The sequence below is a fragment of the Artemia sp. Qi Xiang Cuo genome, chromosome 17, assembly GCF_049724085.1.
Source record: "Artemia sp. Qi Xiang Cuo chromosome 17, ASM4972408v1, whole genome shotgun sequence".
Taxonomy (NCBI): domain Eukaryota; kingdom Metazoa; phylum Arthropoda; class Branchiopoda; order Anostraca; family Artemiidae; genus Artemia; species Artemia sp. Qi Xiang Cuo.
The window spans coordinates 52,083,136-52,155,224 of record NC_142810.1 but is presented as its reverse complement, the minus strand read 5'-3'; the positions used below and the strand labels follow the sequence as shown (position 1 = coordinate 52,155,224).

At 35.0% G+C, this 72,089-nt stretch overlaps 2 protein-coding genes across 3 annotated transcripts in view; both read right to left on the bottom strand.

The window, feature by feature from the left end:
• LOC148942319 (uncharacterized) overlaps positions 1-18 on the bottom strand; it is a 3,044-nt gene extending 3,026 nt beyond the window's left edge. The window contains exon 1 of the mRNA XM_089103293.1: positions 1-18. This exon is cut by the window's left edge and continues 596 nt beyond it. Coding sequence (XP_088959419.1) covers positions 1-18 — 18 coding nt within the window.
• A 19,745-nt stretch (positions 19-19,763) lies between these two features.
• wmd (serine-threonine kinase receptor-associated protein wmd) lies at positions 19,764-56,212 on the bottom strand. 2 transcript variants are annotated; one of them, XM_089103672.1, is made up of 8 exons: positions 56,135-56,212; positions 51,103-51,251; positions 47,721-47,860; positions 41,781-41,934; positions 37,059-37,183; positions 28,812-28,924; positions 24,494-24,630; positions 19,764-20,728 (listed from the first exon to the last, which is right to left on the bottom strand). In XM_089103672.1, the coding sequence occupies exons 2-8, from the start codon at positions 51,209-51,211 to the stop codon at positions 20,535-20,537; spliced, it is 972 nt and encodes a 323-aa protein (XP_088959798.1). In that variant the 5' UTR covers positions 51,212-51,251; positions 56,135-56,212; the 3' UTR covers positions 19,764-20,534. The 2 variants fall into 2 exon arrangements, with proteins under 2 accessions (XP_088959798.1, XP_088959799.1); XM_089103673.1 differs by having other exon boundaries at positions 56,150-56,208.
• Positions 56,213-72,089: the final 15,877 nt, after the last annotated feature.

Sequence of the window (72,089 nt, the reverse complement as noted above, 5' to 3'; positions counted from 1 at the left end):
GACTTTTGTTATCCACATCCTTTTTGCTGTTTCTTTAATTAATATTTCATTTTACATTATACTGGAAAACTTCTTATTATTGGTAATTGAACGAGAACGTGTATTTTTTTTTTTGTTTTTTTTTGAGAAGGAGACAAGGTACTAATTTTGATATTATGTTTATTCTATTTCGTGATAATCTTTGTGGTCCGAAGGAAACAAGGTGATATTAAGACTTGTTGTCGTTTAATTTGTTACATTGCTTATGGTCATCGCACTGTTGATTCTTGAGCTGGGGGTATAGGTATTTTAATTCCTTCGCGTAAGAAGTTTTCCTTCAACGTAATAGGTTGGTTTACTTATTTCAGTTGGCGCAGTTTTCTTGATTTTTTAGTTATTTTTGCTTTTGCTACATAGGTTTTTATTCTTTTAAATATAATTTCATTTTCATTGCGCGGTATATTGAACTTTTTGGATTATATATATACTGCTTATAATATCTTATTTTCTGGAGGGGGTCATGTTTACCTTGATATTTTACACAACTTGGGTTTCCTTCAATCTTGTAAACTAACTTCTGCTTTCTACACTTGTCGTCACATTATTTTCCTATGGTAGGGATGATTTGGGGTAATTCTTGCGGGTCACTTTTTATAGAGAGGTTAGTTGATCTTCTCGTGAGAGTTCCCCGGTCAAACGATAATGACTAGTGAGATAAAAGACATCACAGGTCATTATCGCTGACCGTCGGCTCCCCACGACTTACGGTAGTTTTGTCCAATTCCAAAACTGTAGTTTCTCATTATGTGGTGATAACTATTCATAACTGCCTGGTCGTTTCTCATAAGAGAGCTAGGGCCAAACGGAAACGGGATGTTATGTAGACACCATCCTCCGTCTCCACTTAGCCACGGCTTCCCATGTTTGGGGGGGGGCATTCATTTTCACTGTCATGTGGATATTTGAGACATTTTTCCTATACTGTTTTAAGGTATTTTACGGTGATGACCATTAACTGTTGTTTTATTTGGTTTTTTTCTGAATTAGAATTGCCCTGTGTACTGTGCTTTTATTAATTCTTGAGAGAAAAAAAAATTTATTGTCACCTTGGAAATGTGTAAGGTACTAATATTGACTTTTAGTTAAGGTCTGCTTCTCCTGCCTTAGGTTTTTTTTTTCAGAAATTTTTTTTTTTTTTCATCACCGCGCGAAGCGCATAAAGTATTACTACTACTTTATATAGTACTATTACTTTGTTTAGTTTTGTCTACTCTGATTAAAATATTTATTAGTTTATTTATGCAGCTTTCTATATACTTAATTAAGGGATTAATTTATTTTATATTGAATGCGACTCGTTCCTAATTTGTTGTTTCGGTAGTTATTTACTATTGTTACTTGGTTCAAGTCGAGCTGTGTGAGGAGTCGCGCATTGCTATTTACTTAATTCCTTTTAAATTCCGCAAGGATAAATTCCCTATTTTAGCATACTCTAAAATAATGTTATATTGGTGGGATACAAAAGTTTGTTAGTCAAAATAAAATTCCTGCTTGAACGAGTTAAGGGTAGGTTTATTTACTTCTCAGGTGCCAACTTATTCTTTTCCCGTGGCGGAGTTACGCCACGTCACGGAGGCATTTTTTTTTTAAATACGGGTTTAACTAAAGAAAGATTTGATAAGAAGTAATAAGTTTAATCTTCCTTTTATTTTTTTTTTTTTTAATGAAAATTGAGGTATATTTATGTTTTGCAGCGTCTTCGCTGAAGGGTAGAAACCGATTTAGTCTAATATGGGTGTAATAATTCGACACAAGATACAATTTTTTTTTTTATTGTAAAGGCGTTGGAAATGCTATAGAAAAACATGGGAATCAAATCAAAACGCGTTGTCTAAAGCTTGATTGATTTAAGTTTTCTTGAAAACCAGGTCATTACACGCAAGGAATTGTCTTATATGGCGGTCTTGTTATATAATAAAATAGATTATTTTCAATCATACCCTTCTGGGTCGTCATAAGGCATATTATCCCTATTCAGGGGGCGAATAATTAGGAATCGGCGGATTGGCCCGATTTTCGCTTAAAAGTGCGCAAATAATTACGTTCAGCTGTTTTCTTTTTGTTTTGCATTCATTACGTTTCAGCATTCTTTTTTTTTGTGATAGGGTCTGTGCCTCCTGGCGCAGGTATGGTATTATCAAGAATTTCACAGGTTTATGTTTTATGTTCAAGATGGTCCTAAAAAGAATTCGTTGAATAGTCTCTCCTTTTTCTTTCTTTTTTTTTGTTTCCTCGCGGCACTATACGTTAGGCTAAGGACGTGCCGCACAAGTGTGCCGCGCGACTAAAAAAAAGGGGGGGGGAATCCGTAATTTTGATTTGAATATTACCCATTTCATCTGTGGTTCCTTTTCTTTGGGGTTTTATTAACATTCTTTACTAGGTCAGCATCCTATAGGAGTTTGATTGAAAGAGAGAGCTTGAAAATTTAGTTCTATTTTATCTTCTGATTCAGGGTCTTTGAAACATGTTTCAGGACAAAGGGCAAGAGTATATTGCAGATGTTAAGATTATTCATTTTCTCTCCTTTACGCCTTGACTTTCGCTTGATTTTTTTAGAATCTACCCTTGAATTATTCATATATAAACTCATTGTCAAATTGTTAATTTCAGTTTTGTTAATCTTGTTCCTTAGTGGACAAAACTTAGCTTTTGTAAATATTGTGATTCACTATATTACATTCCTTATTGGGGGGAATAGGGATTAACTTTGACTAAAGGCCGTGGCTCGTTCATAAGGTTAGTAAAAATTATTAAGTATTGTTTCCTGCAGGTGTACGCGATAATTGTTTTGAAAGAAAATTTTTTTTTTTTTTATCGTTTCATTATTTGGTCTGTGGTCATTATTTGGAAGTTACTAGGTCGCATCAAGGCAGAATTATATTGGTCTCATTTTTAATTAATTTTTTTTTGCAAAAGGATGTTATTATTCTCTTTTCTCTTTTTCCTACTCCAGGGTTAGGCTGAAACTTGCCTATTTCTTACGGTTCCTTGTATTTTGGTTGGCAAATAGGTTTCCTTTTTTTTTCTTGCGAATGTCCTCCTTTGAGGCTTATTGATTATCATTGGAGGCAGAATAAATTTGTCGCTAGTCTCGTTAACAGTGGCAGTTTCATTTTTTTTTTTTATATATATATTTTTCTGCAATTGCAATATTTTAGGATTCAAATATGTATATATGCATATAGCGTATGGCTGATTTTCGGATTATTGGCGAATGGGTTTATCGCAAGATTTGGTGCTTTTTGCTATTCTAATCTTGCGGCTCTATTCCGCTGCTGCCGCTTTTTCTAAGAAATTTTCCACCTACACTTATTTATACAATTGGCGTTTTTTTTTTTTTTACTATTTTATCCCTCACTTAGTGGCTCAATATCGACAACGTCATTATTGTTGATGGTTGCATAATTACTGGTCTAATTAGCTTAGACATTGGCTACCATTTTAGTTCATGGTATCACAATTATGATAGCGAGACCCTTCCTCGATAGAGAGGTATCATAAGTAACAATAAAAAAATCAATCCAGGTCTCTCTTTCTTTTGCTATGGTTTGTCTTATTTGCGATTTGGAGGTATGCTATCTCACGATTTTGTTAACTACTTTATGTATTTTCTTGATCTACGGAAGGTTTATTTTGTAATCTGCACGAGTGATATGTGATTAATTTTTATATCACAGGGATTATTTGTCGAAATATTTTTATTTATGGTTTTTATCGCACTTGGCTTAAAGATATCCTAGTTAGCGTTCGACTACAGTACTACAGAAATTCAACTAACAAATTGTTTGAGAGTTTTAATGAGTCTCCCTGTTTGGTTTTCGTCTGTTTCTTTTTGTCAAGGTATTAGCTTAAGGGGCTATTTTTAGAACTCAATAATTACGCTATTCTCAATGTTTTCTTTTTCTGACAATATGACTCATATTAAGCAATTTATCGCATATCTATAGGTCAAAATTTATGCACCAGATCGGCATTTTAAATTCTACAATTTTAACTTTTTGTTACCTTTCAGGGTTACTATTGTGTTTTGCATTAATTATTTAGCAATTAATTTTCTTTATTCATTCAGGTTTCAAAAATGGAATCCATTTTTGCTTTTATTACTCCAATTTTATAATTATTATATGATTAAACGAATTGTTAAGGATTTATTGAAGATATCAATTGTTGAGGTCAATCCTTATTTTCCAATCACCTTATATATATTTTTTTTGTTTTTTTTTTGGGGGGGGGGGCCAATCTTCATTGAGAGACATCTTAGTATGGCAAGCGGATCATTAGTTTTTAGGCGACAGAACTATCAATTATAGGTATGCGATTAGTTCGATGTACCCAAGGTATGCGGGTCAGCAATTTTTGTTAATTACTAAACGAAAAAGGAGCATTTCTTAACTCGAGAATATTATGCTTAGATACTTTGACTATGCTGTCACAAATCTTAATGGCTTCCACCTGGTATTATGGGTGTTAATCTATTATCATATCAACGCTTTACAAGGGTTATTGGAATCGCATAATTATTTTAACATTAACCGAAGTGGTATTTTCTTAGTAAAATTGGGAAAGGCTACAATTCATGTATGCGGATAAGGTATTCGCCATTGTACTCAGAGAAGATACAACTTAACTTATAGTTATTTCCAATTAGTTAATTCTTTTGCAAGGTCTTCAGTTCATATTGATAATTTTTTTGGAAGATTAACTAGGCTTTCTTCTGTCATTCAAGTTGACGGAAAACCCTATACTTATGACCAGGTTAGTCCTCATATCCTTATATGCAGGTAAATTTTGCCTCGCAGTTGTTACTATCCTCACACGTATATACGCATATATATATATATATATATACACACACACCAACATACATATGCACATACGCGCATATATAAATCCACATGTTTGATCATTAGACTGCCGCTAATTATCTGTTTTCCCAATAGCCTTTTAACTTGGTAATTAACACGATATCAGCTCGCACATATATATTCTTGACCAAAATTTTTTAAGTTGTTTGACGTTTTATATTCTTTACGGCAAGTTTTGGGTGGTGGTTATTTCCGGTCACCTTTTCTTGTGATTAGATTTAGTATATTTTGGAGTTCCGTATTTGATTATGTCGTTGGCATGATGATTAAAAATAAATATCCCACAAAATTGATCTTGAGAAGACATAGAATCTATTGAAGCGCCGATCCGAATACTTTTTTTGAATTAAAAGTAATTTTTTGGCATTTAGTGGTCTGGGGTTATGGGTTGATAGACGACCGAACCTAGGACACAGATTTGATCCTCGTGCCCTGAAGTAAATCTCCTCATTAAGCGATCCCTTGTGATCGTCAGGTTTACCTACTCTGGGGGGTATCCGAAAGTCTGTTTAACTATTCCTAGTATTGTAAGGATGGCTATCTATTGCATTTTTTTTTTTACCATTTAATTTGTAACCCGCCTTTATTTATCTATTTATTTTTTAAGGAAATACTATGTTTTGTCTAGCAGAAACATAATTATCTAGTTTAACGAGTTTTCGTTCGACTATTATGTTATTTACTACTTTTTTTGTCGCTAAACATCACATCCTATGAAATGTAGTTATTTTAATGTATTAGAAGGGGATTTTGAGGAGAAAGAATTTTTACCTCTTTTTGTTTTTGTTTAGCTCGATTTATTCTCTTGTCTGGCATTTCTTATTTTTTTGCGGCTTCTGGCGATGGTTGGGTTTTGGGCGTTCCTTGTTGTGCATAGATTTCTGAGGAATCTTGGCCCGTAGTAACATTCTCTTGGGCGTCAGGGTACTGGGTCCTCGTGATTATATTATTATCCGTTGGAAGATTCCGTTTTATTTTACTCTCTTTTTTTGGGGGGGGGGGTATTTTATTCCTAGATGTATGTCCATTTGTCTGGCCTTTTGCTTATTCTGCCAGATTTCGTTGTAACTTCTTGTTCAGTTTCCGGCGTTTTACTCTTTTTTGATTTTCCCATGGAGATTAGGTCAAATTTCTTGTATTGTTTCAAAAGGAATTTTTGGCCTTTCGCTTTAACCTGTTTTGCATGGGCAGTAGCCGAAGTAGGTTTTTGTTTTTGTGCGTCTTGGGGCTCATCGTCGGATTCGGTAGAACTAGTTCCTGAGGGTTCATCATTAGCGCTGTCTGGGAACATCCTTTGAGGTTTTGTAGTATCTCCTGCCGTTGCTTCATATATCTCATCTCCTCTAGAGGTTGAGGGTTTATTTCCTATTTCCTCACGCTGAGGTCCTGTCTCGGGGGAGTTAAAAGATTCTTGGGAACTCTGGGAGGAGTCAAATACTTATGGAGAATGTCTCCACTGCTTGAATGCCATGTCTTCCGGGGGGTGAGGTGTATTTCGTAGTATGGTCTGTTTCCAGGAATGAGATTCTTTGGGTTTTACTTTAGATACCGTTATGCGATGGTACTGTACCAAGTTTTCACCTTCAGGGTGTTCCTGTGTCCACGGCAAGGTACTTTGCCTTGTCTTTATCGGATAATTAATAATGTCCATGGCATCTCTCAAGCTTTTGGTATTTGTATCCCTAGGGGGAGTCTTCCTCCTTTTAGACCTGGGGTCTCCACGGCTCTGTTTAATTCCTCCTGTAGCGCCAGGGGTCTTTCTATGGGGGTTGCTGGGGATACCATGTCATCAGTAAATCTTGTGGGGGGACATGGAGTTGAAATTCTATCAGGGAAAAATTGGGTTTTTGGCGACAGCGTATAGTCCAATTCTTGCTCCGAGCTTTCTGTGGATGAGCTCTCTGGGCTTTTTGGGGTTCTTACAGGCATGGGTATTAGGGGTTTTCTCTTGGGGATGACTAGATTCTTCATGGCCAAAAATTCTTCAAAATCTTCCTCTTCGCTATTGTTTTCAAAATAATTTTGTTTGAAATTAAAGGGTTTTAGTTCGGATAGCCTGGATCTAGGGAATTGATTGTCCGCGTTTGATGAATCTGAAAATGGGGGTTCGGGTGCCCACTTAACGGGGTATTTGGCACCTTTTATACGGCTTACATGTGCTTTGTATGTTCTTCTGTTTTCTGGATTTATCATTTTAAAAGTAAAATCGTTGTCATATTTTTTGATTATTCTGTAGGGTCCTGAATACTTATTGGAAAGTTTTTTGCCTTCCAGTTTAGCTTCATTTTTCAGATAGACACGGTCGCCTACCTTAAAATTTATATTTCCCTTTATTTTGGACTCATTTCTCAACTCTTGATTCATCTTACATTTTTCTAAATCTTGTCTAATTATTTTATAGGTTCTTCTCATCTTATTTATAAAATCTTGCTTATAGTCCTCTGTAATATTGTAATACTTTATCGAATCTATAATTTCTTGATAAGGTATTTCAAAATCGCGTCCGAACAAAAAGAAAAAATGGACTATCCTTGGTCGCTTCTGAGTAAGCGGTATTAATTACATTGGTTAGGTAGGGTAGATACAAATCCCAATCGTTCCGGTTGTCCTTTGAATAAATACTCAAAACGTTGGAAAATATTTTGTGCCTATTTTCAATTTTTCCATTAGCTTGGGGATGATAGGGAGAGGTGACTAGTTACTCTATTTTAAGAGAACACGCTAGATCTCTTGTTACTTCGGAAACAAAGTTAAACCCATTGTCACTAATGACCAGTTTAGGAATGGCAAATCTCAAAAATAATTTTGCTAACACTGTGATTGTGATGTAGACTCCCTTAATCGTAAAGACCTTGGCAACAGTGTAGCTGGTAAAAATATCTTTTATTGAAAAGACACAAGAATGACCTCTATTAGTAACGAGCAATCCTCCACTTGTACCGAATAGGTCAAATGAAGCGATGTCGAAAGGAAACCTTGCTACTGGCACTCTTCCCAAGGGGGGATTTGGGTACGTTTGTGGATTTTTTCTTAAGTTACAAGCTTCACAAGTACTTATAAAATCTTTGAGTTTTGTTAATGCCGACGGAACATAAAAGTATTGTTTTAACTTGTGAAATGTTTTGGTTATTCCTAAGTGTCCGCCTGTTTCGGAATGGAAGTACTCGAAGGCAGGTATTATTAAGTTTTGGGGGAGCACTGGGATTATTAAGGTTTGATTTCTATTCGTCTCGCCTGTTACTATCCTGCAAAGGATTTCTTCGTCAAAGTCGTAATAAAAATTATCTAGTTCCCGTCTTAGGGCTTTGAACTTATCAGGGAGATTATCGGAATTCACAAAGTAATTAATGAGAGTCAAACACATTTCATCCTTAACTTGGTTTCTTTTAATATTGGCAAGGGATAAGGGAATTTCTCGTGGCCCTTTTTCTTCTGTAGGGATTTTTGGTATATTCTTTTTTTGTTTTTGTTTACTGGGATTGATGGCATTTATTTGTTTAGTTTCATTATCTGAAGAGTTATTCTCAGGGTATCTACTTAGGTAATCGCAAGGGGCATTCTGTTTACCGGTCACGTGTTCAAATTCGTAATCCAGATCCTGGATTTTCATTATCCATCGCGCTAAAATTCCGGTTGGATTCTTGAATGTGCTTAGGTATTGTAAGCTTTTATGGTCCGAGCGCAGTTTAAATTTTCGTCCTAATAAATAATGTCTAAATTCATCTAAGTGGTAAATTATGGATAATAGTTCCAATTGTGTTGCTGAATAACTACTTTCGCCTTTGGTTAGAGTTCTACTTGAATAGCATATGACTTTCTCTATGTATCGAGGGGGTTCCTGTTGGTGATCGGGGTTGTTTTCCACGGGGATTATTTGGGAAAGGATTGCACCGATACCTAGAGCTGAAGCATCAGTGGTAACCGCAAATGGTCCTTTCTCAAAATCTGGCAACGCTAATATTGGTTCAGAGGTAAGAGCCTTCTTGAGGTTGTCCAAGAAAGTTTGCGATTTCAGCGACCAGAAGACATTTTGGGATTTCCCCGTGGTTAGATCTGTTAGGATTTGTGCGATCTGGGCGCAGTTGCGTATAGATTTTCTAAAATAACTTGTTAAACCTCTAATACCTCTTAACTGTTTCATTGTTTTTGGTGGCTTGAGATTCTCTACACACTTTATCTTCTCGGGGTCCGATGATATTTGACTTTGGGTCTCTATCATTCCCAAGAATTTTGTTTCGGATTGAAATAAATTTACTTCTTCAGGTCTAAATTTCAAGTTACCCTCTCTGAATTTTTCAAAAACTTTAGCTTATGTGTTCAACTGGTCCTCGTGTGTTTATCCCACACAAATAACATCATCCACAAAATGGATAATATTTTCTATACCTCGTAGCAAGTGTCATAGGGGTCTACATACTGCGCTCGAGCTAGTTTTGAGTCCGAAGGGTACTCTCAAATATTCATAAGAACCACATTCCGTCGTTGAAAAGGCCGTTTTATAAACGTCATCATCTGCTATCTTAACCTAGGTAAGGAACTATAAGTCAGCAGCAACTTGGCCCAATAGTCACCAAAATTCTAAAGAAAAGGATATTCGGTATCAATAGATATATAAGACAATTGGCCTTTTTGTGCTGATTCCAAATATGTAAGATGCATCAAGTTTACTGATACCAATCAAAAGCTAAGAGCTTGAGTATATTTGCCTGATTTTCGGAAAAGGGAGTAATTCCCTAAAAAAGTAAAGGAATCCTAATAAAAATATAAAAATGAATCTTAATCGAACCACGTATAAGTCCTAGTATCATTTTTGAGTGACCGAAAAGATTGGGAGACAACTAGCCTTCCTGCCTCGTCCCTTTTTTCATCAAAGTCATCCGATCAAAAGGTAGCCTCTCTGTTCAGCATAGTTGAAAATTCTACTGACAATCCCTTTTGGGGACAGCTTGACCCCCCCACAGCCCCTTGGTGAATGGCTGTTAGTTGTGAAACTTTCCAATAGTTTACGCATAGTATTTGTTATTGGGATGTACACAGACATTATTTGCTCATGGAAGAAGGAATCTCTTGATTTGGGGGGGGGAGGGGGATAGGTGGGTGGATGGGAGATAATTTTCTATGGGGAGGTAAATTTTCAGGGCTAAAATTTCTAAGAAAAATTTTACACTTGAGAATTTGCTAGAATTCATAAATATGTTTTTTTAATTGTCATTCTTTATCTCTGTCGACTCAATTTTATGTGTTGAGATATTCCCTGAAAATTTTCAGAGGGGTTGAAATTGTCTGGACAATTTTTTCATGAGGGAAGGATTAGCCGATGGATAAATTCCACATGGGGGATCTTTTTGCAGGAGCAACGTTCCATATGGGGGGGGGAGAAGACTTCGGAGAAAAGTTTCCACGGAGAAGAGATTTCTGGAATGATTAAAAACCAATTAAAAACCGATCGAGGTTTTTTTTCAAATCAAAATATACCACAGTTTTCACCAAAAATTTCCCGTGAGGAATTTTCAATGAGGATGGAATTGAGCAGGGAAAATTTTTGGGGAGGGATATTTTTCGTGGGAAGAACTCTACATAGAGGAGTTTTTGTGAAGGAGAGATTTTTCTAAAGAGAGGAGCCAGATTTCATGGCATTATTTGAAAAATGATCAGAAATGATATTCTAAAATAATGTTTTTCAACTGAAAGTAAGGAGCAACATTAAAACCTAAAACGAACAAATATTATTCCATATATGAAGGGAGGTTGCCCCTCATAAATATCTTGCTCTTTAAGCTAAAGTTCTAATTCTTGAAGAACGACCCCTGAAACAAAGGAGCCGTTTAATTTAAAAAGTTTTGGGTAAAAAGTGAGGTATATACGTGGAGGCAAACCCCCGCCCCCTTACATACAGAATAATTTTTGTTAAAGTTTCTATGTCGTTCCTTACTTCAAGTTGATTTTTTTTTTTTTTTTAGTTTAATACATCCATTGGATGACTATACCTTAAAAGAAATCTACACCCTCTTAGGTTGTTTGATGCTGTATGTTTTAGAACTTATTTTTTGTTGATATTTACCTGCCTTTCCTCCTCTTCTTTTTTTCCTTCTTTTAACACCCACCATTACCAAAATTACAGAACATTGCAGAGGTCATGATTGTTAAATATTAAAGTCTCGAGTTTTAATGGTATTTTAAATATATGTATGGGTTATGTAAACTTTTACTTTACCAATTCAGACAATCAGATTTCATCTTCACTGTCCTTGGTACATTTAGTTGCTTGGACAAAAGTGAGGAGTCGTGTTTTCTCTGCCAATTGATGCACATTTAGGAATATCACTTATTCCGCCAGGTACGGATCATATCTGACACGCAACGCCTCTTCGCACAATGCACGACTTACCCTCGCGCCCGCCTTGGAAAACTTCTACCTCACTGTTTGAGTCATTATGGGAATCAATTTTGCTGGTCTTAAGTTTAGTATGGTTCTTTACTTTTCTTTGAAAAACTTCTTCAGAATGCGCTTTTTTAATTAATTTCTTATAAACAATACAATTTTCTATTCAAAGGTCTTAAAAGGCAATTGATAAAAAAAAAAAAGCAAAAGTACTATCATAGACTGATGTATTGATACGTCTTTTAAGTAGCACTCTTTTTTAAGGTTTCCAAAGCCAGCCAAATTTCTTATGTAGCAAAAACGACACATGTTTTTACTATAAAAGTGTCATATAAAAAAGCATTTAAATTCAGCAAAAGCGAGGTTTAAGAGCAAATAAATGCATAATTATGGGTCCATAATAAAAAATTTGGGTCCATAGCTCTTAGCAATTGACGTTTAAAAGCGTAAGGATTAAGTTAAAACTTTAAATGACGCCCATGTAGAATGTGACATTTTTGATATATAAGGTAAAATAAATGGAGTTTTTAATATTTTTTTAATAGTATTTTATACACAAAACTTAATTAATTGAAAAGCTTTTAAAATAAGAGCTACCTGTTTTTCAACCAACTACTTGCTATCCGCTACTCCTGTCACAACTAATGCAACCAAGACCGCTGCAGCTGCTGTCACTACCATTATAAGTAATACAATGATTGCTGCTAACAATGCTCGTTGAATAGTCCTTTAAACCTTAAGATAGGATTTGAGCAGCTTCCTAGAAACTTTTCTAGAAAAAAAAACACTTCTTTCTCCTTTTAGATTTTCAATATGTAAAATTCTACTGGTGTTTGAATTTGAACTTTTGAAACCACTACCCCCCCCCTTCCAGTTGTGATAAGGGGGAATAGTATACGCTCCTAAAGACTGCTGCTAACATAGGGAGAATTAGGAAGAAATTGTGACCATAAAAATAATTATGTATCATACATTTATCCTGTTTTGGGCTGTGCAAATTTAAGAAATTTTCCTTTGGCACTAATGTCCCACCCTTAAAGGGTGTCACAAAACTTATGCAGACCAGTGACTCTGGGGACTATGTCTTCCCTTAAGACATACTTATTTGACTTTTTGACTGTTTGAGCAAGGTGTCTCTTCCAAATTGTTGACGATAAAATTTCGAAGGAAGACCAGCTTAAAAGAGAATGGAAGGGGGCTGGTTGCCTTCTGACAACTTTTTAAATCCTTTGCAACATGCCCTAAAGGCTTAGACTTGATTTCTTCAGTCATTCTAGACATGTTTTATATACCCCTTTTTGTTAAGCTTGATGCACATAGTATCTTTTGATTCACTTTAACATGCCACTCGACATTTCCCGAAATCTCCCCTCTATGCCTTCAATGTTCCCAAACACACCCATAATCAAAGGTACCTCATTTCCTAATGATAAATTCTGCATTTAAAAAAGGGTAAATTATATAATTTCTAACTCTTGCCCTTGGGGCTATGGGGGTATTGCATCCCCAGAAGTATACTTACCAGACCTTTTGACTGTTTTTAAGAAAACCACTTTTTCAAAAATTTTGGCCAGTGATAAAGATAATAAGCATCTAAAAATGGCAAGGGGGTAATTGCCCTCCTATAGCTATTCAATATCCGCCTCTATGTCCTATGAAATTTTCTGTGTATTACACTCAGCCGTTTCTTACATATTGCTGATAAACGCTTCTGACAACCAGCATGGACAGTGTGCATTGCAGATGTGCTCGACATCCCTCTCAAAAGCTGTGGGGGTATTGTATTTACAGAGGCATAGACATTTTTCCTCTAGATATTTTCGAACAAGATGTCTATATCAAAATTTTGATCAAATATTTTTGGGAGGGAGGTCAACTAAAAGCGACATCAGAGTAGGCTGGTAGCTTTCCACCCACTTTTAAACATTAAGTTCAAGTTTTTCAAGTTCAATATGGGTTTTAATTGTAAAAAAATATATAAAAATACACTTAACTCAACTCCTTGTGCATTGATGCACGTTTCGGCCCGTAATAATTGCACACTCTAAATACAGCGTGGCCTCCTGTCCTCTCCAATTTCCACCCCGACCCGCCATCAAATAACAAAAAATTTAACACAACTTCTCCTCCGCTTACACCCCTTGAAGTATCAAACTAAAATATAATAAATAATAATAATATCAAAAAATTCTAAATAAAATAAATCTAGTAAATAAATTTTTAATCTCTTAGATATTTTTTAACATTCTTTTTAAAGGAGCCTAGAGACCTATATGATTTCAGCTCTTGCGGAAGTGCATTCCACTCCCTAGCACACGCAATTCTAGGAGAAAATTCCGACCTAGCTGTCGGTGTCGGGGGTATGTAAATGTCTGATGAAGATCGTGTATATATACTATGGATTTGTGATGCTAATGTGAATAAGCCTTTAAATGGTGATGGGAGTGTTCTTGAAAAATATTTAAAACAAAAACGGTGCAAAATAGTCTGTAAAGTGATGCCATTGATAGTCTATTCGGTGCTGGGCCTTAAATTTGAAGTGCTTTGTTGCGAAGTGAGTTTAGTCTCTGTAAGTGTGTCTTGAAATTAGATTGCCAAACTGTAGAACAATATTGAATATGAGGCTTGATAACTGCATTGTAAATCAGGATCAGTATTTTTTTAGGGAACTGGTGACTGAGTTTTCTCAAGATTCCGAGGCTCCTTGAAAGCTTCGTCTCGACACTTGCTATGTGGTGTCTGAACGAGAGGTTTTCGTCGATTAAAACCCCTAGGTATCGAACGTGTCCTTTTTCTGGTCTCTTGATAAGCCCACGAGAGGTTTCAATGCCATTCGCATCAGGAGCCAGCGAATCTATACGTAAAAAAATAAAACACTCGATTTGTCAATATTGATGACTAGACAATTTGCGTCCATCCACAAGTACTTTTCTTTAAGAATGTCTTTTAGCTTCGTTTTGAGAGACTTGATGTTCCATTCTGAGCTTGCCATAAGTGAATCATCCGCAAATGCCGTTAGTTCGTCCTCGGCTTCTACTATAGACCCCAGCATCGTTTGTGGGTGACATAATTTGCAGCAATAAGGGCTACGACTTGCAGGAGTCAGTACTTGCTGAAGATCATTTACGCGAACAAGAAACAATACCGGTCCCAATTTATAGCCCTGTGGCACCCCGCAGTTCACTACGACATCATTTGTATGACCATACTCCAATATGATTAGACCAATCTAGGACTTGGCCAAGAACTCTAATGTGATCCAGCTTTCCTAGTAGTATTTCGTGGTGCACGCAATCAAACAATTTTTTAATAACTAGAAGCACTGCTGCAGGTAAAGCACCCGAATCTAGGATTCAAATCCCCCTCAACATCCCCCTCGAAATGTTCTGAAAATCTTGAATTAATACCCTCAGACGTTCATACAATATTACCGGTCGTCCTTTTAGATGAACTAGACGTTATAGTAGCATACCATTCACTTCAACATTCTCCAAAGTTTTACCTTAATACCGTCAGCCTTTTCAGATATACTCAGAATAAAAATTACCCCTTTTCCTAGGGATAAATACTGCATGTAAACAATGAGCAAATTGCATAAATTAACAATTTCAAAATTTTGATTAGAATTGAGCAGAGGAGGCCCTAAACAGCGTAAAGAGGTGGGGGGGGTGGCTGACCTCCAACTTTTCTTCAATGTCTTCTCAAATATCCTGAAAGTTTCAAATTAATAAACTCGGCCGTTTCTTAGATATTTCTGATATTCCCTTTTCATAACCAGTAAACACATGGTGTATTTTGATTCTGTTTGACATCCCTTTCAGTATTTTCTTAAAGTTTCATCTTAATAACCTAAGCTTATTTGGAAATCCAAGATCAAAAACGCCCTCTTTTTAGCCAAAACCCATTTATTCAAAAAATAGGCAACTTGCATAACCTATAGCCCATACCACGACAGCTTGGAGTGGGGCTGGTAACCCCAGAGATATAGTTAGTTGACCTTTGGACTATTTTGAACAAAATGGCCATCTCAAAATTGGGATCAGATGCCTTTGGGGAAAAGGGGAAGGGGGGCTCTTTGTCCTCTGTTCACTTCTGACTATTAAAAAGAGCACTAAAGCTTCCGATCACCAATCGAATTAGCCCCTTCCAAAATAAAACATAATAGGTTGAGGCCTTATGGCCCTTTACTAAAGGCCCATCAATAAGCTCTTCCATTCTAGAGATGATGGGAAAAATGATTTTTTTTTATTATGTTTTCCGTTACATCAAAAGTTGTTCTAAGGTGTTGGGGGCAAAAAGTCAAACTTTAAAGGAACTAATATTTTTCTTCGGATTAAGCCTGTAAATTGAGTGCTGAGTAATGATAGCGGTACTTATTTAAAATCCAGAAAACACACAATGAACTGCATCTAGAATTTAATGATATCCTAATGAAAAGCATGTTTCTGCTTCTTGTGAGGTATTGCTAACTCCGTGAAAATTGTTTAAACTTTAGTTTTTTGGGGTTGGAGGGTCAAAAAAGGATACCTAGGTCAGGTTAGGTTACTTATTTAATATATACTACGCTTTACCCCCTCCCCCCCCCCGCCCTCCTAATGTGCAAAAATATAGTTTAGAAAATTTGTTTCTAAACTATTATATTTTTATCCTACTTTGTTTTATTTCATTAGCATTAACGAAACTTTACTTCTCGCGTGTTTTCTGGATTCTATATAAGTACCATGATAGCTTCCATCTTTCTGCTGAAAAAAAAATATGTGTCAAGCAGTTCGTGGTAAAGAATTGTTTGAAAAAGCGACCTATGTAAAGTGTTCTAACAGTAGCCATATAAAAAACTCTTGTTTTAAGTTTTTAACGTTATCTTTGATCAGACTAACGTCAAAAACTTTTGAACTCAAGATTTCATTTTGCTAAGCTGTTATAGACGGAGCAATTGCTATAAAAGAAAGACGAAGGTGCTAACCCACGAAGAATCACGAAATTCGCTATAACGCGTTTATGGAAGAATTTGCTGTATCTAATTCCAATCGAAACCCAAGAAAGAAGAAAGTTTCCAGAAACAATTTGCATATCAAAGGAATTGGGTTTTTATTGCAATTTCAATGCACTCCTTATTTCTGATTTTATATTTTGATTATATGCGTTTTACGTATTAAAAGTCTATTTTTGTTAAACAAATTTCTAGTTTTGTGGTACGAAAAACATTTCATGTAAAATTATTTTAGTGTGGAATGTATATTCGGAGTATTTGTTAGTATCAATATTTATAAAATATGAAAAGTAGCTTTAAATTATTCTTCTCAAATAATTATAAGTATCTTGCGAAACTTCTGTAGTTATACTGAAACTTAATAATTTTGAACAAATTTTAAAAAGCTGATGTGCCTTGACCAGGAGTGCCACCGTCAATAGGATTTTATTATATTTAGTAACTAAAACAAAATTTAGAGGATCTGGTAAATTTCCTGAAATCTAGTGAAAAAAATGGTTATAGAAAACTAAAATTTTCTTATCTTCGAGAAATAGATTTAGAGAAAAAAATTACGGTCCATTCATTACAAAATCTGATCTCGATGACGTTAGATATTATGGCTACTATTACTCTAATTTTTGCGATTTCGCGTCAACTCTAGCGCTTAAAGTTCTCTATTTTTTCTCGGCTTCTTCTTGATACTCGCTTTGAAAGGCAAACTATTTGAAATCAGGACTGGCATTACGGCATTTCCGTTTTGAAGTGACATACATTGTATTGGTTTTTCATTCCCTTGAAAACTGAACGAGAAACTGAATTTAATTGCTTGGAAAATCGCCAGAAATCTTTCTAGGCAGCTTGTCCTGAATTAAAAGACCAGTCCGATTAGAATTTCAAAACTGACATCAAATTCCCACTTAAAAATGCAAAATTGAAGGGTATAGATTTCAAACCTAAAAACGGAAACTGGGGTACAAACTTCAAAAGCCGTCACCTTCAGACACACCTCAATTTCAAAGCACTCTCTCACTTGAATTACTCTGTGAATTTGAGCGTTAAATTTTTTTTTTTTAATTGTTTTTTTACTTTTTCAATATATCTGGATTTTATGATCTGAAGACTATTGATAGATTTAAAGCCAGGCTTCGCCACCAGAATTTCCAGAATTCCAGACTTTTGTTTGACGTCTTGCATACACCTCATCTGGAATATAAAGCCTATTGAATAGTACATCCACGTAATCCGAAAAAAGGGATTTTTGAGTTTATAGGTTTCCAGAATTTTCAATCATAGTATGTCAAAAGAAATCCAAAAAATCGGGGAACTAGAAATTTAGTTATTTTAGGAGAGTTAGTAAAATTTAGTAAAAAAAAAGTTTCTGATTTTAGTAAACTGAATTTCAGTCGGGTGGTAACCTGGCCTTTAAAGATGGTAACTGATACTTGTTAACGACATTTTATTCCAAAACATTGACAACCCACTCCTGCCCCCCCCCCCCCAAAAAAAAACTTATTAAGATTATTTTATTTTAAAACTCATGGGAGCTGACCCCTGGTCCTCCATGGCCCAATTACCCTCCCTCCAACTTATTAAGATTATTTTATTTCAAAACTCATGGGAGCTGACCCCTGGTTCTCCATGGCCCAATTACCCTCCCTCCTCCCCAAAAATTATCGATCATAAATCATGAGAGTTGACCCCTAGCCCTCCCTCAATGGCTTGACGCCTCCCCTCCCCCCTGCAAAAAAACTTATAAACGGTATTTTATTCCAAAAATCATGGGAGCTGACCCCTAACCCTCTATCTATGCCCCCCCCCAAAAAAAAACTATAATTTATTAACGATATTTTATTCGAAAAATTATGGGAATTCAGTTTAATTTTACTAGCTCTTTCCAAAACTGTTCAAGACACCTATATTCTTCACTACAAACAAGAATTTGGCTACTGTCTGTTTCCTTAATGGTAAAAGCATAAGGCCTACTGCGTATTTGGTGCTTTACTAAAATGAATCACATTACAAACATTTTCTTTTTTACTTATTACAACATTGAAAATAAACATCAAAACTGCAGTAAAACTAAATTTTGAATTAATGAGCTTTTAGCAATTAACACCGTTAAATATCAAATATTCAGTTTAATTTTATTAGTTCATTCCAAGAATGTTCAAGATAAATATAACTTCACTCAAACAAGAGTTTGAATACTCCCCTCTTCCCTAATTGTAAAAGTCAAAAGCCTATTGCGTCATTGGTGCTTCAATGGAAACAAATTAAAAATAAATATTTTCTTTTTCCAGTTATTACAGCATTGAAAATGAAATTATGAAATTATAATTTAAGTCATGAAATTATATAATTAAAGTCATTAAAGTATAATTATATAAATTAAAGTATAATTAAAGTCATTAAAGTGTAATTATATAAATTAAAGTATAATTAAAGTCATGAAATTATAATTAAAGTCAAATAAAGTCTTAAACTGATGATCCTTCAACAATTAATGACTTTATTAATTAATTAATTATTAATAATTTATTAATTAATGTGTCAAACATTCAGGTTGATGTTGTTTGTACTTTCCAAGGCTGTTTAAGACACATATAATTTCTAGTAAAGCGCCAATGACGCAGAAGGGTTTAGACTTTTAGAGAGAGAAAAGGAGGTAAAACCCAAACTCTTGTTTACAGTGATTTCTGTTCGTTTCAATCTTGATCTGCATATTCAATTTAAGTTTCATTCGTTTTAAAATTAATTTTTTCACTTATATTGGTGCCTATTGTATGTTTGTTTGCTATGATTGTCAATTTAATTTCTCTTCGTTTTGGGTTTCATTTATACTTCAAAATCAAGATTTTCTTGTTTGTTTTAAGCTTGATTTGCAAATTCAGTTTAAGCTTTAGTCGTTTTAAGATTTATTTATTCATTTATATTAGTACCTGTTGTATTTTTTTGCTATGATTTGTTATATAATTTCTGTTCGTTTTGGGTTTCATTGATTCTTTAATAAATGAAACCATTTATTCTTTAATTTATTCTGGTCGCTTAGAGTCTGAGTTATTGTAGGTTTCTATTTCTTTTGATCTTCAGCTTAATATGGCCTTTACTTTTCTTTAAAAAGCTTCTTTCGCAGAAAGTTTTTTTTAATTAATCCCAGAAAACGGAGATTGTCAACTGCCATTACTTTCATCAGACATGGTTAAGAGTTGCTTGTTCCCCTTAGCTGTTTTATTTTCGAAGTACAAAAACTATGGAGTCACTCTATAAAGTATCACCCTATAGGTGAAGATTAAGGTTAAGCCCTTTCCCTTAGCCGGTTTGTTTTTAGATTCAGAAAAACTATGGAATCACTCTATATGGAATCACATAGAATTATCCTATGGCTGAAGGCACGGTTAAGAGCTGTTCGTTTCCCTTGGCCAGTTTATTTTTAAATTCATAAGAAAAATAGAACCACTCTATATAAAATCACTCTAAAGCTAAATGTATAGTTAAGAGTTGGTCGTGTCCTTTAGTCGGTTTATTTTTAAATTCATAATAACAAAGGAATCAATCAATAAGTAGAATCACTATATAGCTGAAAGTTTGGTTAGGAGTTGGTCATTTCACTTAACTAGTTTATTTTTAAATCCACAAGAATAAGAGAATCACTCTATAACAAGAATCACTATAAAGCTGAAGGTATGGTTAAGGGTTGGTCGTTTCCCTTAGCCGGTTTTCTTTTAAATTCACAAGAATTAGGGAACCACTGACTAACTAGAGTAACTATATAGCTGAAAGTATGGTTAAGAGTTTGTCGTTTTCCTTAGCCAGTTTATTTTTAGGTACACAAGAATTAGGGAATCACTCTAATCATAATCATAACTAGAATCACCATAGCTGAAGGTATGCTTAACAGTTAGTCTTTAATTTATTCTGGTCGCTTAGAGTTTGAGTTATTGTAGGTTTCTATTTCCTCAGCTGGCTATGTGTCATTTCACATAGCCGGTTAATTTTAAATTCAAAAAATCATGGAATCACTACATAGAATCACTATATGGGATCACTCTATAGCTGAAGGTATGGTTAAAAATTGGTCGTTTTCCTCAATTGGTTAATTTGTAACTTCATAATAATTATTGAATTTTACATAAAAAGGGAGGGATCCCCAAAGTTTATGAATAAAGACACAAAGGTAAAAAAAAAAGAAGAGAAACAAGAGAAACTAGACGCAAAAGAAAAAAATTAGAGAAACAAGACACAAAGGTAAAAAAAAAAGAGAAACAAGGGCAAGCTATATCACAGCAGCTTCAGCCTTTTGGGCATCCGGTTTTTCCATCACTTCAACAGCTTTCCAGAGGCCGTAGCTCTTTCCTATATGAGACTGCCAGAGACGAAGAGTCCCATCTTCACTGCCACTAGCATAAATCTCTCCGTCGGGTGAATACCTGACACAATGAACCGGGCCAAAATGCCCTTTGTAGGACTCTGAAAGAAGAAGTAACAAATTATATTCGTCTACTTTCATACTTTAAACAAAACTGGAGCAAACCCCCCCCCCCTCCTCTAGAAAAAACATTTTATATTAAAAAAAAATCAAGAACCTCGGACAATGCATCGTTCGCCAGCAAAGCCAAAGAAATTGAAAACAAACTTGATTCTAATTGTACTTGGTAAATTAGATGGCGTTCCTCGCAGATTACCCCAATTTAAGTAAAGAGATATCGTTCGTCAATTCTTTTCTATCATCGGTATCAAACTAGATGAAGCCATTACAGCGAACCAGGATCAGTAGCGGTTTTAAGCCTCATAATCCGAGGGAAGGGGGGATATACCACAGGAGTGTAAATATTTAAAATAAAAGGAATGTATTGTCAAAATCGGGGGGGGGGGGGCAGCTATCCTCCCCAATCCAGGCCTAGAAATGCCGCTGCCCAGGGTCGTCCAGATTTCAGCGAACAATTGTATACAACTCTATGCTAGGCAATGAGCTGCAAAGTTAAGCTTTTAATTAAGTCTAAAAGCATTTGCATGTTATCACATAAGAGACATACAGCTCATGATATTATTATTGTTCTTCTGTGCCAGGTTTAGTAAGTGTAAAATCTTTTAAACGTAGATAATTAAGTGTACAGGAAAAAAAAAACTTGCATATATCCAAGTAATATGCTATAGGAACGATCCTGAGAGAATGCAGTGGCTTTTCTGAGTGAGGGAGCCAAAAAGAAAAGAAGAAATGTAAAGACAGCTCCAGATAAGATTGGAATAAAGGACCACCGCCCCACTCCCCCATAAAACGCGTTAGGTATATACTTCACGATTTCTGTGACCCCCCCCTTCTGGAACTGCGAGCATATATATGTCGCATCTATTTTGAGGCATTACTAATCAGAATTCGTTTAGAAAATTTTCATTGCCAAGTGAATACTATTCGCGAAAATTAATAAAAATTACGATATTAACTTCCTAAATCAAGAAACACCAAGAATGTATTTCCCTAAATGCATTTCAATTAAACCAAAATTAGAGTTCAAATATCTAAAAGCTTGTTGCTTTGAACCACTGTGGAAAATATTCTATGATTGAAATCCAAAATCGTAAAACAAAAAGTGCATAATTCACATATATATGTTGTTTTTTTTTTTGGTTCCACCAAATGATGCACCCACAAAACAAATCAAAACAACATATTCAATAACAACTAAATGTTAAAACCACAGAATGAGAATGTACAATCAATGAGCAACTCAGTTGGTTTTAAGTTTAGCAGACCATTGACTATAAATTCTAATTCTGTTTCTGTTCCAGGTTTGCAATTAATTGTTAATTAATTGCTAATTGACTGTAAATAATTAACAGTTAATTGTATTAAATTTGAAGTAAATACAAATAAAGTTGCAAATTTCGCCTGGAATGCACCATAAATCCTCATCAATATTTAGATAATATTTTAGAATACTTAATACCATGGGCGCCCATAAGCTTAAATTAAGGGGGGGGCTTACCTGGTCTAATCGGCACTTCCGATGCTGTATAATAGAAATCTCGAAACAAAAATATAAAAAATAAGTCAGCATCATTCAGCCAGGGGGGAGGATGAAGCCCCCGCTGCCCCCCCCCCATATGGGCGCCCATGCTTAATGCTTATTTAAAAAAAAAATCAACTGATTGTCTGAGGATAAAGTTGCGTTAGCTTCCATTTTCCAGTAATGCACTGCAATAGATTTAAACTTATCTATGGTCTTCCAGGAGGAGGTTTCCTCGAGTTACTTCTGTGGAATTCCTTAGAGTTCTTGGAAATCTTTTCTTTCAATTCTGTCAACGTTCTCGGGAACGTGATAGATTCGTATCACGTTCATGATTACATATGATGTGATTACACATGATATCGCAGCATGTAAAAAATAAGCTAAAAATATTCGGGACTCAACAGATTGTTAGCATTGCGAAGGACGAAGTGCGTCGTCAAATTTAACTCATTAGTTTTGCTCATTTATTTTCACGGATTAACGTTGCAACACTGACAAAAATATGCTACGACCCTAAAAACTTCAGAATTTTAAAACAACCAGAAGACACAATCTTAGAAAAGTATACATTTATTTGTAGAAGTGAATGGAACAAAACCTCAAATACACACCAAAAAATATTTAAACCCCGAGTTTCAGCCAAGCAAAACTGCGAGTGTGAATTTGCTCTCCTTTTAAGAAGACAAATAAGAGGAGTTAATAAGGAGGAGTAAATAAATAAGAGGAGTCAATAAGAGGAGTAAGAGGACAAATAAGATGGTCGACCAGTTTCAATTATGACCAGATTATGTAGATTCATAATCTACATTCGTAGATTATATGCATTGAATCAAACAAATGAGAAATTTGTTTGATTTTAGGCATCTCAACCGTCCCAAACTACCCACCGATCCACGCTACCATTAAATAAAAATCAACAAGTTTTTTTAACTAAAAGTAAGGAACAAGATTGAAACTCAAAACGAACAGAAATAATTTCATATATGAAAGCCCCCTTCCTTAGCCCTTGCTCTTTACGCTAAAGTCTTAAAGTTCTTTAAAAATAGCTTGTTTGAGCTGTAAAGCTTGCTTTCTTATATTTAATTTCCTACCATTTTCCGAATCATCCCAGGAAATCCCCTTCTCCTTCCCATATAAAATTTCCCCCGGAGACTTTCCTCCCCGCAGAAAATTCTCCCCCTCCCTCAGAGAAATATTCCAATAAAAAATACTATATTTAAAGAATGTGCAAATTGCGTAACTTACAGACCTTTCTTCATGGACTAAATGGGGTCTTGTCATCCCCGAAGGCATGACAGTTATTGGACCATTCAACTATGCAAAATCAAGTAGCTATCTCAAAATTTTGATCAGATGTATTTGAGAAAAAAGAGATGTAAGAGGAGGGCTAGTTCCCCTCTAAAATTTTTCGTGCTTTAACTCTTTTGATTTCAAACTTCAAACTTTTGATTAGAACTTTTGATTTCAGTTTGAATGAGCCCTCTATCAACCTTCTAGGACCGTTGGTTTAGCATGATTACTCATAGAAAAAAAAAACAAGAACAAATAAACACGCATACGTTATTTTTTTTCTGGCAAAAAAAATCCACATTTTTGTATATAGGAGCTTGGCCTCTACAATACGGTTCTCGGGTGCGTTGAATTAAATTTAATTAGCTTTATCTATTTAGAATCAGCATAAAAAGTCAATCTTGATGTACCAATTGTTACCAAAGTTCTTTTGTTTAGAGTTTCGGTTGGAAATTCTCTTGTTTTAATTAAACAGGGTTTCTTTGTCTCTTTTCTTGTTATTTATTGTGACTTCGTTTATTTAATATATATTTTAATTTTTTATTCAAAATAGAGACTTGTACTGAAAAAATATGGTTCTTTCGTCTCTTTGTTATTTTCTTCATTTATTGTCTAAATAATTATCGTCTCTTCTTATATTTCTACTTTTTTTAACTTGTTTATTTTTTTTTCTGCTCATCCACGACACACTCTGAGCTCTATTTTTTTTTTCAAGTTTTGAGTTCTATTGTTTATTTCTCTACCCAAGAATTTGGTTTCTATTTATCAATTGTTTTTAATTGTCTCTTTTATTCTTATTGATTTTTTACTCGCCTTATGCGTACTATTCATGCTTCAGTCGTAGTGTTAGTTGGCAATTTTTTTAGCTTGAGACAATTTTTTATATACAAAATACTATCAAAATGAATTTAGAGGACATAATCGAATATCTTACCTAACTCTGTACAGTTGGCAAAGTCATATTTATAGATCTTGAAATCTTCCCCTCCACAGACAAAATAGGTATTATCAGGTTCCAATGAGGCCGAGTGAATGCGAGTTGTGAATGTAACTTCTTTTACCTTTTCAAATCTAAAAATTGAAAATAAAAATAAGAGAGGCTAGAAACCTATCTGGAATTTGCTTTTTAAGCGAGTGGGATGCCATTTTGGCAAGAGGATGCCAATTCGAAAAAAAAAACATAGAAAGCACGCTAGTCATGTGAAAAATACGGAATATAACAGAAAGAAAAGAAAAAACAAGGTTTATCGTTGGGGGGGGGGGGTCTAGAATTTTTCTTACAGTGTCAGAGAATTAAATTGTTTAAGAATTTAGCAATAAACGACGCGAGTTTGACTCTTATCTATTGTTAATTAAATAAAATATCATATATAATATAAGAAAAAATATTATAGATTGCAGATTATATAAAAAACATATAAATATAAAGTTTGAAAAATATATAAAAAATATATATATAAAAAATATATAAATATAAAATAGATTATATAAAAAATATATAAATATAAAAAATATATAAAAAAAAAATATAAAAATATATACTTTCTTATTAAAAATTTCGCTCTTAGCACCGTGTTTTTGTAGAAGTCCACTCCTTACTTGCCACTGATTACAACGAACAACTTCAATAGCCAAATATTATGTGACTCCTTAATTTAGGTACCCCCCCCTCCCCTCCAAAAATATCAAGACTCTTAAGATGCTCATATAGTCAAAGTTTCTACTGATTTCAGTGTTTTCTAAATGAAAGTGAAGTGAGCATTTAAGGATTCATCCCCCTCCAAGATTTTGAATTATACCTTTTTTGGGGTTTTCATTGAAAAAATACCCTTTTTTTATCATTGAAATAATGACAAATCCCTCTCCCACCGGTAGAAACTCAAAATACAATTTCCACCACCCCTCCCCCTAACTTGTCGTGAATTGACACCACTATGGAAACAAAAAATAGTTCGAGGTAAAAAGAAAAAAATAAGAAGAAAGGGGAGAAATGAGGGTAGAAAATAAGTAAACGTTCTCTTCCATTAGCTGGGTCACAACCAAAGAGTGTTGAAAATTCTTCACCAAAGAGTGTATTTCTATAAAATTAGTTCTAAAAAAAGCTCTTAGCATGATTCTAAAAAAGGTTTTATAAAGTTTTATCTTATAAAGTTTTATAAAGTTTTAAAAAAAAAATTATCTTATAAAATTCTATAGTTCTTCAAAGAAGAATTCAGTAAAGAACCTGAAACAAATGTCGGAAATGGAAACAATGTGGCCACACTGAAAAGGAGCATTCTTTATCTTTACCTTTTATATCCTTTACCTTTACCTTTTACATCACAGGATTCGTCTATTCCCTGTTCCTGAGATTGCTGACAGACAGGAAGGACTTACTTTACTGGCTAATTCAAACAAAGACATTGGACAAATCGATTCAGAAGCTTTGAGCAGCCAGTTCAAAGAACGTATACAGGAGGAGGGGGTAGGGTGTTATACCTCCCCCCTCCCCTGAAATGTTTGTCTGACTCGTAAAACGTAACAACAATGAGTATAAACGAATTTTTGATGCTTTTTTAAAGTTTTTTTGTAAGCCCCCCCCCTCACCCCCAAAAACCTATTCTTTTGTACTCCCTCCCCCTCCCGAAAAAAAAACTGGATGTGACCCGGATCTATTACACCAGCTTTTGAGGTTTCGACGAATTTCCTCCTTGTAGCCAAGGAGCTTATCCTCCAAATTTTTATCACCCTCTTTTCCTGTTTCTCAGGAAATCGTTCTAGCCACTTTTTTCAACATTCTTTCTTTTAGTAAGTTCTCTGAAGAATTTCTTTTTATTCTATGCAAGGAAGACACTCGCAAAAAGGAATATAGCAAAAATCTAACACAAATTGCCGATCTGTTTTCAAATTCTTTGTAAATTTAACTTTTGGCGGAAAAATGATAATTTGCATCAGCAAATAGGATGGGAAGCAGAATGTAGTAATGTACAGCTATAATGAATATGATATACAAAGAAATATAAATAAATAAATAAATAAATATTGAACATGCAGAGAATGTATCAGAGGATGGAAATCCGATATAAGAAATAAAAATAAATAAACGAAAATACAAACTAGTGGAGTCATTGACAGTGCCAAATTACCTCACAAAATAGGTGAAGTTCAAATATGCTTTATATTATCTTATATTTGCTACACCAAAAACTAAGAGTAGAATAAACAATTAATAAAAGAATTTTCACTACTTTAACATGAGTTTAATAGTAATTAGCAAATCTAGCAGCCTTGATTTTGAATTATGTCTGATATTATTTGAACTCAATCTAGAAAGATTTAAATCTAGGAAAATTATTTTACTTTTAAACTCTTTTTTAACTAAAACGAAATATAGCTAAAAGCTAAGTAGTTAGTATCAATTTTTTGTCTCTTTTTTAGTACTGATTTCATTTTAGCTATTTTTTTCTGCTTGGTGGGTGTAAATTTTCAAATTCGACAAGCATGAGGACGCAGTGGCGGATCCAGGGGGGCACAGGGGGAGTCTAAAGTAGTGTAATTTACTTAATTAACCCAAGTTTGCGTTAATTAAACTTGCTCCGAATGCAAGTTTATCGGATTAACCTATTTTGCACCCCCCCCCCCTAAAAAAATTTCGAATCAACCTATTTTTCAGCCCCCCCCCCCTAAAAAATCCTGGATCCACCCCTGGGAGGACGACGTTTCACAAGTCCCATTGATACTGCTTGTAACTCACATTGTATGGCCTGTCAGTACAGCCATTGCCAGTGCCAAGTTACCTTACAAAATAGAAAAATCCAAACATACTTTATATCATCTTAAATTATATTAGATAATATAATTATATTAGCTTATATTAGATAAATCACCAACTAAAAGTAGGAATAAACAATAAATAAAGGAAATTTCACCACTTTAACATGACCTTCACATGATATTATTAGAATATTATTATTTAATAAAAATAATAACATGACATTATTTGAATTCAATCTAAAAAATTTTAAAAGTAGGTAAATTCTTTTAATTTTAAACTTTTTTTTAAACTAAAACGAAATATAACTAAAAGTTAAGTAGCCTGTATCAATTTTTACTCTTATTTTTATTAGTGATTTCATTTTAGTTAATTTTCTTTCTACTTGGTAGGCACAAATATTCAAATTCGACAAGCATGAGGATGAAGTGCCATCGATACAGCTTGTAAAACATAGCGTATAGCCTGAATTTTCAAAGCTAAGTTGATCTGAAATGCCAGTTTATTCTAGCCATCTTAATTTTTTTGACATCACGCTTGAAGGTAAGATTCCCTACCTTGGAAGTAAGGTAGAAATGTAGAACCCTACGGTGGGCCCTGTCCACTTGAAGATAGGATCAAGTAGCCTACTTTTCAGTAGGCCTATTACACAAAAATTTCCATTTCTTCTAAATTTTACTTTTTGCAACTGTTTCTTTATTACGATAACCTTTATCATAACTGGGTAGCCAATTTGCCGGGCAATTTTAATACAGTGATCTTCCCTTCAACAACTCAATCAAACCCGGGTATAATAATAACACCAGGTTCTTTAGCTATGATCTAAGGATACGAGGATATAATGAGATACAAGGGCGAGGGGCAAAAATATACTTTTGAAAATATAGGGGGATTTTTTTCAGTCTTGCTCAATTTTTTCACTAATTGCTAGAAGACCAAGAGATCCAGGGTCTAGAAGACCAAGGTCTAGAAGATCCAGAGTCTAGATTGCTAGAAGACCAAGAGATCCAGCATTTAGTTGAGTCAATTGGTGAAAATACAAAGGGGGCAAAATGTATTTTCAAAATATAGAGGGAGGCAATTCTCAATCACTCGGACTATCTGTCTTGGCTTTTTCTACAATTAGCCACGTGTCAAAAATGAAAATGAAGAGCAAAGACCCGGGTGATTAGAAGACATGCGAAAATGACAATTAGAGTGTGTTAAAAATGAAAATAAAGAGCAAAGACACACGCGGTTAGAGGACATACGACACCAAAAAAGAATTACCCACCACCAGACCAAGACTTTGGAGTTTCAACTTCCCCAAAAAAGAATTTCGGCTCTTGTTTTTAAAATAGCATATAAACAATATCGCACATAAAATACGAATATAATCGTATTGTTCATTTTGCAGTTCACTGTATTTTGTGTTCATTCTGTTATTATTCATATTGTTCATTGTATTTTATGCATAGTTTTTCGCTGTTTCTTTTACTCAGTTTTCTGGTTTGTTACTAACCGTTCCGTGTCAAAGAAGCTGACGTGTTTTCCTTCAGCTACAGTCACATGTTTCTCATCTACGCTAACTTCAATATCTTCAACCATGGCTGTAAAGTCACGTTTCGTCACTGCCTAAAACGAAAAAAATGATATAAAATAACACAATTTCGTATAAAGTCATACAATTTTGCACTAAATTAAACCTATCCTAAGAAGCAATCTTGTACCTGGAAAAGGCAACACATCGCTGCCCATTTTGCATACGATCGTATCTGCAAAGAATCGGATTCCCTAACTTTGAATAAACCAAAAGTCCAGTTTAAAGTCATAAATAGCGACAAAGACCACACTGCCTTTTTGTCATAAACAGCAAGTAGAACAATGAAGACTTTTTTTTCTTTTTTTTTATAAGACAAGTTTTTTTATAATTCCCTGAAGTAATGATGCTAGGACTGTTTTGAAAAGATTTTAGTTTTAAAAATCGTATTTTATTGTGAGTTTCTTTTATATATATATATATATATATATATATATATATATATATATATATATATATATATATATATATATATATATATATATATATGTATATATATATATATATATATATATATATATATATATATATATATATATATATATATATATATATATATATATATATATATATATATATATATATATATATATATATATATATATATATATATATATATTGTGTGATATTCGGAATTTAATTCTTAGAATTTGAGTGAGAGTGAAATTGTTCCGGGGGGAGGGCTAGTGCTATTTATTTATTTGTATTTAAATCGGCTGAGTGTTTGGCTCTCAGTGTTATTTGAAGGTTGGTTAAGGATGCTTGAAATAATTTTTCTGGGGTATATATTTTTATTTTTTGGATATTTTTAATTTTGTTTATGTTTATTCCATAGGTGTCACTACATAGGGGTATGCCAGATTATGGCATGGCGCGCTCATATTGCCTGGGTAATGAAATTTAAGCGCCGAAACCAATTTAGGCAATGAGTTTTCATCTGATGAGCCCCGATATGCGGTGATCACCTTAGGAATATAATGTTTTTGTAGATTTAAGGTGTTATAACTTGGTTTCGGAACATTGACGTATACTTATTGATGCTGATTTTGCTCTATTTTGGACTTGATTTTCGGATTGTCGGATTGGATATACTGTTTTGTCCTGGGGAACTGGATGGATGAGTAGGGTCCAGACCTTGTTTAAGTGCTCATTTATTTCAGTTAATAAAGTAGGAAGACATTTTTTTTTTTTTTATTTGTTTTTTTTTTTTTTTTTTTTTTTTTTTTTTTTTTTTTTTTTTTAGCCAAGTAATTACCGTAATACATTATATATTTTCATCTGTTTTGCTGAGGACGGCCCTTGGATATAGGGTCAAAATATTCATTTAAAGTTGCATTCCTCTGTCTTATAAACAAATTTCCCTGTTGTTCTAATTGTTGTTCACAGTGTAAGATCATTCAGAGATTTCAAGAATTCTCAGAATTCTTCCCAGAATTCTAAATCTGAGATTTCTGGAAATATATAAATGACTTTGAAGTGTATTTTTGGTTTACTCCAAGTGAAGCAATCCAAAATCAGATTTCTGACAGATCAGAGAGTGGCCAAGATGGGAGAAAATATGACATATGAAAATAGACATATGAAAATAATAGAAAGTACGTACATAATATTGTGAGCACCGAATAGCCTACTAATGTCATGGGTACATTCAGGATCAAACCCTAAGGGGTAGGGGGTCAAAATATGAATAAAAAGAGATTTTTTGGCATTTAGGTAAAAGTGCCTTTTCTTTTTCAATTTTATCAGTGGATCCCAGAACACAATAACTGGTAAGACAGGTAAACATTTTTCGCTTATTATATGGGGCAAATTAGCTGCAGATTGTTGAAGATGTCATAAAATGCCAAAATTCACACTTATTAATTATGTATTCAAAAATAGAACCTGAAAGAAACGGATTATTTCTTAAAAGGCTATATTTCATCGAAAAGGCAGATGAGCAACATTTGAGCAACAGATGAGCAACATCGAAAAGGCAGATGAGCAAACATTTTTGGGAGCCACCGTTTAAAAAAAAACACTACGACGATTAAAAGGACTTACATTTATACCAAGGAGAGAAAGGCTGTCTAATAAACAGCACGGTAAGCATGGTAGGCTGTTTACAGTAACGTCTTCTAACTATACACAACTTATTATCTTCTTATACAGAAGAATAGTACTGGATCAACTATTCATACAGGTAAATTTGAAATAATAATCCTGACAAATGACTCCTGGAACAATTACCAAAACTGTTGAAGTTAAGCTCTCAAATCCTGCCCCACTAATTTAACTTCTCCATAAGTTAATCTAGGCTCTACCTAAGCAGCCAATCAAAAATCATAAGAGAAGAATAAGAGAATAGGAGAGAATAAGAGAATAAGAATAAGAGAAGGAGTGGAAATAAAGTTAAAAAATAAAACAAGCATTAAATCCAGAGCAGTAAAAGTCGAGCTCAACTTGAAGCTCTTAAATTAAGATACTTACTTTCAGCGGGAACCAGACAGGGAACTATCCTGCCCGGCACTAACGGGTATTGCAATTACTTCCAACAACCACTTCAATCTGTCGACTGCAGATTCTTCTGCGATTTTCAGGTAGTATCTATCCTATCTCGACCTTACCTCTAGATGCCTGTTCATGCAGTGTCCGCTGTGATAGATTGAATTATTTGGTGTTTCAAATTAAGATAATTGGATACGACTTGTGGACGGTGTTCTGGGTGTAAGAATACGGTGGTTAATTGTCAGCAGGTCTTCACGGTCCATCGGGCCACCGACCAATAAGGTGATAGCCAATGCCATCCGTGGGCCTGCCCACTGAAAGATAAGTTTCTTTTCATCATCTTTATCTGTTGCTAATCAAATTCTGCTGCTTCCTGATACTTCCTGCTGCTTCCTGATACTTCTTACTGCCATCATAGATCCTCCGAATGTTAAAATCGGTGATTTATTCCTTGCTAAGTTTGCTGGTTATCCCCTCTGGCCGGTTTGAATCCTAGAGGAAATGAAGACGAATACCGGTGACTGCAAATTTGTTGTTTTCTGCTACGGGAAAAAACACGATCGTCATCTTATACCAGTCGCTAGTTTACTTAGTTTTGACGAGAATATGAAGGATGCGTCAACGAAGAAAACTAAGGGTGTAAATCATGCGTTTGATGAACTAAAAAATCATCCCGATGTTTACCGGCAGTTTTTAAGAAAGGGCAAGGTTCGGCAACAGATAGTCAGTTATCGGATCCCACTGCTGATCTCCGTAGCCTTTTGGTTGCTACAGAGAATGAACTTGCGGCTACTAAGCAAAATCTAGCGAAGGAAATTGACAGGAAAATTAATGAAAAGCTGATAAATCGACCTCGCAAACTGCAGCTAACATTCATGCTAAATTTCCGGTTGAAACAATGGTCTCTGAAATCTATGATGCGGTTCATGTTGAGTTTCAGCCTAAGTTTGAACTGATCAAAAAGCATCTGAAAACCTGCATGCACATGATCGACTTGCTACAAAACCGCGTTAACCAGCTTGAGCTTAAACTAGATGACATTGAGCAGGAAGGGAGAAATGATTCCCTGCTTTTTAACGGGGTCAAAAAGTCCGGTCAAAATTTCCGGTCGAAACAATGGTCTCTGAAATCTATGATGCGGTTCATGTTGAGTTTCAGCCTAAGTTTGAACTGATCAAAAAGCATCTGAAAACCTGCATGCACATGATCGACTTGCTACAAAACCGCGTTAACCAGCTTGAGCTTAAACTAGATGACATTGAGCAGGAAGGGAGAAATGATTCCCTGCTTTTTAACGGGGTCAAGCAGACTTCCTCGCAGAGTGTACATGATGCTATGAAACACGTGTTGTTCGTGAAGATGGGTCTGACTAACGTTACCGACTCAGACATAGTCAGTGTTCAGCGGTTTAGTGTTGGATCTAATAATGATCAAAGACCAGATAAAGTTGCCCCTGTTCTCGTGCAGTTTCAATCTAAAGAGATAGCCCGTCATGTTTTTAAAGCAAAAAAAATCTTAGTGGCACAGGGCTATTTGTAGCCGAGAATCTCACAAAAGAAAGCGTGATCTTTTGAGCACTTCGAGAGATAAGTATGGAAATCGTAGTGTCTTGTCCGATCAAGGCCGTATTTTTGTGCGTGAAACTGATACTGCCCCGATCCGGCGTATCTGGTCGATTGACGACCTTATATAATGCGTTTTTTTTCTGTGATCGGAAGGGTTTTCCACGGTAACCGACATGCAACGCGTGTTTATATTTTGGTAAAAATTTTGTCTCGCGGATTTCTAATTGTCTCTATACTGGTATTGAAGTATTTGATTAAAATTATGTTGCACGTCGATAAGTGGAAAACCCCTTTTATTGTAAGATTTCTGTTATTTTTCTTCAGATGTCTGTCGGCAATATGAATAAAAATTATTCCACCTCCCGAATGGAACTTCTACAAAGTAAACCGTTTCGTTTTGAGAATATTCTTTCGGTACCTATAGCCAGTGATCTAACTGGCCATATTTTTGGTCCGCTTCGCCAAAGTAAATACCTGTATTCAGCTGCTAGTGATTTTTATATTCGTAGTATTGATATTCTTGGGATTTGTGAATCTTTTTTTACGCAGGAGAATTTTCTCTCGTCACATTTTTTTCCAGGGTATCAAATTGTTGGTAAATCAAGGACAGTAATGAGGGGAGGAGGTTTGGTGTTTCTTGTGAAGAATGGTATTAATTTTACAGTTCTGAATAATTTTTGTTATTGGAATGAAGGTAGGCTGGAAATATTATCTATTGAAGCCCAGATTGATAAAAGAAAGATTTTGATATCTTCGGTTTATCGGCCGCCTATTGCTACTCCGGATGATTTTTTCGGGGATTTTGAGCAGTTTATGACTAATGTGCTTCGAAGGAATCACGAGTGTGTTTTTATTGGTGATTTCAACTTCGATCTGCTGAAAGTGCCGGCCCTAATTTAGATTTTTTGAACTTGATGCTTTGTCATGGCTACTACCCAACTGTTACTATTCCGACAAGGATTACAGAACATTCGGCAACTTTAATTGATAATATATTTTTTTCGTCTGACCTCATTGCGCAATGGCATTCAGATGTGTCAGTTACTCCAGGTTCGGATCATCTCCCATCAGTTTGTACGATCAGATTAATCTCGAAGCCTAAAATAGCTAAAGAGAAATATCTCTCACGGGAGATGAAGGCCGAGAATCTGAAGAAGTTCAAGGATGAAGTCAGTGTGCTGTCTTGGCAAGAAGTGACAGATATTAATGATGATCCGTCTCGAGCATTTGATAAATTTGATATTCTTTGTCCAATCTATGATAGGTGCTGTCCTATTCTTGAGATCCAGAAAAGAATAAGAACCCCCCGTAAGCCATGGATTACCTATGAAATTACTGACCTAATGCAAGTGAGGGATGACCTGTTTAAGGCATACCTGAATTGTGAGTCTGATAGTAGTTGGGAAGCATTTCGTAAGGTTCGTAATAAAGTAAATTCCCTTCGCAGAACTACAATGAAACAGTTTTATTTTGATAAGTTTGAACAACACAAAGGTGATATGCAAGGTACGTGGCAAACTATAAAGAATGTGCTCGGTACTGGCAAATCTTCAGCTTTCCCAGAAAAAGAGGAAATTAACGGTCATAGTGGCCATAATGAGAAGAATATTACAAATGAATTTTGCAAATATTTCTCTAGAATTGGTAGTAATATTTCTAGCGAGACAGGAAAGAATAGTGACCAGTTTTCGGAACAGGAATTCCTTGACAACCGAGGTGAATCCCAGTCCTTTAGTTTTGTTGAGTGTAATCTGAATGATGTAAGTAAGGCTGTTAAGTCAATAAAGTCAAACTCTGCTGGAATGGATAGACTTAAACTTAAGGCGTTTAAAGTTGTAAGTGCTTACCTCCTACCGGTTCTCCTATACCAAGTGAACCTATCAATGAGAAAAGGTGACTTTCAACGTGCGTTAAAACAAGCTAAAGTGATTGTACTTTACAGAGGAGGTGACAAGAAAGAGTTGTCAAACTATAGACCAATATCAATTTTACTTTTATTTTCTAAGATTTTTGAAAAAGTTATTTATTCCCAAGTTTATTCTTATTTAGATTCTTTTGGATTTGTTAGTGATAGTCAATTCGGTTTCAGAAAGCGTCAATCAAAATTGCACGCAATGCATCACCTTTTAGATAATTTGAATGATGGATTTGAAAAAAATTTAGTTCCTTTAACAGTATTTATTGATTTGAAGAAAGCGTTCGATACAGTTAATTTTAATATATTTTTGAAGCGGTTAAAAAGTCTTGGAATTAAAAATAGTGCTCTAAGTTGGTTTGAATCTTATCTTTTCGGTCGGTCTATAAGTGTTGTGCACAAAGATATTGTCAGTGAATTGATGCCTGTTACTTGTGGTGTGCCGCAGGGTTCCGTTCTGGGACCTCTCTTGTTCCTAGTTTACGTAGATACATTGCGGTATTATATAAGTGATGGGTTTGTTACTTCAGTTGCTGATGATACAGCTCAAGTATATGACCTCCGTTACTTGGGTTTTCATATCGACTGCAATCTCAGCTGGAAAAAACACAGTGAGATAGTATCAGCTAAAGTTGCCAGAGGACTCGGGATACTGAAAAAACTGAAGCATACCTTTCCTCTGTCAACCGTCAAGCTCATTTACAACGGTATTGTAGACCCTTATATTGGGAACGGATGCTCGGTGTGGGCCAGTAATTTCATCAGCAACTATAAAAGGATACAAATTGTTCAGAATAAAGCAATCAGAGTAATCGGAGAGATGTGCCATTTTGAAAGCACTGCCCAATCTTACAAAAAATTTGGCATTCGGAAGGATGGGCAGCAGCGTGATTATCAGTTATCAGTTTTTGTCTATCAGTGTCTGAATATGTTATCTCCTGAGTACTTCTGGAATGTATTTTCCCACAATTCTCTCTACCATGAATATTCTACATGAAATGTTGACCATTTGGTCATTGAGATCCGACATTCAACAAGGTCAAGTCTTGCTTTACGGAACATAGGTGTTTCGGTATGGAATGGTCTCCCGGATAGTACTAGAGCGGCCTATAACTTAGTTTCATTTAAGAAAAAGTTAAATAATTTTTTTATTGAAAAATGAGGATAATTTTTGGCGTTTGGGGGGAGGACGAGGGAAGGGGGAGGATGGTTAGAGTGTGACAATGTAAATTGTTTTCTTGACTTTTTTTTGAAAAAATAAGAATTTATTAATAATTATTATTGTTTTTATCTATTTTTGATTAATGGGCGGTTAGTAGATACAGCCACCAACAGGATTTTTTTTTAATCTTAATGTGGTTGTCTAGTTATTTCTGATGTTAGTTGAATGTGTTGTTTTTTTTTGGTAAAGTAAAAAATGTCTATGTCTGTCTATGTCTATGGTTCCAACCCCTCTTTGAACTTTTGCCAATGATTTTTCTTCTGTCCTCTCGGCCGTCGTCTCCAGGAGGATGCTAACTCGTGGATGAGGGAGTTTCAACGTATCATATCTTTGGAGCAACGCAAGGTGTGTCCAAGGAGCGTGAGGCGGCGTCTTTTGATGATGAGAGATAGCCCTTCATGTTTGCCACAACAGCTTCTTAATTCGCTATTAGGAATTCCAGACCACCTGATGATTCGAAGATAAACGAAGGCATTGGTGAACAAACGTCTCTAAGACTCTCACCACTTAGTCCCATTATAGAAAACAAGAAAACACAAGTCTACAAACAATATAACACAATATAACGAAGGCATCGGTGAACAAACGTCTCCGAGGCTTTCACCACTTAGTCCCATTATAGAAAACAAGAAAACACAAGTCTACAAACAATATAACGCAATAAACACACTACTACTACTACTGCTAACAACTCACCACAGCACCATACCGACTGAGGCCAACACAGCTACACACGCTCCTCCTCCCCCCTAATCTATTCGAAGCCTCCCTCTTTAAACCCTCCAGAAAGTTCCCATTTCCCTTAAATCTTCTTTTATGACATCCTCCCACCTCAACTGAGGACGACCCGCTTTCCGCTAGCCCTTGATGGTTAGCCAAAAAGTACAATCTTCGGCAATCTGTCATTCTTCATCCGCAGAAGGTGCCCCAGCCATCTCAACATTTGTCTCGTTATAGCACAAGTCATCAAATAAACTTACCATGTCACATCTCCTATCATGAACTCTGATAGTCGAATCATCACTGCAACTAAGAACTAACTGGGAATGTTTCAAAAAGCAAACTCTCTTGACGGTGCCAGTGTGGCTTTGGATTGTACACACAGCTGAAAGAAACACAATTTAAGAAAATGAATAAAATTAAATAAGAAATTCAATAAAGAATATAAAATTCAGAAAAATAATTTTTTTTCCGGAAAAAGGATAACAAAAATTGTTTATACCTTTTAGTGCCCTACTCAAATTCTTCTAATTTGTAATTTCGCTAAAATTGTGCAGTGTTTTTTTTTTAGTGAAGAGATAATGAAGAAGATAATACACGAAAAAGCTTAAGAAACTATAATTATCTTTGAATTTCAACAGACTGACAATGTTTGAGCTTTTACGGTAAAAAAAACGTTACCAAAATTTAAATGATTAGTTTTGCTTCAGATTTATTCAGTTCCATGGTTCAACGTGGTATAACGTACACAAAATATGTTGCCCCCCTAAAAACTTCATAAAAATCATGCTACTGTGAAACACCGTTCACAAAATTTTTCACAACAAACTTTTCATAGCTAAAAAAATCTTCTTTTCTGTTTTAATGAAAGTTGTCAACAAAATAACTATCATTGAAAAATTCATGAATAATCAAACAAGGTGTTTTCCAAGAAACTCCCATCCTCACATTCCCCTTCCAAGAAAACTCTTCAATCATTTAGCTATAGAATAAATGAGAAAAAATAAGCAGAGAAGCCTAGAGAAGTAGACAGAGTGAAAAACTAAACCATTTATGAAGGCCAGAAAAAAAATGAGCTAAATAATAATCAGTCCAATAGTAAACGTTATTATAGTAAAGACCATGCATAATATTTGTTATTGGTTGGAGGAAGGTTTATAGAACCTTAAATTTAAAGCTAAAATGGTTCTTTAAGGGTCGAAAACTATCATAGCGCAACCACTCGTCTATCATAGGGCAACCACTCGTCTATCACAGGGCAACCACTCGTCTATCATAGGGCAACCACTCGACTATCATAGGGCAAACACTCGACTATCACAGGGCGACCACTCGTCTAACATAGGGCAACCAATCGACTATCATAGGGCAACCACTCAACTATCACAGGGCAAACACTCGACTATCACAGGGCAACCACTCGTCTATCATAGGGCAACCACTCGACTATCATAGGGCAACCACTCGACTATCACAGGGCAAACACTCGACTATCACAGGGCAACCACTTGTCTATCAGAGGGCAACCACACGTCTATCATAGGGCAACCACTCGACTATCACAGGGAAACCACTCGTCTATCATAGGGCAACCACTCAACTATCACAGGGCAAACACTCGACTATCACAGGGCAACCACTCGTCTATCATAGGGCAACCACTCGACTATCATAGGGCAGACACTCGACTATCACAGGGCAACCACAGGTCTACCATAGGGCAACCAATCGACTATCATAGGGCAACCACTCGTCTATCATAGGGCAAACACTCGACTATCACAGGGCAACCACTCGTATATCACAGGGCAACCACTCGTCTATCATAGGGCAACCACTCGTCTATCATACGGCAACCACTCGACTATCATAGGGCAAACACTCGACTATCACAGGGCAACCACTCGTCCACCAAAGGGCAACCACTCGACTATCATAGGGCAACCACTCGACTATCACAGGGCAAACACTCGACTATCACAGGGCAACCACTCGTCTATCATAGGGCAAACTCGACTATCACAGGGCAACCACTCGTCTATCATAGGGCAACCACTCGACTATCATAGGGCAGACACTCGACTATCACAGGGCAACCACTCGTCTACCATAGGGCAACCAATCGACTATCATAGGGCAACCACTCGTCTATCATAGGGCAAACACTCGACTATCACAGGGCAACCACTCGTATATCATGCGGCAACCACTCGTATATCATAGGGCAACCACTCGTCTATCATAGGGCAACCACTCGACTCTCATAGGGCCACCACTCGACTATCATAGGGCAAACACTCGACTATCACAGGGCAACCACTCGTCCACCATAGGGCAACCACTCGACTATCAACCACTAGGGCAACCACGTCCACCATAGGGCAACCACTCGACTATCACAGGGCAACCACTCGTCTATCATAGGGCAACCACTCGTCTATCATAGGGCAACCACTCGACTATCATAGGGCAAACACTCGACTATCACAGGGTAACCACTCGTATATCATAGGGCAACCACTCGTCTATCATAGGGCAACCACTCGACTATCACATGGCAACCACTCGTCTATCATAGGGTAACCACTCGACTATCATAGGGCAACCACTCGAATATCATACAGCAACCACTCGAATATCATACAGCAACCACTCGACTAGCTCATTTAAAAAGCCATTCATGAAAATTTCGCGATAGAATTTATGACAGAATAGAAAAATATACAGGAACAAATATAGCTTTGGACAAAGCATGAACCATAAAATTCAGGGGCAAGAAACTCTAGTTAAAATCCTTAGAACATACATTTCATGCATAAATTTTAGTAGAAAGGTTTACATACTAACCCTTGTTCAAATTAGAGTTAAACAATGATTTCAATGCTATATGATTTAGGAGCCCAAATTAGGATTCATACCCTCTTCAGCACCCATCACCACCTAGTATCTTAAGTAAACACACGTTTTACCTCTTCTGACTTAGTTTGATCTGAATGGTCACGTTCGACAAAATATTAATTCAAGGAGCATAGGTAACTTACAAGTGGGAAATGGTGCTACCCCAAAAAAATACCATCGCCATCTAGCATCAAATGGCTCATGTAACTATTTTAATGTTGTAATAAAGCAAAATCGGTGTAATTAGTGTCACTAGCAAGGTCAGTATATTAATATCTGTCTGATCTCAGTCTCTGAGAAATGCCAAGAAACGTTTATATAAATTGTATATAACAGTTATATAAATTGGGTCACTTGCCTACTTGACACTCTAGGTAGTTGGGGCCCTCACTATTAGGCTTTAAACGCTTGTTTACCTGTCATTCCAAGCAACAGTAGATGACGTTAGTGGTTTTATTGTTGATACTAGTGCCAGTTTCTGTTCTACGATATTCTTTGTATTAATTAATAAAATCATTCAGATTGCACAATTACTGTAATAAATCAAATAAGATAAGTAACTGTTTCAGAAATTACCTTGAATTTTTACCCTTTCTTCAAATTATATATAATTACTACTACTAACAACTCACCGTAGCAGCAAACCACCTGAGGCCAATAAAGCTACGCACGCTCCTCCTCCATCTCAGTCTATTGAAAGCTTCCTTCTTTACACTCTCCCAGGAATCTCCCATTTCCTTTAAATCTTTCTTTATGACGTCTTCACACCCCCAACCGCGGACGACCTGCTTTCCCTTTAGCCCTAGACGGTTGGCCGAAAAGGACAATCTTTGGCAATTTGTCATCCTTCAGCCGCAGAACGTGCCCTAGCCATCTTAACCTTTCTCTCATTATAGCCCTAGAAAGCGGAATTGAACCACACTTTTCGTACAGCCTACTGTTTGAAATATGGTCAGTCAGCCGGGTACCTAGAACAATCCCTAGGCAATTTCTCAGACATTCATGTCGCAAATCTTCATCCACTTTTCGGAGCGCCCATACTTCAGAGCCATATTTGACCACTGTCATCACTGTAGCTTCCAATATGTAAGCTGGATATCGAATGATATTTAAGCTGGCTTATTATAGGTCAGAGACATATTTTGCAATATACAAGTCCAATATCAAAACACAGTAAGAACATACATCAAAAGTGGTGTTTCCCAGAACTGAGATCCCATTTCTATCACACTTCGGGAAAACTCAGTTTCCGAGTTTATAACTTGTTTATCACGGATTAATTACTTGTTGATTACAAGGCTAATATCACAACATCCCAGTCCTGAATCAATAGAGGAGACGGATGTATTTCAAAAAAGGAATTTTTTTATTTTCACGTATCTCCATACAAAAGGGTTTATACACCCTTTTCCTGAAATAATCTACCACAGTTAGTTGCTAGGTTTTTTTTTTTTTAATGCACCGATATACCATATACACAAAAAACCATCTAGCCATATTCCATTTGCACCATTTTTTAAACAGACACCATTTTCCAGAAATAATCTACCACAGTTGGTTCCTAGGATTTTTTTTTTTTTTTTAATGCACCATGATACAAAAACATATCAAAAAAATATTAGGTAGGGGGTATATCATACAAGTACCGACCCTTATATTGTGTCCACTTGCTAATCAGTACCCTACAGGGATGGGAGTTAAAGAGTGTCCCTGGGGGGAGGTGGTGCTCAAAATATATAAAATTGGCATTGCACCTTTTCTGAGAAGGAGGAGTCTTTTATCCAATTTCAGGTAGGATACTCCATCCCCCTCCCTCTTTCTACAATGCAGATATAATTTGAAAAAAATATGCCATATGTTGCAAGTAAAACTCAGATAGTTTTTTTTTTTTTTTTGGTTAGCATGGGAGCATTGACATAATATAAATGAAAAGACAAAATAAATTAAGCAATAAATGAATGAAAATGAAATTCAAAATAAATGAAATACATTGAAGAAAAAGAAAATAAAATTAAAGAAAAGAATTGAAATTAAAATAACTCAATTTTGTTATGGTAAAACAAAATAAAAATAAAAATACTTACGAGTTGCATCAGTCTTGTTGAGATCAAAGACACGAATGACTTTGTCAACTCCTCCAGTTGCCAATTCAGTTCCTTCAGGTGAGAAGCTAACAGTTTTGACTATATGAGGATGATTGAACGTCTGCAACTCCTCACCTGTAGACGCGTTCCAAACCTACAAATACAGAAAAATATCACTACTTACTTTCAAAAGGCATTAGACTCATTGGCGTCCTGGAACACACCGTATTCTTTTTGTAAGTTTTGAAAAGTCTAGGATTTGAATTAAGTACCAAATACCATTAATTTACTATTTATTATTATGATTATTACCATTACCATTTATCATTATTTACCTTAATTAACCATTAATGATTGTCAAAGCTCTAACTGATTTATCGCAGATGCCTTAGGTGAAATTAAAGAAGGAAACGTTGGAAATTAAAAGAGGGATATTAGAAATAAATTAATTTTATCAATGTTAAATTAAGTTAAAGAAGAGACAGAAGGAAATTAAAGAAGAAATGAAGAAAGAAAGATTGTTTATTAACCACCGATGATTGAACATTAAAATATATTATAATTTTGATTCTATATTAATTTTTGTGCCCCCATGTTGAGATAGACTCCCAAGCCTCTCCTGCTCAGCACTTCTTTGTTTTTATGGGTTTTTTTTGTTGTTTTTGGGTTAACCAGGTTAATTTCCGCTATTATTGTGATCATAACAAAAAGTAGTAATTTTCTAGATGCATTTTGTTTATATGTTTTATCTATATATGTCCTACTATTTAAATACCCAACTTTATAAGTCTTGTTCTCCGTTAGCAGTTAATGCTTTTTGTAGTTTTAAATGAATTAAATAAAGCAGTAAAACACTAAACCATTTAGCTTTGATTAAACAATGATCAAAAATTTGTCAAAGTGGAAAAATTTACATTGTTTATAAAAAAAAACAGTAATTTATACATTAATTAGTACCTTATTTAAACAATTTTATATATACGCAAAATCCAGTAACTCAAAAACTTTGAGGCTTAAAACTTCACAGAGACGAACCAATCAGGTTTCAAAAAGCCCGAACGAAAACACGAATAAGGCCGAACAGATAGGACGAACCAATCAGGTTTTTAAAAGGCCGAACCAAAACAGGGTAATAGAGTGTTTGAAGGATGGTACATTGTGTTTCTGCGTATCAATAGAATGCCGGATCTTTTCATTCTATCGTTTGTCCGGAAATCAATTAACCTTTTTAATTGGCAAAACGGATGTGTTGCTAAAAAATCACTAACGCCATTTAGCGTTCTTTGCGAACGTGATAATTCCTCTGAGGCTTTAAGACACCTTCCCAGGGTATAATTTTGACTCTCAACCATTCTTGAAAGGTTAAACTTCTAACACATTAAAAAATCCTAGATCAACAATCTTTATAATTGTTTGGACCATAAACATAATAAAAAACATAAACATAACATAATAAACATAAACATAAATATAATAAAAAATTTTCATTCTATCGTTTGTCCGGAAGTCAATTAACCTTTTTAATAGACGAAACGGATGTAAGATGCCTAGAGCATTACGTTTTAATGGCCTTATTTTCTAAGCCTCAAAGAGCCTTTATACGGAAATAAATAAGTTTTTGGGACTAGTTGTCTAATCCTTCTTGGTTTCCACGTGTATCTTGGTTTCAGCTTTGATTAAGCATTTAAATAAGCTTGATGTTTGGTCTTTAGCCTCTGTTCTCCCTTTTTCAGTTTCACAAAATTTGTCATTTTTTAGCTGATACAGTTCTTTTGCCACCAGAGAACTGAAAATTAAATTTGAAAAATTAGAAATACCGAGACACCCGCAAAGCATCAGTATGCTAACCAGCGTTGCCAACGCGGTACGACTGTACCATTTTTAGTACAATTCATAGGTCCTGGTACAATTTGGTATATTTGAATTTTTTTGGTACAATACAAATTTTACAGTACATTTTGGTTTCATTTGCACCTTTCTGAGTCAAATATCTGTTCATATTTCATTTGTTCGAAAATTCTCAGCTTCCCGCAAGAGTCGGCCTACCCTAAAACTGATTAAAATTAGTATCTGCCCGAAAAGCTTAAAAATATTAGCATAAAAGAGTCTATTATGCAGATAAGACAGATCGATTCATAGCATTATTTTTTATAGGAAATAGTATTATGACCCCCGCCTATACTATACTACCCCTACTAGCATCTAATGTCCCTAATAGCATCCACTACTACCCTAAAGATTGGATTCTTTTGTTACAACAATAAAAATAAAGATTCTTTCGTTAGAATAATAAAAATAATTTCAGAAAATACAGAATTATTCATCCTGGCTAAGACCTAGTGTGAAAACATTAGGAGAAATTAATGCAATAAATCCTCTGATTAAAATCGAAATAGTGTCTTTGTAAAACTCTAGTATATCTCCTTAAAACAGATATATAATTAAAAATATATCGGACTTAAGGCAGATATATAATAATAAATAATATATTTAATGGAATTATAAAGGGTATTTCAGAATTCCCTAATTAATTCCCTAAAAACATATAATACCCTTCGCCTTGCGAAGCTCGGTCCCCTTGTACTTTTTTTAATACATGGGACCGAGCTAATACGTAACGTTAATAGCGTTATTTACGTTAATAACCGAGAACAAACGATAAAAAAAGTACAAGGGGACCGAGCTTCGCAAGGCGAAGGGTATTATGTTTTTAGGGAATTAATTAGGGAATTTTGAAGTACCCTTTATAATTCCATTAAATTTATTATTTATTATTATATATCTGCATTAAGTCAGATACATTTTTAATTAATTAACGTTATAACGTTTTTTACGTTATAACGTAATAAAATTAATTGCGTTAATAACGTAACGTTGATAACGTTATAACGTAATAACGTAATATATATTGTTATAACGTAATACGGTTGTTAAATATGTTAAATACGTAATATATATTGTTATAACGTAATACGGTTGTTAAATACGTTAAAAATTGTTAAATACATAATACGGTAATAATATATAAGGTTATAACGTAATAACGTTAATAACATAACGTTTAATAACGTTTGGATGAGCAAACGTTACAGTTCATCACGATTAAAAACTATTGTAAATCAATAAATATGCAGAAACCACGAGCCTTAGCCACAAAAGGCCAAGGGCTTAGAGATCTGGATCCCCCTTAGCAAGTTCTTTTGTCAGACACAACTCTTGTCCTCTAGGTATAGAAAAACTATTTTACTAAATAAAATAGAATATCTTATTTTTTAACAAAAGCTATAGTGAGTTTCCTGTTGTTAATGTATTTCTGTGTAGTTTTAATTATTAGAATTTCTACTCCGGCAGATGGCAGTAAAATACATGGTCTTTTTATTCTATCGTTAGCCTGTAGGATGTAGCAGGGTAATAGAGTGTTTGTAGGATGTTACGTTGTGTTTCAGCTTAGCAATAGAATGCAAGGTCTTTTAATTCTATCGTTTGTCCGGAAGTCAATTAACCTTTCTAATTTGCAAAACGGATGTGTTGCTAAAAAATCACTAACGCCATTTAGGATTCTTTGCGAACGTCATAATTCCTCTGAGGCTTAAAAACACCTTCCCAAGGTATAATTTTGACTCTCAACCATTCTTAAAAGTTTGATTTCCCAGATTATCTGCCTTCTAATACATTAAAAACCCTAGATCAACAATCTTTATAATTTTTTGGACCATAAACATAATAAAAAACTAATAAAAACATAATATAAAATTTGATTAGGAGCTTATTTGGATTTAATATTAAATATTAATATTTGATAATATATATTTACATATTTGATAATGTATAATTCATGTTTTTAGTAAATTATAAACTACTTTTATTTTTATTATAATATACGATATATTTATGACAAAATATTGATTAATATTCTTTATAACTTATAAAAAAAAGATAAGTTTATCTTTACAATTTTTATTAAGTGTATGCCCCAAACACTTTATTATAATATATAATAAATTGTTTGGAGCATAAACATAAAATTTAATCATAAACATAATAAAAACTAATAGAAACACAATATAATTTGATTAGGAGCATATTTGATATTTATTAAAAAATACATACATTTCACATACATAAATTTCAGGCGGGACACAGGCCCACCAGAAATCTCAAATTTTTCTGAATCTATGAGCACATCTTAGTCATATTACCAAAGACTTTATTTTTATTTATTTTTACTTGCCTAAAAAAAAATTCTCCGTATGTAGCCTACCTATCCAGCATTGTCAAGATTTTTTACATCCCGAAAAAGTTTTCTCGAGTATTGCATGACTATTTTTGGATTTGCGGTTTTATACCCAAACTATCCCTCTCCATCCCTAAAAATTTCATGGCTGCTTTAGCCATTTGTTTGATCAAATTTTTTTCGTGAACAGGCAGCAAAAAGAACATAAAAATTAGGCTAAAGTCCCACACACGGAGTAATTTATTGGTTTTAGCTCCCCCCCCCCCCGCCCTTTGCTCTGAATCCCAAAAAGAAACAAACGTTAGTATAAAAAAACGCCTTATATTTTTAGTTCCGTTTTCGTGTGGGAGGAAGGGAAAAGAAGACGTCTAAGGTTAAAAAAAAGACAGAAATATTACCGATTTTTAACTCTGTTACCAAATTCTTGATATCAGGATGTTTAAACCTTTTAAGTCCAATACCTCTAAAAGCGTTCACCATACCCCAAACAAGGAGACATCTAATATTTTTAAAATTTACAGTACAAATAACGCAAAATATTTTAAGCTTTTCTAAAGAATGACTCTTTATCCGAGATCCAAACAAGCCGAAAATGTTTATAATTATTACTAAACCCATACTCTTTGGCACAGGATACATTAGACTATGCTATGTAGCCCTTGAAGCAAAAGAACTGAAATACTTGTTGTCTTATTAATGATCAGTTTTTCCCCAGTTTTACGGGATACTTGGTGAAAGACACCGTAGCTAGAGAAAATTCACAAGCTAAATGTAAAATTCACCAAGGGTATAATTATACCAAAACGCTTATTTGAAGAATTCTACCTTAAGACAACCACCTTAAAAGAGTCCAAATGTGTCCCATCTACCAACAATCTCCGTCCTCCATACCTCTGCAAATTCTTCTAAGTAAGCCATGCAGATTCCAATGAGTATTATTACAACGTGGAGTAGGGGGCAATTTACCGCAAGAATTTTTGCCCTTTTAAATTTTGTCATTTTTTTATACTTTCACTAAAAAATAACTTTTTTAATACTTTCATTGGAAAAACATCCTTTTTGTATTTTCATTGAAAAAAATCGAAAAAAAAAATTATGCTCCTCCTTACTAGTTATGAAAAATACATTTTTGCACCTCTACATATTTATAAATTGGCACCAATCTATAAGGGGCCAGGGGGCCCTGGGCTGGCACCAAAACAAGAAAGATTCTAAGTATCCCTCCTCCACACTTTGCATACGTCACATTACATCATCAACAGAGATACAACTAGCATTACAGTTTATAGGGAATACCAATTCCAGTTTCAACGCTGTATCAGGTGCAGAGATGCTTTTATTAGCAGCTGCAAATACATAGATTGATGCTTCTGATTCTCAACTAGCCCTGCGAGGACGCGATGTAAAGCGCGCTTTTGATTCCCTAATTCCGACCTTTCTTCCTTCAAGAGAAAGTGATGGTTTCCATAACTGAATGGAGCAAAAAGGTCAGGTTCAACTTTAAAGCTGAGCTAGCTTTACGAAAGCAGAGCGTTCCTGATCAGAGAGAATCATAAGGAAGGACTTAAAAAAAATTGAAACTTCATAAGTGGGGGTTTAGAGTGAGGCTCTGAGTAAACTGGCATGATGGAGGAGTGTGCGCAGGGGTATTGGCTTCAGGCGATTTGGTACTACAATGATTTGTAACCAGCACTAATTTTAATTACCTTTGCACAGAAGTCGGCAGCTCCAGTGGCAGCTCTTGTGGCATCTGCATTCAAAGAAACTCCCCAAACAGCACCTTTATGACCTTCATAGGTCCCAATCCAGTCACCTGTGTGTCCTTGCCTTAGCATAGGTTTGCCATCTATAATCACAAAAATGTGATAATAATTATACTTTAAGACAAATATGAGACAGAAAAACTCTTACTGTAAAGACTTGTGGCTGACAAATATGAGGCAGAAAAACTCTTACTGTAAAGACTTGTGGCTGACAGAATAATTTGACTAAATGTCCGAATGTTGCCCAAAAAAATTGAAGTATAATACAAGATTTCAATTCTTAAAAGAAACTGAAAAACTTAACAAAATATTACAATAATAAACCAATTATAAAACTTTGCCAATTAAAAGAACTAATATATAAAAGAATAAAAAAAAACTTTTTCCGAGAAAAAATTAAAACATGCAGATATTGTCATAAATTAAAAAATGAAACCCAAAATGAATAATAACCACATCAAACATAAAGACAACAGATAAATAAAAGTTCAAATAGGGATAAAATAGGGAATTAAGAATTAAAGATGTGATTTAGGAAAGTCGTTAGAAGGTTAGTACAATAATCTGCAAATGCAACCTCTTCAATGCAATAATCTCACTAGCTTGTAGGAATTTTCAATTGCATACGAGGTGCAGTAGAAAAGTAATGAGACTGATTTTTCTTAACAAAGTTTTTATTTAATTCGCACACTAACGTTGTCCCCGTCAAAGTAGTTCTCTTGGGCAGCAAAACACTGCTGGAGACGTTGTTCTCACTCTTTGTAGTAGCACTGGAAGACTTCAACTGCTATGGTCTCAAGTATGTCTGTTATAGCCTTTTGGAAGGTTTCTAAAGTTACAAAATGAGGGCAAATCATTTTGGTTACTTCAAAAGGGGACTGGAATTTTAATTTTTGTTTGAATGAGCCCTCTCCTAATATTCTAGGACCATCGGTTTGATATGATCACCCCTGGGGCAAACAAAAAAATAAACACGCATCTATGATTTTTCTTCTGGCAAAAGACATAAAATCCCACACTTTTGAAGATGAGAGCTTGAAACCTCTACAGTAAGGTTCTCTAATAAGCTGAATCTTGTAGGACAATTTTCATTAAGATTGCTTGACTTTTGAGGGGTGTTTCCCCACTTTTTCAAAAATCAGGCAAATTTTCCCAAGTTTGCAGCTTCTGAAACTTAATGATTTTCTATATTTGGAATCAGCATAGAAAGCCAATTCTTTTGATGTATCTACTGATATCAAAATTACGTTTTTTAGAGTTTCAGTTACTATTGAGATATTCTATCATGCACAACAAGAACATAACTTCACTAATCACAGTCTCACAAATCGCGTAGTCATCAGATGGAGTACAAATTCGAACAGAGCTATGGAAGGGTCCTGATACACGTGCTGTCTCAGACAACAGTGCAGGGTTGCCAGATAACTTGTAGTATCATCAGTCTCATTTTTATTCTACCACATTTTATAGAATTGATCAATACCTTATATTACAGAAACAGACTGTTGAGAAGAATCAAGACCAATTAATGGTAATTTGAATGTCATGGTTATTCAAGCTAATCATAATTTTGAATAAATATGGATTAACTGATAATATACCAACGTTTCTTAAAGTAGAGTTTCACAAGAAAAGGCAAAATGGACTTTTTCTATGTCCAAAAATATTATGTCCTCTATTACTGGTAACAAATGTAATGTGAGTAAAATCAAGGAAAATATTGCATGAAATACCTAATTACCAGGGCACCAATTACCAAAGCTAATTAGCAAACTTTTGAAAGTACAACTGCATGAGAAAGAGAATTTATATCTTCTATAATGCATAAAACAGTAACAGCCAGAATATGAGCATTATCAAATATTAATTTGAATAAAATAAATACAAGTTACAGATGTAGGGTTTGTTCAATACCCCTCAAAAAGTAAACTGATGTGCTTTTGATGTTCAAAAACAGAAAAAGAAAGCTTTCTAAAAAAAAATGTGAGCCTTTCCAAATATATTCCCAAGAGAAAAAGCAAAATGGGTCTATATTGATGAATAAATAACTTGATTATGAGGTACTAATTCCTAATAGCAATTTATTCTTCTTTTTTTTGAGAAAATGGTATCAAGAATCTTAAATTAGTCTAAATATAAATCTACTTTAAATTAATCTGATTTATAGTCTATAATGTTTCTCTTAGGTAAAAGACATTTATCCCTTTACTTCTCAACATAATTTATGCCTGCATCCAAATCTTAAACAGGAAACGACAATCAGTTTTATTTGTTTGTTTTTTTGTCTTTTCCTTTTCCTTTTATATACATATTTTAATTTTTTACATTACATTATTGGTTTGTATTTAAAGTTCATGCACGGAAGATATAATTATGATGATCTTAAATTTCCAAACAGAATATAGTTTTCAGAAAGAAATTCTTGCTACTAAATAAATTTGTCTTATAATACTATTTGTAAGTTAAAAATTTCTCTTAGATGTATTGTAAGATTAATCAAACAGTAATCAAAGCCATTCCCTCCCCCTCATTACTGTCACCCTATCTATCTCCTAAATTTTGCCTCCCAATACAAATAGTCCCTGTATGATAGCATACAAGTTAGGGGAACAAACTTTTTATGAAGATTCATTTATGTCTGTTTTTTCTTTTTTTGCTAAAACCTTGAAACTCAAACTTTGAAACAGTCCTCACAACACATGGAAATCATTTCTTCCTTTTGGTTTCCTTGATTTGATGTCCTCAACATTGTTTTGATAAATTATTTTTCTCCTTGTATTCCCAGTCATAGAGTCTTGTGGGTGATATTTTATATTTTATGTCCTTTTATTGCTTTAAATTCATTGTTGAGTTGTTGAATAAATCCATCTTTCTATCTATCAAGAACGGCTGAAAGTCTTTCTTTACATCTATAGCTTCACAGATATCATTAAATACTTTATTGCATAGAGTATTGAACAGAAACTGTATAAATTATTATTAACTTGCCTTGGGAAATTCAAGTATCAGTTTTATTTAAATTTCATAAAGAAAGAAAAAAAAACAATAGGTACCCCCCCCCCTGCAAAAATGGGCACCTACTTCATAATGCGTGTTTAGTGTTTCAACAGATCGCACAATCAAATCTGGGATCTTTCCATTGATTTACAATGGTCCAGAATTGCTTGAAAGGTAACAGTGATCAGAAATGATTGATGATCAGTCTGTTTTGTTCAGTTTTGTCCCTATTATTTCAGCCCAAAACAACTGGTCTGTCTTCCACAAAAATGATAATCTGATAACCTGATAAATGATATGATAACCTGACATTAAGACTTAGGCTTACCTTTACAGGCAGAAATCAGAAAATATTCATTATTTCTAACTTTACTGAATGCTAAATCCACAACAGGTCTGGTGTGTCCACTACAGGTTAAAGGAGTTTGGCGCAGCATGGTATTTACCAAAACAAATTACCAACAGCCAGCAAAAGATCTGTAAGTTAAAGCTTTAGAAAACAAAATACAAATTAAAACAAAGACAATACATGGGTTTTTAATTGCCTTAAATCAACAATTCCAAATCCACAATCTTTTTTTGAGTGTAGTTGTCAAATTCACATTTTAGATAATGAAATTAAAATCCTTATTGTCAGTAGAACAGAATTTTTATAATTTGAACTATCAGCAGAATGGCAAATTTAAAATTCAGATTGTGATTTTAGAATTTGGTTTGTCAGTGAAAACAGCTTTACATGTGACTTCAAACCATGTTGAAATTCAGCTATTTTGACAATAAAATAAAACTCCATCAAGCTTAAGTAAGGCATTAAGAAAGACAAAAGTCAGTCTTAAGGGATCTATGGCAAAGGAAAAATATTACTGTTCACAGTTTCAGGCTTAGGGTTTCAAATGCTCAAGAACATCACTAATGTGTTAGGATAGCAAGAAATAAGTGGTGATCTAATATCAAACATAGCCAATTCTTACCAGGCTTGGTGTTTTGAGTAGCCTTGTGGGTGCATGAATTAGCAGTAGAGATGAACAAATCATTAGAATTTAGAAACAAATTAGTGAGGTATGTTCAGAAGTAGATTTCTTTTTCTTTCTTTTCTTCTCTCTTTCTTTATATTTCTAGTTTTTCTATTAAATATATTTTTAGTTTCTCTATTTATTTTTATTTCCAGTATTTTCTTTATATTTCTAGTTTCTCTATTTCTTTACATTTCTAGTTCATTTCTTTATATTTCTAGTTTCTCCATTCCTTTATATCTCTAGTAGCCTATATTTCTTTCTTCTTGCAAGGTAACTCCAAAGCTCTTTCAGAGGAGATTAACAATATGGCAATCTAGGAATAACCTTTCCAGAAAAAGAGAATTTATTCAAACAAACAACAACTACAGTTTAACATGCATCACAAGAAGGTAGGTGGTAAAATATACCACCCTCTTTTCCAAAAGGGTGGTAAAATATACATTAAAATAAAACAAGAGAATTAACACCCAGTTTAGAATATAATTTCTGAGCAGCACCAGAGACATTATAGCAAACAATTTCATGTATTCATACCCTAATGAGTCATCAGTTACTGATTTATTTACCCTGTCTCCTTCAAAAAGCAACTAAATTTATACTTACTAAAAAGTATTTCTTTAATTACACTCTTAAACAAAGAAATATCATTAGTATTATTTATATTCTGATCAAGGTGTTTCCAACTTCTACCTCCCTCCCTGTATAAATGACTCCCCTTTAAGAGAGTTTCCATATAATAGCTATTAATTCAAACATGGTAATCAATAATTGCTCTTCAAATTTACTGACAAAGACAACCAGAAAATAAAAGGCTTAAGATTATTTGATTTCTTAATTTCAGCCCTAGGTTGGATCAAAACCTCATAAGAATTAAAAATATATCTGCACAGATGTCTGCAGATTTTATCAACAAATATCTGCACAAGGAATTCAACATTTATCTGCACAAAATCCATCCATACACTTAATCTACAATCTTAAATCAATCTTGAATTGACCAGGTTATTTACTAGGCTATGTTCAAAAGCTGGCCTGCTTAGAGAAAAATTTTTAATTGGTCAAGTGCAGCACTTTTTTGGCTTCAGATTCCTTGTATGTCTTTGACCAAGCTAAATTGTGCATGCTGTCAACTTCTTACTTCACTGACCTCTTCAAAATAATGGATATGGTATTGAATACACACTGTCAAAAGAGAGACAAGTAGAAGTGATACATCTGCTGAAGCAGTGCTGCCACATTGTTCATTACAGGAGAGAGAGTAAATAATCTAACTCTGCTTATAGTAGCATCATTTCATAAAACATAGGGAGGGGAAAATGGATTTATAATGAAACAGTAAGTTTAAAACAGATGTTTTAAGCCTTGTTAAACCCAAAAACTAGAAATATTTTGGACATTTTCAAGAGCTCAAAAAGTGCTTAAATTTGAATTTCTTACTGAAGTGATTATTATATATGTAAAGAGCATAAAAAAAGGCTTCAAGTGGTATGTTCACTTTATTTGTAAGTCAATAATATGAACAATGAAAAATTTACCTTTCATCCTAGCTAAATTAGCCTATAGTGCAACCTAGAAATTTATCCTTTAGATCCCTCCCTGAAAGTTTCATTTCCCTTTCCAAGATAATTTGTTTAGGTAAAATTGTACTTTAGCTACTTTTGGCTATCCTGGAAAGGGGTTAAGTTAGGAAAATGAACCTTTCAGGGATGGTTCTACAGGCTAAAGTATGGCCCGGGAAGGTATTTTGAAGCACCTACCTCTGCTCCTTCTCCCTCTAGAGGGTCCTGACCTTTGATGACCTTTAAAAATATGTGTGTTATAAAAGTGAAACCTTGCAGAATAGATCTTCTGCTTAAATGAAGTACAAAAGTGTAGCTGAAAATTGTTTTCAGCTTCACAACTTTGCTCAATCCCTATTTATGAGGTTTCAAAAATCTGCAATCACATTTCCTAAATTAAAGAAAAACAAAAACATTTATATGGCTTAAAATTCTATTCAAATAACTGGAACTGTATCTTAGGAACTAAAACCAGAGAAAAAGAAACTGATAGCTGAAAATTAAGGCAAAATATTGTTTTGTCAAAATTTCAATATGTATAGACCTATCATCTACACAAATTTCAGGACCATCTAGAGGAGAAGGAGTGGAGGTAGGTACTTCAAAATACCTTCCCATGCCATACTTTAGCTTATAGACCCATCCCTGAAAGTTTCATTGGTCAATACTTACCAAATCCTATTATTGAGTTTCAAATAAAGTGAATATAGTATTTGATGCCTTTTTTATGCGGATTACAAATATAACAATCATTTCTATTGGAAATGAATTTTAGCCCCCCCCCCTTATATATGCCAATTCAGGGTATATATTTCTACATTAGAGGGGGGGGGGCAAATTTTATTTCTGATTTAAATGGGAGGTAAGTTTGAATTTACCCCCCCCCCCCCCCCCCCCAATGTAGAAATATATACCCTGAATTGGCATATAGGCTATAGGGGGGGGGGTCAAAAATTCATCTCTGATAGAAATGATTATTATATTCATAATAAGCATAAAAAAAGGCATCAAATGGTGTATTCACTTTATTCCTAACTCAATAATATGATTTGGTAAATATTGACCATTTCATTTTCCTAACTTAACCCCTTTCCAAGATATCCACAAGTAGCTAATGTAGACTTTTACCTTTGTTTTCAGGTTCACAACTTTGCTCAATCCCAATTTGCAAGGTTTTAAAGATATGCATATACATTTCCTAAATTTTGAGAAACAGCATTCATATGGCTTAAAATTCTACTCAAATAATAAGAATTGCATTTTCATAACTAAAGCTAGAGAAAAAGAAACTGATAACTGAAAATTAAGGTAAAATGTTGTTTTGTCAAAATTTTGGTAAATATCTACCAAATCATATTATTGAGTTAGGAATAATGTGAATACACAATTCAATACTTTTTTTTAAGCTGATTACAAATATAATAAGCATTTCTATCAGAAATAAATTTCAGCCCCCCCCCCTATATGTACCTAACCTAACCCTGAATTGGCATATATAGGGGGGGCTGAAATTCATTTCCAATAGAAATGCTTATTATATTCGTAATCAGCATAAAAAAAGGCATTCATATGGCTTAAAATTCTACTCAAATAATAAGAATTGCATTTTCATAACTAAAGCTAGAGAAAAAGAAACTGATAACTGAAAATTAAGGTAAAATGTTGTTTTGTCAAAATTTTGGTAAATATCTACCAAATCATATTATTGAGTTAGGAATAAAGTGAATACACCATTTGATGCCTTTTTTTATGCTGATTACAAATATAATAGCCTAATCATTTCTATTAGAAATTAGTTTCAGCTCCCCCCCCCTATATATACCTAAACTAACCCAACCTAACCTTTAATTGGCATATATAGGGGGGGGGCTGAAATGGTAAAGTTCTGTGAAATCATATTATTGAGTTAGGACTAAAGTGAATATATTCAATGCCTTCTTTTATGCTGATTACAAATATAATGAGCATTTCTATTGGAAATGAATTTCACCCCCCCCTTATATATGCCAATTCGGGGTTAGGTTAGGTATAGCCTATTTCGGGGGGGGGGGGCTTAAATTCATTTCCCATAGAAATTGTTATTATATTAATAAACATCAAAAAAAAAAGCATTGAATGGTGTATTCACTTTATTCCTAACTCAATAATGTGATTTTGTAGAACTTTACTCTTCCCTTCTGGTAAAGTTCTACCAAATCATATTATTGAGTTAGGACAAAAGTGAATACACCATTCAATGCCTTTTTTATGCTGATTATTAATATAATAATCATTTATATCGTAAATGAACTTCAGCCCCCCCCCCCTATATATGCCAATTCAGGGTTAGGTTAGGGATATAGAGGGGGGGCGGCTGAAATTAATTTCCAATAGAAATGATTATTATATTTTTAATCAGCTTAAAAAAAAGGCATCAAATGGTGTATTCACTTTATTTCTAACTCAATAATATGATTTGGTAGAACTTGACCACTGAAATTTATTTCCGATTGAAATGCTTATTATATTCGTAATCAGCATAAAAAAAGGCATCAAATGGTGTATTCACTTTAGTCCTAACTCAATAATATGATTTGGTAGATATTTACCAAAATTGCAACCTGTCATGTAGGCAAATTTCAGGATCCTCAAGAGGGAGTAGGAGTGAAGGTAGGTACTTCAAAATACTTTCCCGGGACATACTTTAGCCTATAGACCCATCCCTGAAAATTTCATTTTCCTAACCTAACCCCTTTTCAAGAAAGCCAAAAGTAGTCAGTATTTCCCTTTTTTGTTGTCTGTTTACCTTCTATTAGCCTACCGGGTTTCTAAATTAGCCTAGAATAAGGAAGTGCTCCAGCTCTAAGGATTCGGACACCTTTTCTGTTTCTTCTCAAAGTTTTAACTGAATAGATTTTTTAATAAATATAGCAATGTTGCCACTTCACCGATACCAAAAAGCGGTGCCGGTTGATGAAAAAACCGGTGTTTTTGCGGTATCCTTTCTACCGAAACACGGTATAATTAATGGTATATTTTGATACCCATAATTCAAATACATCGTCACTAGTTTCAAAAAAAAACTTACTTTTTAAAAGCAATTAATTCCTTGTTACTTTTCTAGCAAATGGATACTATTCTTTAAGTGGTGGATTTGCCACGGACTTTGAACAAGAAAGGTAGAATAAAATAAAAAGAAATCTCCCCTAGATATGCACCCCATATAAAAAATGGAAAAGAGTCCCGAATGATAAATTCATATCTTTTTCCCACTTTCTGGTGCTCTTACCCGTTCTTCATCATTAATAGCTCGTCCAGACCACCCGTTCTCAAGAAAATTGGAAGGAATATAATCTATTCCTTTCTGTTTTAAACTAGATTAAAATTTATGGTTCCATTGTAACTGAACCACCGTGTAACTGAACCCCAAGCAACTGAACCCCTGTAACTGAACAACCACGCAACTGAACCACCGTCCAACTGAACCCCCGTGCAACTGAACCCTCCTGCAACTGAACCCCCATGCAACTGAACCCTCGTGCTACTGAAACCTCATGCAACTGAGCCCCCTTTAACTGAACCCTCGTGCAACTCAACCCCCGTGCAACTCAACCCCATTTAACTAAAACCCCGTGTAACTGAACCCTCGTGTAACTGAACCCTCGTGCAGCTCAAACACTGTACTTACATTAGGTAAAACACAAGTTCGAATCTTTACACAGCTACTCACGCTCTTCCTCCATCACAATCGATGGAGAGCCTCCCTTTTAAAACCCTCCCAAGAAATTCTTATTTCCCTTAAATATTTCTTTATGACGTCTGTCAACTTCATTAGCGGATATTCTGGTTTTCGTTTGGGGTACTTGTCCATTATTCAGAAAACCCCCAAGTTGATTCAATTTACAGATATACGGGTTGAAAAAAGTGAGACGCTTGGGGGATAGATAGGATATATATATATAGTTTGGGCAAAATACTTTCATATTAGAGGGTAGGGGTTAAATATAACGGCGGTGCATGCAAAATGTAACCTAATCTAACCAAAATGCCAGCTCTATATATTAAATATTTAATTGAAACAAAACTACAACGTAGTTTTGGTAGATTTTTCATTATTCATATTATTGACTTACAAATAAAGGAAACATACCACTCGATGCTTTTTTTATGCTCTTTCCAAATATAATAATCATTTTTGTCGGAAATGAATTTTACCCCCCATCCCTATATATACCAATTCAGGGTATATATTTGCACATAAGGGGGGTGGGGGGAGAGTTTGAGCTTACCTCTCATTTACATCAGAAATGAAATTTACCCCCACCCCCCTAATATACAAATATAACCCTGAATTGGTATATATAGGGGTGGGGGTAAAATTCATTTCCGACAAAATTGATTATTATATTTGGAAAGAGCATAAGAAAAGGCATCGAGTGGTATGTTTACTTTATTTGTATGTCAATAATATGATTAACAAAAATTTACCGTAGTTTTTCCCTTGAGCCTAAGTTAATTGTATCCGAATACAGAACGGTTATTGTCTGATCTTGCAGTCCAAATTCTTGGTGTTTTCTGAATAATGGACAAGAACCTCGTTTGGTCTTAGATGGTTGGCAAACAACGACAATATTTGGCAATCCTTCAACCGCGACACGTGTCCTAGCCCTCACGTACTTTCTCTCATTATAGCCCTAGAAAGTGGGATTGAAACACATTTTGTATAACTCTAGAACAGCCCTATAACTTTTAACTTTATATCGAATTAGCTCCTTTAAAAGTTTCAAGAATATTTCTAGCTATTAATTAAAAAAAAAACTTTCTGAAAAATTAGTTTTTCAATTATAAGTAAAGGCCATTTTAAACTTAAGCTCAGCAGATACAAATACCGGTTAAAATTCAAACTCAAAACGACCAAAAATTACTATTAATGAATAAATGAAATCCAAAACGAACAGAAATTAAATAAACAATCATATCAAAAAACATACAACAAGTAATAATATAAATGAACAGATAAACCTTAAAGAGAGTATTGCTTAGATTTAATATGAAAATCAATCTTAAAACGAATAAAAATATTGTTCTATTGAAGTATAAATGAAACTTAAAACGGACAGAAATTAAATAAACAATCAATGCAAACAAACATACGATATATATTAATGTAAATTAACAAATAAATCTTAAAACGAGTGAAACTTAAGTTGAGTATGCAAATCAAGCTTGAAACGAACAAAAATCACTACAAACAAGAGTTTGGGTATCACCTCCTCCTTTCACTGTAAAAGTCTAAAACCTACTACTTCATTGGCACTTTACTGAAAACCAATTTTATGACAAATATTTTCTTTTGTACTTAATATTGAAAATGAACAATAAAATTATAAAAGCATTTTGAACTGATGAGCTTTCGGCAATTAATATCATTATACATCAAATATTCAGTTTAATTTATTAGCTCTTTTAAAGTTGTTTAAGACGAATATAGTTTCACTACCAACAAGTGTTGGATACTGCCTCCTTCCTTAACTGTAAATAAAAACCAAAAGCCTACTGCGTCATTGGCGCTTAACAGAAAACGAATTATATAACATATACTTTATTTCCCAGTTCTTACAGCATTGAACATAAAAATAAAATTGCAGTGAAATAAATTCTTGCGTGATGGATCTTTCAACAATTAATATCATTATACATCAAATATTCATTTTGATGTTGTTTATACTTTCCAAGACTGTTCAAGACGCATATAGTTTTCAGTCAAGCGCCAATGACGCAGTAGGTTTTAGACTATCTCAAAATTTTTATTGAATGCATTTGGGGAAAGAGGGGCGTGGGGGGGGGCTAGTTGCCCTCCAATCTCTTATGATTCTAAAAAACTGAACTAGAACACTAAATTTCCAATCAAATGAGCCCTCTCTGAAGTTTTTACAAGCGTCCCTTCAATAAGAACCATTTATTCCCCCCGGGGCATAACTTAAAAAGCCTGCTCTCGGGCCCTGGGGGCTGTTTCCACCCAGGAGTTTTCGTTATATGGTCTTTGAACTATTAAAAAAAAAAAAAGGCTATCACAAAGTTCTTATCGGATGGGTTCGAGGAAAAAAGGGCGCGGAGGGGGTGGGGGGTGGGGCTAGGTGCCCTCCAATCTCTTTTGACTCTTAAAAAGTGAACTATAACTTTCAATTTCCAATCAAATGAGCCCTCTTTGAATTTAATACGAGCATACCTTCCATAAGACCCATATATGCCCCCAGGGCATATCTTACAACGTCTGCCCCCGGGCCCTGGGGGTTTTGTCGACACCGAAATTTTGTTGTATGATCTTTGAACTAATTTAACAAAATAGATATCTCAAAATTTTTATAGGATGCATTTGGGAAATAATAGTTGGGGGGAGCCGGCCCCCAGGTCATAACTTATAATCCTTGCCCTGAAGGCTGTGGGGGGAGTGTCCTGCTCAAACATATAATTTCCAGAACTTTCAACTACTTTGAACAAAATGGCTCTATCACAGTTTTGATTGGATGTGTTTGGGGAAATGGTGGGCGTGGAAGGGTTGTTGGTTACCTTCCAATCACTTTCGACTATTAAAAAGGGAACTAGCCATTTACATTTCCAATCGAATGAGCCCTTTCTGAAGTTTCTACGACAGCGCTTTCTATAAAAACCTTATATGCCCTCAGGGCATAATTTACAACCCTTGCCCTGACGGCTGTTGGGGGAGTTGCTATCCTCAAAGACCTAATCTGCTGAATTTTCAACTACGTTGAACAAAAAGGCTATCTCGAAATTTTAATTGGATGTATTTGGGGAAAAGATGGGCGTGAGACGGGGGTTAGTTGTCCTCTAATCCCTTTCGACTATTAAAAAGGGCACTAGGCCTTTGAATTTCCAATTGAATGAGTTCTTTTTGAAGTTTCTGCGACAAAGCTTTCTATAAAAACCTTATATGTCCCAGGGCATAACTAATAACCCTTGCCCTGAGGGCTCTGGGGGAGTGTCCTCCTCAAAAACATGATTTCCATCTTGAAATCAACTACGCTGAACCAAATGGGTATCTCAAAATTTTGATTGGATGTGTTTGGGGAACTGGGGCGCGTGGAAGGGGTGTTAGTTACCTTCCAAGCACTTTTGACCCTTAAAAAGGACACTAGAATCCTCGATTTCCAATGGAATAAGCCCCCTTGGAAGTTTTTACGACGACCTCTTCCATATGAAGTGCCTCTGGGGGAAAAAAAGATAAATAATAAAACATTGGAGCCATATGGCCTATACTAAAGGCAACGCTATAGCATTGCCTCTGATATATAGGATATCGCAGCACATGGCAATTAGCTGGAACTCACGCAAGAAGTGAAGTTTGGTTAATGCTAAGGAAGTAAAACAAAATAGGGTGAAAATATAATAATTTAGAAACAAATTTCGGCTACATATTTGCACATTAGGGGTGGGGGGTAAAGCATAGCATATATTAAATACGCAAGCTAACCTAGGTACCTCCCCCCCCCCTTCTAAACCCAAAAAAACAAACGTTTAAATATTGTAAACGCAATGACAAACCACGGTCTGCAATCCAATTCTCTATTGAAAGAAACCCGTTTGACTAGTTTCTTAAGCATCTTCCCTATATAATATATCGCGTGGGTTCCAACGAATTGACAAGTACCGACATCGCTTATATGCCCTTTAGAAAAACTGCGTGCAAATAATATTTTTGTTTAATTAAAACATCCTCTAAACGTTCCTTAAAATTTTCACTTTAATACTCTTAGCGTTATTAGTTACAGTAATCGTAGTAGTATATTAGTAGCATATACATGGAACCTTCTGGCTAGTTCGAAGTCTCCCACCCACAATTTATCCTGAAAAGTCTAACTTGTTCATGGAAGCCGTTCTAGAGATATTGCTCTATAACCCTTTTGAGAATGAGGATAATCATAGTCAATTTGATTCAGTTCAATATCAGCCGAAATATTCCTTGACAGCTTCACCTTAATACCCTTAGCTTGCGCATTAGCAGTAGTAGAATTAGTAGCAGTATGAACATAGCACCTTTTATTTTTTTCAAGACACCGAACTGTTCCTAGGATATTGCTGATGCGCCCTTTGGCAACCTTTATACAGATGGCGTGATGCGATTCAATTCACCTTCTACCCTCAATATTCCCTGATAATTCCACCTTCACACCGTTAGGTACAGCTGTAATGGTAGTCCCAGTAATAGTATTAGTAGTAGTGTTAATAGTAATAGCACTAGTGCTAGTAGTAGCAGTAGTATTAACATATTGCCTTTTGGTCAGCTGACGATTCTTCTGATCAAGTTCTAGAAGTTAAAACTTAATACAATTAGCTGTTGCTATCCCATTGCCGATATATCCTTTTGATTACCTATATGTTCATCAAGTTGCTTAATTTTCATCTTAATACTTTTAGCCTACAAGTGGTTGCAATAGAAGTAGCAGTCGAACTAGTAGTAGTAGAAGCTGTTGTAGTATCACTAGTAGTAAATGTAATTAAAATAGTAATAGCAGTAGCAGTAGCGTGCACAGGGCCGGATTTAAAGCTTTGACGCTAAAGAACCAAGCGTTTTTGCCGCTCCGTTTTTGCAAAATTTGCGGGGTTATTCCTAAAAATTCGGGGCCCATGGAAGCAATTAACAGAACACAACTGATGAGCGAAAAGTGATGAAAGAGAGGGGTAATACCGAACTCTCAGCTACCGTTCTAGGGAGACATCTGACAGTTTATAATTAACCATGGAATTACTGTGTTGTTTTAAAGTCACTTTTCTGTGAATTGGCAGCGTGGTGGCAGAGTGCACCTGGCGACGATAAATCACATCAGTCCAGTTTATGTCAGGAAAAAATTACTCAGTGATAATTTATTGATCCCCCTGGCATTATGCGCCCCTAGGTCCGGGCCTAGATGCACATAGTGTCTTTTGTTTTAGTTCAAGTTCCACCTCAAATACCCCATTCTGTCAAATTTTCAACTTGATATGCGTAGCATTAACAGTGCTAGTTTAATAGTAGTAGAGGTCGTAGTAGGAGCGGTAGTGGTAATAATAGTGTTGAATTAGTAGTAGTAGGAACAGTAGTAGCAGCAGTATTAATAGCAGTATTAATAGCAGTAGTAGCAGGCAGATGCCCCAGAAGTGTCATCTTGATACGCTAAGCTGTTCCAAAAAAATTGCTGATACACCTGTATTTGCTAATGCAAGCAATGTGTACACATTGATATATCAGCCATGTGTTTGCTATTGCAAGTTACCAATTGTTAAAATTTAAGGTTTTTATAGAAGGATGGTCGTAAAAACTTTGAAGGAGGCTCATTCGATCGGAAATTGAAAGATCCAGTTCAAATTTGAAGAATCAAAGGTAATCAGAGGAAAATCAGCCTTTCAATCTCAACCAACACCCCCCCCCAAATATATCCGATCAAAATAAACATTTTGTTCAAAATAGTCTGAAGGTCAAATAACCATGCCTTTGGGGTTAATAACCCCACCAGCCGCATCTGGGGCAAGGGCTGTAAGTTAAGCTAGTCGCTCATTGCTAACACATAAGGTTTTTGTAGAAAAAATTTTGTATGAACTTTTGAGGGGGGCTCATTCGATTGGAAATCAAAATTTCCAGGCCACTTTTTCAGATTTAAAAGTGATCGGAGGGCTTCCACCCCACCCTATTTTTTTCCCCAGATACATCCGATATAAATTTTGAGACTGCCATTTTATTTAAAACAGTTCAAAGGTTAAATAACTATACCATAGTTAAATAACTATGGTTCATAACCCTCAGCCTCTGGTGCAAGGGCTGTAAGTTATACAAGTTGCCTATTGTTAACATATAAGTTTTTTATCAAGAAAAGATGGCATGTTTGATCCTATAAATAAAAAAAAGCATGCATCATTAAGGTCAAAACTTAGGTAAATGTCAAGAAGAATGCCAAACACAATCAAAAAGCATTTATTCTATTATTGGTTGTGAAAAGGAAATACCAGGAACTTTTACAATGGCTGATGGCATCAGTCGTCACATTGTTTAGAAAACACTTAGGAGCATGTTCAACTAAATCAAGAGCTACAATGTGCATCCAATTTTAAAAGACATTGTATCTGCAATGTGTCGAGAACAGCTAAGGCTATAAACCTGAGGATATGAAGTTAAAACTTTCAGGGCAAGTTGAAGGAATGTTGAAAAAAAGGCTGAAATGCCACCAGTCCCCCTCCCATGTCCTTTTTAGTTGCAATCTCCTCAAGGACATCTGATCAAAATTCGTTATCTAGATTCACAAAGGCAAAATATTTTCAACACATATGTTTATTACTTAACGTCCAAAAAGTCTGATTGATCCGAAAAACAGAGAAATATATCAGCTTCTTCTTCTTCTTTAATCAAACAGCTTTAATGGTTTGTGACATCGGATCTTCTTTTTCTTCTACAAAAATAAAACAAAGCTTTTTCGTGAATACTTTTGACAGGCGTTTATATAATGAATTTAAGAAACAAACAATTTCAACAAGGTTGAACATGTAAAAATTCTAACTTGTGGTTCAGTTGCATGATGGTTCAGTTACACGAGGGTTCAGTTGCACGGTGGCTCTGCTGCAATATGGTTCAGTTATACGGTGGTTCAGTTGCATGTTGGTTCAGTTGCACGGTGGTTCAGTTGTACGGTGGTTCAGTTGCACGGGGGTTCAGTTACACGGGGGTTTAGTTACATGGGGGTTTAGTTGCATGGGGGTTCAATTAAATTGGGTTGAGTTGCACAGGGGATTAGTTACGCGAGGGTTTAGTTAAATGTGGTTCAGCTGCCCGGTGGTTCATTTACACGAGGTTTCAGCTGCACGGGGGTTCGGTTATACGGGGGTTCAGTTGCACGGTGGTTCAGTTACACGGTGGTTCAGTTACACTGTGTTTCAGTTGCAGGGGTTCAGTTGCTTGTGGTTCAATTACACGGTGGTTCAGTTACACGCACACCAAATGTTTTGTATAGTGCGGCCAGTGTAGGTCTTGACGAGTATGACCACGCTGTCTGATACCGAGTGACCTTTGTCTGCCTCTGCGAATGATTTCTTTTATTTTTGTAGTATCTTTAATATGGTAATTGTCATTAAAATCTAGTCGTGATCATAGTGACGCTCTTTTCCTAGCTATTTCGTTTTCTATTTTTCTTTTTTTTCAGACAATGATACATCTCAGGGTAATTATATATTATTCCTCCAATAAAAGCTGCAAGAGTTACTTTTGGTATAAAAAAATGGCCCTAAGGTAACCACAAACCCCGTAAGTGCACATGAAACTAGATAAAATCTTTTCAAGCTTAGTTCTCATGTTTCCAAATAACTTCAACATTTGCTTTCGATCAGTCATTTTAACTAGGGTTTGTCCCAGTGATGGAGTCAATTTTAGGCAAAGAAAGGGGGAGGGGGTCCAAGGAAAAAGCTTCAAAAAATTATGTCTTGGGCACTGATGTAGACAAGGGTGTCACTACCTTCTTCGCTTTGGGGCGAGGGAAGGAATAAAAATATGCTGGCAAATCAAAAACCAAACCATGCTGATGATTTTTTAAAGCAAGTAAATAATATTCTCTCTCGAAAAGTTGAAAATTATAGAAAAGCATCACTAAAAATTTTATTATTCTGTACACTAATTTTTTTGAAATATATTTTAAGGAGGTAAGTTGTGTAAAAACTGCTTCTGTAGCGCTTACTAAGTGATTTATTCTAAGTCATTTAACTAAGTGATTCATTCCCATTGGTGGTGCAATCTCTAATTTAGTTCTGTATGGGAATGCCCGCCTTCTTAACATAGTCCGTCCCTCCAACCAACTGACTGAAAATAACAGATACTGATTCATGATTACACTCTAACAGAGCAAGTAAAACTACCAGTAAATCCATTTGATGGATCCACTGAAAACCAATTTTATTACAAATATTTTCTTTTGTACTTAATATTTAAAATAAACATTAAAATTATAGTAAAATTTTGAAGTGATGAGCTTTCAGCAATTAATGTCATTATACATCAAATATTCAGTTTAATTTATTAGTTCTTTCTAAAGTTGTTCAAGACGAATAAAGTTTCACTAAAAACAAGAGTTTGGATACTACCCCCTTCCTTAACTGTAAGAAACAACCAAAACTCTGCTGTGTCATTGCCGCTTAACTGAAAACGTATTATATTACGAACATTTTCTTTTCCAGTTCTTACATCATTGAAAATAAAAGTAAAATTAGATTGTAAATTCTTTAACTGATGGATATTTCAACAATTAATATTATTATACATCAAATATTCAATTTGATGTTGTTTATACTTTCCAAGACTCTTCAAGACGCTCAAAGTTTTCAGTAAAGCGCCAATGACGCAGTAGGTCTTAGACTTTTACAGTGAGCGAAGGAGGCGATACCCAAACTCTTGTTTGTAGTGATTTTTGTTCGTTTCCAGCTTGATTTGCATATTCAATTTAAATTTCACTCATTTTCAGATTTATTTATTCATTTACATTAATATATATTGTATGTCTGTTTGCAAAGATTGTTTATTTAATTCCTGTTCGTTTGAATTTTCATTTATACTTCAATAACAAAATATATGTTTTCGTTTTAAGCTTGATTTTCATAATCAATCTAAGCATCATTCGCTTTAAAATCTATTTATTCACTTTTATTACTACTTGTTGTATGTTTTTTGCTATGATTGTTTATTTAATTTCTGTTCATTTTGGGTTCCATTTATTCTTTAATGGTAATTTCTGGTCGTTTTGAGTTTGAATTTTAACAGGTATTTGTATTTGCTGAACTTAAGTTTAAAATGACCTTTACTTTTCTTTAAAAAACTTATTTTTCGGAAAGTTTTTTTAAATTAATTTTTGTTCGTTTTTGATTGCAAAAAGTTTCAAATTTTAAAAATTCCTTATTTCAAAATCAAACTTAAAAAAAAATCAAATGTTCATCAAAGTATCAAAGCTGGTATCAAAGTCACAATATCAAAATGAAAAAATGAGTTTGTGTCAACCTCGAAGTTTTTATTATTTGATATTTGAACTATTTTTAACATAGCGGCTATCTCAAAATTTTTATCGGATGGGTTTGGGGAAAAAAGGGCGTAAGGGGGGGGGCTAATTGCCCTTTGGTCTCTTTTGAGTCTTAAAAAGTGAACTAAAACTTTCTAATTTTAATCAAATGAGCCCTCTCTGATGTTTATACGAGAATCCTTTCTATAAGAACCATATATAAGTAGGGAAGCCATAATATCTCCCGGGCCTACATAATTTATTCAAGGATTATTGATCCAGTCTAATGGGGTCAATACCCCCCCCCCGTTTCAAGGTCGATTAATTTGTTGTTTCTAGGTGTAATGACTCCGGGAAAAAGTTTGCACATGCGCATTGACGGAAAGAGATGTTTTGATCGACTCGAAGGGGAAGTAGATTTCTGAGAAATTGATTTAAATAATCGGTGGGGAATGTATTGATCGAGTCTAACGGAATTAGAAATGACATCACTTGTTTTCTAGGAATTATGCGGGACTCTAAAGAGATAGAAATTCCATTTTTAAATATGGCTTCTTTGGTTTTTAGTGACAGAGACAAATTAATATTCTATTTTTAAATATGGCTTCTCCGATCTTTAGGTCAGAGTGATAAATTGATATTCTATCGAAACCATAATGGTGTAGCTAGGAACACCTTAGAGATGAAGACAGATTGAATTTATTTAACGCGGGAAACAGGAACACGCAGAAATTACTTTTAGGGGATTGTTTGGGCGAAACCGTTTGAGACATTTTAGAAGATGATTTGGGCGAAACAGTTTGAGACATTTTAGAAGAAGATTTGGGGTGAAACGCTGTGGTCGTTGTAATACATAAGTTCCATTTGAACAGTGTTGTGAGGTCCCCTACCCCAACCCCAAAGGGCCCAATCCCCCCCCAAGGGCTCCCGGGCGCTCAAAGGTCCCCCGGGCCCCTAAAGGCCCCCAAAGGGCCCCCGGATCCCCCAAAGGCCCCCGAGCCCCCAAGGAATCCCCGGGGCCCCAAAGGCCCCCCGGGCCCCCACATTTTTTTAATACTTTTTTGAATCAATTTGTTTGTATGTCTGGGTTGGTGCTTGCAAGTCCGTGTTTGCCTTTGTTGGTTTGTATGTCTAAAGTGCCTGTCTTTCTCTGTTTACAAGTCTGATTCTATTTGTTTGCATGTCTGGGTTGGTGTTTGCAAGTCCAAGACTTTGTCATTGTTGGTTTTAATGTCTAAAGTGTCTGTCTTTCTCTGTTTGCATGTCTGAATCTATTTGTTTGCATGTCTGGGTTGGTTTTTGCAAGTCCAAGTATTTGTCTTTGTTGGTTTGAATGTCTAAAGTGTCTATCTTTCTCTCTTTGTGTGTCTTATTCTATTTGTTTGCATGTCTAGGTTGGTGTTTGCAAGTCCAAGAATTTGTCTTTGTTGGTTTAAATGTCTAAAGTGTCTGTTATTCTCTGTTTGCATGTATGAATCTATTTGTTTGCAAGTCTGGGTTGGTGTTTGCAAGTCCAAGAATTTGTCTTTGTTGGTTTGAATGTCTAAAGAGTCTGTCTTTCTCACTTTGTGTGTCTGATTCTATTTAATTGCATGTCTAGGTTGGTGTTTGCAAGTCCAAAAATTTGTCTTTGTTGGTTTGAATGTCTAAAGTGTCTGTCTTTCTCTGTTTGCATGTATGAATCTATTTGTTTGCAAGTCTGGGTTGGTGTTTGCAAGTCCAAGTATTTGTCTTTGTTGGTTTGAATGTCTAAAGTGTCTGTCTTTCTCTGTTTGTGTATCTGATTCTATTTGTTTGCATGTCTGGGCTGGTGTTTGCAAGTCCAAGAATTTGTCGATGTTGGTTTGAATGTCTAAAGTGATTGTCTTTCTCTGTTTGTGTGTTTGATTCTATTTGTTTGCATGTATGAGATGGTGGTTGCACGTCCAAGAAATTGTCTTTGTTGTTTTGAATGTCTAAAGTGTCTGTCTTTCTCTGTTTGTGTGTCTGATTCTATTTGTATACTTGTATGAGATGGTGGTTTCAAGTCAAAGAATTTGTCTTTGTTGGTTTGAATGTCTAAAGTGTCTGTCTTTCTCTGTTTGTGTGTCTGATTCTATTTGTTTCCATGTCTGGGTTGGTGTTTGCAAGTCCAAGTATTTGTCTTTGTTGGTTTGAATGTCTAAAGTGTCTGTCTTTCTCTGTTTGTATGTCTGATTTCATTTGTTTGCATGTCTGGGTTGGTGTTTGCAAGTCCAAGTATTTGTCATTGTTGGTTCGAATATCTAAAGTGTCTGTATTTCACTGTTGTTCTGTTTTATAATTTTTGTTTGCATGTCTGTGTTGGTGTTTGCAAGTCCAAGAATTTGTCGCTGTTGGTTTGAATGTCTAAAGTGTATGGCTTTCACTGTTTGTGTGTCTGATTCTATTTTTTTTGCATGTCTTGGTTGGTTTTTGCAAGTCCAAGAATTTGTTTATGTTGGTTTGAATTTCTAAAGTGTCTGAATTTCTCTGTTTGTGTGTCTGATTCTATTTGTTTGCATGTCTGGGTTGGTGTTTGCAAGTCCAAGAATTTGTCTTTGTTGGTTTGAATGTCTAAAGTGTCTGTCTTTCTCTGTTTGCATGTATGAATCTATTTGTTTTCATGTTTGGGTTGGTGTTTGCAAGTCCAAGTATTTGTCTTTTTTGGTTTTAATGTCTAAATTGTCTGTCTTTCTTTGTTTTTGTGTCTGATTTTATTTTTTTGCATGTCTGGGTTGGTGTTTGCAAGTCAAAGGAATTGTTTTTGTTGGTTTGAATGTCTAAAGTGTCTGTCTTTCTCTGTTTGTGTGTTTGGTTCTATTTGTTTGCATGTCTGGGTTAGTGTTTGCAAGTCCAAGTATTTGTTTTTGTTGGTCTGAATGTCTAAAGTGTCTGTCTTTCTCTGTTTGTATGTCTGATTCTATTTGTTTACATGTCTGGGTTGGTGTTTGCAAGTCTAAGAATTTGTCTTTGTTGGTTAGAATGTCTAAAGTGTCTGTCTTCCTCTGTTTGTGTGTCTGATTCTATTTGTTTGCAAGGGTGGGCTGGTGTTTGCAAGTCCAAGCATTTGTCTTTGTTGGTTTGAATGTCTAAAGTGTCTGTTTTTCTCTGTTTGAGTGTCTGATTCTATTTGTTTGCACATCTGGGTTGGTGTTTGCAAGTCCAAGTATTTGTCTATGTCGGTTTGAATGTCTAAATTGTCTGTCTTTCTCTGTTTGTGTGTCTGATTCTATTTGTTTACATGTCTGGCATGATGTTTGCAAGTCCAAGAATTTGTCTTTGTTGGTTTGAATGTCTAAAGTGTCTATCTTTCTCTGTTTGTGTGTCTGATTCTATTTGTTCGCATGTTTGGGTTGGTGTTTGCAAGTCTAAGTATTTGTCTATGTTGGTTTGAATGTCTAAAGTGTCTGTTATTCTCTTTTTGTGTGTCTGATTCTATTTGTTTGCATGTTTGGGTTGGTGCTTGCAAGTCCAAGAATTTGTCTTTGTTGGATTGAATGTCTAAAGTGTATGTCTTTCTCTGTTTGTGTCTCTGATTCTATTTGTTTGCATGTCTGGGTTGGCGTTTGCAAGTCAAAGTATTTGTCTTTGTTGGTTTGAATGTCTAAAGTCTCTGTCTTTCTCTGTTTGTGTGTCTGATTTTATTTGTTTGCAAGTCTGGGTTGGTGTTTGCAAGTCCAAGTATTTGTATTTGTTGGTTTGAATGTCTAAAGTGTCTGTCTTTCTCTGTTTGTGTGTCTGATTCTATTTGTTTGCATGTTTGGGTTGGTGCTTGCAAGTCCAAGAATTTTTCTTTGTTGGTTTGAATGTCTAAAGTGTCTGTCTTTCTCTGTTTGTGTGTCTGATTCTATTTGTTTACATGTCTGGGTTAGTGTTTGCAAGTCCAAGTATTTGTCTTTGTTGGTTTGAATGTCTAAAGTGTCTGTCTTTCTCTGTTTGTGTTTTTGATTCTATTTGTTTGCATGTCTGGGTTGGTGTTTGCAAGTCCATGAATTTGTCTTTGTTGGTTTGAATGTCTAAAGTGTCTGTCTTTCTCTGTTTGTTTCTCTGATTCTATTTATTTACATGTCTGGGTTGATGTTTGCAGGTCCAAGTATTTGTATTTCTTGGTTTGAATGTCTAAATTGTTTGTATTTCTCTGTTTGTATGTATTATTATATTTGTTTGCATGTGTGGGTTGGTGCTTGCAAGTCCAAGAATTTTTCTTTGTTGGTTTGAATGTCTAAAGTGTCTGTCTTTCTCTGTTTGTGTGTCTGATTCTATTTGTTTACATGTCTGGGTTAGTGTTTGCAAGTCCAAGTATTTGTCTTTGTTGGTTTGAATGTCTAAAGTGTCTGTATTTCTCTGTTTGTGTGTCTGATTTTATTTGTTTGCATGTCTGGGTTGGTGTTTGCAAGTCCAAGAATTTGTCTTTGTTGGTTTGAATGTCTAAAGTGTCTGTCTTTCTCTGTTTCTGTGTTTGATTCTATTTTTTTTGCATGTCTGGGTTGTTTTTTGCAAGTCCAAGAATTTGTCTATGTTGGTTTGAATGTCTAAAGTGTCTGCCTTTCTCTGTTTGTGTGTCTGATTCTATTTGTTTGCATGTCTGGGTTGGTGTTTGCAAGTCCAAGAATTTGTATTTGTTGGTTTGAATGTCTAAAGTGTCTGTCTTTCTCTGTTTGAATGTATGAATCTATTTGTTTGCAAGTCTGGGTTGGTGTTTGCAAGTCCAAGTATTTGTCTTTGTTGGTTTGAATGTCTAAAGTGTCTGTCTTTCTCTGTTTGTGTATCTGATTCTATTTGTTTGCATGTCTGGGTTGGTGTTTGCAAGTCCAAGGATTTGTCTTTGTTGGCTTGAATGTCTAAAGTGTCTGTCTTTCTCTGTTTGTGTGTTTGGTTCTATTTGTTTGCATGTCTGGGTTAGTGTTTGCAAGTCCAAGTATTTGTTTTTGTTGGTCTGAATGTCTAAAGTGTCTGTCTTTCTCTGTTTGTATGTCTGATTCTATTTGTTTACATGTCTGGGTTGGTGTTTGCAAGTCTAAGAATTTGTCTTTGTTGGTTTGAATGTCTAAAGTGTCTGTCTTCCTCTGTTTGTGTGTCTGATTCTATTTGTTTGCAAGTGTGGGCTGGTGTTTGCAAGTCCAAGCATTTGTCTTTGTTGGTTTGAATGTCTAAAGTGTCTGTCTTTCTCTGTTTGAGTTTCTGATTCTATTTGTTTGCATGTCTGGGTTGGTGTTTGCAAGTCCAAGTATTTGTCTATGTCGGTTTAAATGTCTAAATTGTCTGTCTTTCTCTGTTTGTGTGTCTGATTCTGTTTGTTTACATGTCTGGGTTGATGTTTGCAAGTCCAAGAATTTGTCTTTGTTGGTTTGAATGTCTAAAGTGTCTATCTTTCTCTGTTTGTGTGTCTGATTCTATTTGTTAGCATGTTTGGGTTGGTGTTTGCAAGTCTAAGTATTTGTCTATGTTGGTTTGAATGTCTAAAGTGTCTGTCTTTCTCTTTTAGTGTGTCTGATTCTATTTGTTTGCATGTTTGGGTTGGTGCTTGCAAGTCCAAGAATTTGTCTTTGTTGGTTTGAATGTCTAAAGTGTCTGTCTTTCTCTGTTTGTGTCTCTGATTCTATTTGTTTGCATGTCTGGGTTGGTGTTTGCAAGTCAAAGTATTTGTCTTTGTTGGTTTGAATGTCTAAAGTGTCTGTCTTTCTCTGTTTGGGTCTCTGATTCTATTTGTTTGCATGTCTGGGCTGGTGTTTGCAATTC

Excerpts from the sequence above, each read along its gene's own strand:
- wmd (XM_089103672.1), bottom strand. The coding sequence starts at position 51,211 with ATGCTGCGCCAAACTCCTTTAACCTGTAGTGGACACACCAGACCTGTT. Across the intron at positions 28,925-37,058 it reads ATGATAGGAGATGTGACATG|GCAGTGACGAAACGTGACTT; the intron begins GTAAGTTTATTT and ends TTTTCGTTTTAG. Across the intron at positions 20,729-24,493 it reads TGCCAACTGTACAGAGTTAG|AGTCCTACAAAGGGCATTTT; the intron begins GTAAGATATTCG and ends TTCTTCTTTCAG.